At 41.0% G+C, this 60,948-nt stretch overlaps 2 protein-coding genes and 1 long non-coding RNA gene across 7 annotated transcripts; 2 read left to right on the forward strand and 1 right to left on the reverse strand.

Annotated features, from left to right (window-relative positions):
* Positions 1-15,192: 15,192 nt before the first annotated feature.
* Positions 15,193-25,403, forward strand: CDKN2B (cyclin dependent kinase inhibitor 2B). Of its 3 annotated transcripts, XR_012374957.1 has the most exons (4): positions 15,193-15,706; positions 18,384-18,650; positions 22,273-22,343; positions 24,947-25,403. XR_012374957.1 is itself a non-coding variant. In XM_025852904.2 (2 exons), the coding sequence occupies exons 1-2, from the start codon at positions 15,551-15,553 to the stop codon at positions 18,642-18,644; spliced, it is 417 nt and encodes a 138-aa protein (XP_025708689.1). In that variant the 5' UTR covers positions 15,194-15,550; the 3' UTR covers positions 18,645-19,895. The 3 variants fall into 3 exon arrangements, 2 of the variants coding, with proteins under 2 accessions (XP_025708689.1, XP_025708691.1); XM_025852904.2 differs by lacking the exons at positions 22,273-22,343; positions 24,947-25,403 and having other exon boundaries at positions 15,194-15,706; positions 18,384-19,895; XM_025852906.2 differs by lacking the exons at positions 22,273-22,343; positions 24,947-25,403 and having other exon boundaries at positions 15,610-15,824; positions 18,384-19,895.
* Positions 25,404-29,181: 3,778 nt separating this feature from the next.
* Positions 29,182-56,038, forward strand: LOC112809598 (cyclin-dependent kinase inhibitor 2A-like). 3 transcript variants are annotated; one of them, XM_073881322.1, is made up of 3 exons: positions 29,182-29,306; positions 53,349-53,656; positions 55,823-56,038. In XM_073881322.1, exons 2-3 carry the CDS (start codon positions 53,352-53,354, stop codon positions 55,842-55,844), a joined length of 327 nt encoding a protein of 108 aa, XP_073737423.1. In that variant the 5' UTR covers positions 29,182-29,306; positions 53,349-53,351; the 3' UTR covers positions 55,845-56,038. The 3 variants fall into 3 exon arrangements, with proteins under 3 accessions (XP_073737423.1, XP_025708718.1, XP_025708719.1); XM_025852933.2 differs by having other exon boundaries at positions 29,275-29,405; XM_025852934.2 differs by lacking the exon at positions 29,182-29,306 and adding an exon at positions 49,627-50,079.
* On the reverse strand, positions 34,298-60,634 carry LOC141370669 (uncharacterized). Its single transcript, XR_012374925.1, has 3 exons — positions 60,507-60,634; positions 35,773-35,876; positions 34,298-34,429 (listed from the first exon to the last, which is right to left on the reverse strand). It is a non-coding gene; the product is annotated as an uncharacterized lncRNA (long non-coding RNA).
* Between the last annotated feature and the right edge of the window lie 314 nt (positions 60,635-60,948).

Below are 60,948 nucleotides of genomic sequence, written 5' to 3' on the forward strand. Positions count from 1 at the left end.
GGAGGGGAAGAATGAAGGGGGGGAAATCGGAGGGGGAGATGAACCATGAGAGAAGATGGACTCTGAAAGACAAACTGAGGGTTCTAGAGGGATGGGGGGTGGGGGGATGGGTTAGCCTGGTGATGGGTATTAAAGGGGGCACGTTCTGCGTGGAGCACTGGGTGTTAGGCACAAACAATGAATCATGGAACACTGCATCAAAAACTAATGATGTAATGTATGGTGATTAACATAACAAAAAATTTAAAGGGAAAACAGAAAGAAAACAAGGATCTAAATTTAACGGACCAACTCATTCAAGCCCTCCCCAGTTCTACCTCCAGCTTCTTGCCTCGGCTTCTCCTAGGACAGCTCCAGCTTCTCCCTAAGAGAAAAGGAGAGAGATGAACACAGTGAAAAAGTGTTGCTATAGCTTCATGGAACTTCCATTCCATTTTCAGACCCTGCTCCCATGTCAGAGGTAAAATTTGAAGGAAACATGACAAATATCAGGGTTTACTTGGTTTAGGCTTGTCAGATTGATGAAAGCCTGAGTGGATAAATTGATAGACTAGAATAATATAATTTTAATATGGAAGGCACATCAGATAATAACCAATTGAGATGATTCAGTTTATAAAAAAAAAAAAAAAGAATCCAGCAAAGCTGGGTAACTGACTTCTCCCAGGTTAGCAACAGAGAAGAGGCTTCTTATCCATTCTACCACATATTCAGCAGGATCCGGTTTAAGGCCACAACTGTATCCTATTCACCAGCTTCCATATATACATTATTTTCATGTCCTTTCTCACGGCCACAGCTTTGGTTGAAAGAGCACCTTTGGGGAATCAAGCCAGTTGAGGTTCAAACCCTGTTTTGGTCCCTTATTACTTGTGCAAACTTAGGAAAGTCAGTAAACCAGTGGAAGCCTCAGTTTTATAGAAGTGAAACATAGTTAACTGTTCCCTGCATGGAAAGAAGAGAAAATAAAACATTCAGTGCCAAACAAAGTACCCCTAGCATGTTGTAGGCACTTTCTCAATACATGGCAGACTCTAGTATTACTCTTAAGGGACAAGTAAAACTGCATCACCTTAGTCTTTTATTGGGCCAAGATCAATGGGTATTAACAGTTGGACAAAGAAGCATCTCCCGGTTCAGGGATAGAGGATAACATGCTGGCCACATATTATAGAGGTATTTCCACTCTGAGGGAAATTTAGAATTTTCACCTGAGAAAGCTAAATGTTAATTTTCTAATCAAGTCTTGTACCAGTTGCATATAATTGTTATTATATGTTATGATTTATGGACAGCCTTGTTTTTAATTATGAGGTTTTTATTGGAGAGACAGGTTTCGGGGTGAGTCTGCCATCGGACTTGCCAGCACTTGTTAAAAGTTTTTATAGTGTGACTCATTTACGTGTGTGTGTGTGTTTAGGAGTGCTATTATTAAACATTCCTGGCATATAGTGATAAATTTGTGATTCAAATTTGTCCATATATTTACCTCCCCACCACCTACTCTTTCCCATACCTCATCCCTCCCCCATCCATCAAGGCTAGCTTCAGATTATTTTCAAGGTTTTCTACAGATAAACTCACTTGGAACGGTCCTTGCCTAATTCCCTTTAGCTCTCTCTCTGCATGTGAAATAGAAGAAAACACTGCTCAAAAGCAAAAATATTTCAGGTAATGTGGTAGATGGAAAAACTAGAGGAAATTTAAAAAGCATGAATGCCATTTCTTTATGCTCAATGTTTTTCATTTTTTTTAAGATTTTTTATTTACTTGTTTGAGAGAGAGAACGTGAGAGAGAGAGAGAGAGACAGCATGAGCAGGGGCGAAGGGCAGAGGGAGAAGCAGACTCTCCGCTGAGCATGGAGTCTGATCGGGACTCCATCCCAGGACCCGGGATCATGACCTGAGCCGAAAGTAGATGCTTAACCAACTGAGCCACCCAGGCACCCCTTAATGTTTTTAATTTCGTAGAAAGAGTACCTGCAGGAAAAATCGCCTTCACATTGATGAAGTCCACAAGAGATACTGATAGATCAGTGCTATAAATTGCCTACAAAGAAAAAGAGAGGGAACATGAGTACACAAAGCCCATAGAAGAATAAAGATATTTCCATAAGTAGAAAAATGAAAACAAAACAGAATGGATAGCATTGATTCAACTCCCATGGTGATTCAATAACACCAACAGCCAAACTTTTGTTAGATGTGTATACTACATGAGTACTATGAAGCCAACATACGAAGCCTGGCACAGGGCATTGGGGAAAGGTATAGATGATAACATTTTGCAGATGGAGGAATTTTCTTTTGTGCTGCTATTGACTTTAAGTTTCCAACTGTTCCATTAATTAGAAGTATGAAAGAGTAGGAGGAATAAAGGGAAGGAGTGAAAGAGAGAGGGTAGGGAGGAAAGAATCGGAAAATGAGAAAGAAAAAGTGTCCAATGTTAGAAATCACAGTTCAACAGAACTGCCAACACTTGGGGCCCAGGCCCAGTGGTGATAACTTGGCTCTACCTCCACCGAATCACTTCTGGAAATGAGTCCCATAGACTTGTGTTATATATTGCTGAATAACAGATTAATTCTCCCAACCCAATATCCAAAAATGAAGAGTTTAAAATGCCTGTGGTCAAGGCTCTGGAGATGGCTTTGCTGGGTCTTCTGCTTCACAGTCTCCCACAAGGCTGCAGGCAAGGTGTCCATCAAAGCTGGGTCTCATCTGAAGGCTCATCTAGGGAAGGATCTGGGTCCCAACTAACCACATGGAACTGCTGGCAGGATTCATTTCCTTGAGGAATGTTGAACTGAGGGATTCAGTTCCCTGCTGTGCTTGGGTCACCATTCCTATGGCGCCATTCCTTGCTTCATCAAAATCAGTGCAAGAGAGAGACAGAGAGAGAGAGACTTCTAGCAAGACAGAAATCACAATCTTTTACAAACTAAGCAGGGAAGTGACACCTCCTCTAAGTTGCCATATTCTATTGGGTTAGAAAACAGTTTCTCAAGTGGAGGGGATTACATAGGCATGAATACTAGATGGTGAGATAATCAGGGGCTATCTTAGAGGCTGCCTACCACAACTTGGCAATCTACTCTCTTTTTCTTTGCTAACTTTTTTCCGTCTCATCTCTATTCAGATTACCACAAAATTCCAAAATAGTCAGGTCTAAATAGACAAAAGTTTACTTTTAGGTCTAAGTTTGCACTCCTTAGAAGAGTTAGTAGTATAGCAGAAGCAATAAGATAAGTGGGTTAATAAGAAGGCATGAGTACCAGGCCCAGTTCTGGAAATTTACTGGCTATAAGATTTTATCCATGAGCCTGATTTCCTCATCTTTGAAATGGGGATAATTATGTTTTCTCTGTTTTACCTCACATAACAATTACAAGGACCAAGGACTATCATGCGTGGCAATGTTTTCCAAAATACAGTAATATAGCACTGGAGGTACTTCTGATGACTATAGGTGGTATATGGACTACAGGTGGAACTTTTTTGAAGTATTTGTTTTTAGAGTGCATTAGAAAAATATAACTTGCACAACAAATCCATGATTTTATAGCTAATGTTGCTCAAATGAGACTTAAATCAAGTTGGAAAAAAGGTCAGTCAATGTGACGAAAACTATTAAGAAAGTAATGATAAGTCTAAGAATGGGGCAAACATTATGATGGTGATATACAAATGATGGCATAAAATGTAAAATGCTCCACAAATACATCCAATCTTATTCATTAACTCATGCTCCATGACTCTGGTTTAAGAAGGAAACTAGATACATTCTTTGCTACCAACAGAGCAAATCTAACTACAATGGTAAAAGAGATGGCCACTTGAAAATCCAGTTCTAAATGTTTTGCCCACAAAGAATCCTTCCACTAGTATTTCTTTTCCTGTGTCTCATTTATCATTTTATTGTTTAAAGTGCCCCCACAGAGTGCCCTGAACATATTAATCAAGCTTTGAAAGTTTACTGACTTGATTGTATTTTTTTATTTCATTTATTTATTTTTATTTAAATTCTGGTTAGTTGACATACAGTTCAATATTGGTTTCAGGAGTAGAGTTCAGTGGTTAGTCATTTACATATAATACCAGTGCTCTTCCTAACAAGTGCCCTCCTTAATATCCATCACCCATCTACCCCATCCCCCACCCACGTCCCTCCATCAACCCTCAATTTGTTCTCCATAGTTAAGAGTCTCTCATGATTTGTTTCCCCCTCTCTTTTCCCCCTCCTGAATGTTCATCATTTTGTTTCTTAAATTCCACATAAGTGAAATCATATGGTATTTGTCTTTCTCTGATTGACTTCTTTCATTTAGCATAATACACTCTAGCTCCCATCCACATTATCATTGCAAATGGCATGATCTCTTTCTTTTTGATGGCTGAGTAGTATTCCTCTGTGTGTGTGTGTGTGTGTGTGTGCATGCATGCATGCATATATATATTCATACCACAGCTTCTTTATCTTCTTTATCCATTCACCAGTTAGTGGGCATTTAAGCTCTATTATTAAAAAAAATTTGTATCATTTGTTCCCTGATGCACTTTCTTTCCTAACAATATTTTAATAATAATTTGAATTTATTAGGGGTTTACCGTGTGCTAAAGTGTACATATACTATTTCAATGAATACATCTCCTAGGAGAAAGGTTGTGTTATCATAGCTTATGAATAAGGAAACTGAAGCCTAAAGAGGTTAAATCACTTGACCAAAATCACTCAGCTGGTAAGTAACACTTTTATATTTTCGCATTGCAATTTTTTTTTCCTCTGGAATGTAGGAAAATACACCAACACCAGAGCATTCAAAACAAGGTCAGAGAATGAGTCACCCCAGGATCCTGCAGGCATCTTTTACTGTTTTGTCACTGATGTATCTTAAGGGTCTAGAAGATGCCTGGTACATAACAGATGCTCAATAAATATTTGCTGACTAGCTAACAGATGAATGGAATAATCAACACAGCCTGTACATAGGAAAGAACAACCATGAAAAAATTCTTCACTCAGAAAGGGTGTTATTTTTAGATGATTTTCTAATAATATCATTTTGCTCATTTTTCTCTCATTTGGTAAGAATGAATATAGAGAGATAAATTTTAGAAGAAACTCTTATCAGGAACATTATGTAGTAAATGCTTTCTCCTGGCTTTTTTTTTCTTTCATTTAGTTTTCTGAATTTTTTTCAGTAGATTATTCTAAGTTTGAATTTGAATTATGTTTATGTCCTGGGAACTGGTCCTTATATACAAGTAATCAAAGAAAATGTTGAATGTGCAATTTTTTAAATAAAACAGGATTAACAATGTAAAGGATTATGAAAAATGTCTTCAGAATGAGCAAACTGAGAGACAGAAGAGGTGGGATCAACATATATTATCAAATTTTTTTGGTAGAATATGTTCAGAATTAATTGAAAAGTAAACTAATCTTCTATACTAAAATTTGTGCCAGAAATTTTCATTTCTTCATTTATTAGTATAAATTAGTCCATATTAGGAATATGCACTCCTCTCTGAGCTACAGACCCATCTTTCTAACAATAAACATTTCCATCTGGATATATCACCATGTCTCAAGTTCAAGCTCTCTGATCCTGAACCCATAATCTTCACCTCAAACTGCATTCTCATCCAGTGTTCCCTATTTTGGTGACCATAATTACCAACCTCTCCAGTTGTACAAACCTGCCTAACACCTTCTTCCTCATCTGTATCTCAAGTTTATTGCTAAACTCTGTTGAAATTATTTCTTAAATATATCTTAAAGGATTCCCCTTCTTTCCATCTTAGGTGCAAACAGTTTAGTCCAAACTACCATAATCTAGCCTCTGAACTACTGGTCCACCAGTATCCATTCTAGCTTCTCCTCCAAACCATTCTCCAAAGTGCATGGAAAGTGATTTTTTTAATTTAACTAAAAATCTGATCATATCACTTCTCTGCTCAAACCCATAAATGGCTTCTCTCTTTCTTTTTAAGATCTATTTATTTGAGTGAGAGAGAGAGAGAGAACACGTGCACATGGGCACATGTGCCAGTGGGGTAAGGGCAAAGGGAGAGGAAGAGAGAGAATCCTCAAGCAGACTCCCCACTGAGCGCAGAGCCAGATGAGGGACTCGATCCCAGGACCCTGAGATCATGACCTGAACTGAAATCAAGAGTTGGCTGCTTAACTGACTGAGTCACCCAGGTGCCCCGGGCTTCTTTTTGCAAGGTAAAGATAAAAATGCTTCAGATGGCCTATACAGCCCTACAGGATTTTGCAGTGCTTATGTCTCCAACTATAGCCAGCCATATTCTCCTCCTCCATCCCTGTGCTCCAACCACAGTTCCTTCAATATGCGCATGCTTTGTCCCACCCCAGAGGTTGCCACATGCAATTCCTTCAACCTGGAATGTTCCTCCTTGCAACTACTGACCCACACCTTTGATTAGTTAATACCAATATAATCCTGCAGATCTCAACACCCTCCATCTCTTTGACCACCAGACCCTCATTATGCATTTAAGTAGCATCCAGGGTTTTTATTTCATGGAAGTTAACCATGTTTTGTAACTAATAGTTTCTGACTTGCTCATTATTTGTACCTAGCAGACAATATCTGATACTTAGGAGAGGTTCAATATCCAATTTTTAATGGATAAGTAAATATTTTACTAGCTAATTATTCAAGATTTTATTTTAGCATTGTTACTAAAAACATGGATGAACTAAATGTAGATTAAGAATATATTTTTAGAAGGATGTAAACGTGTTAGTATTATTTACATCACATACATGACATATGTGATCAGTAATATATGAGAGAACAGCTTCATCAGAAGCAAGAAAGTTAAGAACAGCAAGAAAAAAAGGTTCATCAGGATCCAAAGCTGTACAGAAGAAACTGCAAGAGATGAAGGCTGGGATTACTGGATCTAGCAACAAGAAAGCCATTGGTTACCTTGGCAATTAGTTACTTGATTTTGTGTGAAATTGGTTACTAATTCTGTGTGAAAGCCAGATTACGGAAGGTTGAGGAGTGAATGGAAATAGAGATAACATTCTTCTTCCAAGGATCTTAACATCTGATTATGCAGTTTCTTGGGCCATGCAGAAGATAATTTTTTATTGGATCTGTGCTGTGTGATTGGATCTACACAAAAGCAACAATTTCAGATGAGAAAAAAATTTAGGTTCCAATTCACAATGACTCATAAAAATGAAAGCTTGAATGCAGGACTGGATCCATAGCATATCAGATTACCAAATCTTCAAGCCAATTGATTCTGCTGAGATATGTGTATAGGTGCGTGTGTGTGTGTGCGCGCGTGCCTTTTTTTTCTTAACAAAGAAGCCTCCTAAAATAAAAAAAAAAGTTTCAAAAAATCACTACATTTTTTAGGATGGGTTTTATGCAAGAGCCCTGGAAAGAAAATATACTTTATCAGAAATGTATCAATTATCTCTAATGAAAGAGTACTCAACATAGGAGTGCCTGGGTGGCTCAGTTGGTTGAGCAGCTGACTCTTGATTTCAGTTCAGGTCACGATCTTGGGGTCCTGGGATAGAGCCCTATGTCTGGCTCTGTTCTCAGCAGGGAGTCTTCTTGAGGTTTCTCTTCTTCCCTCTCCCTCTGCCCCTCCTGCTCCCACTCACGTGCACACGCACATGGGCTCTCTCTCTCTCTCTCTCAAATAAATAAATAAATCTTTTAAAAAAAAGATTACTCAACATAGTTCAGAAGTAACACATTTCTGAGGGGAAAAAAAGCAAATTAAATGTGTAACTTATGCTAAATAACAATCTTCACAAGAAAATTAAGATAAAGTAAAATTCTCAATTTGTTGATCTTTTCAGCATATTTTCTTTTTTTAAGATTTTATTTGAGAAAGAGCATGAGCAGAGGGGAAGGGCAAAGGGAGAGGGAGAAGCTGACTCCCTGCTGAGCAGAGAGCCACACACAGGGCTGGATCCCAGGACCCCAGATCATGACCTGAGCCAAAGGCAGACGCTTAACCGATTGAGCCACCCAGGTTCCCCTCAGCATATTTTCAAGATATTAAGCTAACAGAGTCTCTCTCTACTTTGAGAAAATGTTTTCCACTAACTCAATCTCTCACTCCCCCTCTCAATATTCAATTTACAATAGTAACAGTTGTGAGATGCCCTTGATCCTAATATTAATGCTAGACCTCCAAAATAAGAGAGAGAGAAGTCTGGATACACACAACTTAGTTTCACAAATAATTACTGACTCCTATATCACTGTGTTATTCAACATGTCAAACTTTAGCATAAAGTCACTTCAGTAGTAGGTAATGCTTGGATACTGATGCTCTCTCCCTTGGCATGTGATGGCCTACTGAGCTCTCTTCAACTTGAGAAGGCTCTTTCATCATCAAATTTCTGGCAAACAAGAACTGTACATTACTGGTATTATAAGGTACGCAAGTCAAGATTGGCCTAATGTTTTCAAGTGGGGTCTCTGCCATGATTAAACAATAAAGGAAAACTTTATTCAAGAACAAGCTTCAATGGGAAGTTAAAATTTGATAAAATGAAGAAATAAATTATTTTATGCCTGAACTGAGTGCAGTATACTTCCATAAATACACCTGAAGAAGTTCAAACTTTCCTAGCACACACAAAGTCTGGATTCAGTTGGGGGTGTGTGGAAGGGAGTTAGACAAATCATAAAGCAGAAGATTTTTTATTTTATAATGAAATCATCCCTTTGATCTCATCTCCCTCTATCCATGTGTCATTTAAATCAGTGATTTTTCTAAGGGAGCCACCCTATGGGGTATTTTGGATATTTTTTGGTGGCATTTCTTGTTGTAACAATGACTTGGGGGCCCTCTGGGCTCAAAGATAGGCCCAAAGACCCACACCATTGAATTTTCAACAATTCCCTTGACATTCATGTAAGTGAAAATATGTGTAAATATTCTGAGCTAAGAAGCTAAATTTATGTTTTATGTGTAAACATAAAGGCCTTGAAATATCATGGCCTGCTGGGTAGCAATAAGGTCCTCAGCACCGACGATGTACTTTTTAAATACCATTCTCCACTAAAAAGAATCAATGCTCCTTGGAGAAATAGGTGATTCTATATATAGTACATGAAAAATACAAGATAAAACTGGAATACATTGCCATACCAAAAATCAAGGATTCTGTCAAAGACTACTGGAGTCACATTAAAAGTCTCAGGAACCAACCTGCAGAGGCTCTCACTGGCCAAAGACAGGCCTTGAACATCAATAGGAATGATAATTATAGTGGATGAAAACACATCAATTATGTTCAAATCCACAAGTTTACAATAATTCAAAAATCATTAGTCACCTCTGAAAGATGCTGGAAGCTCAAATCATTAGTTTTAAAACCTATAAATAAATTTGGAAATAAAGTACTTACACTGTCTTTCTTACATATACCTGAGGGCAAACAAGTAGATAGCAAAGGAAGCTTTCTCTTTATAGAAGTATTTCAGCTATTAAATGAAGCAGGGATGGTAGAATTAGAATGCCACCATTTTGTGACCCCTAAGGAAATAATAGATTTAAGAAATAATTATCAATGGCTGCTATAATCATGGAGAAGCAACCAGATTATGTGCCTTTTGGTAGAAGTTTATACTACTTATAAAGTATTTTTGCCAAAATATCAAACTTGAATCACATCCAGACTCTAGATCTAAATAATAAATTACAAGAAATACAGATGACAGAGAAAAATGTTAAATGTCATCATGAAGAAGCATTCTGCAAAGTTCAGACTTCAGAAAACTCCAGAACTAACAATCCCATTCCTGCAACGAATAAATTGAAAAGAGAAAGAAAGAAAGAAAGAAAGAAAGAAAGAAAGAAAGAAAGAAAGAAAGAAAGAAAGAAAGAAAAAGGAAAGAAAGAAAGAAAGAAAGAAAGAAAGAAAGAAAGAAAGAAAGAAAGAAAGAAAGAAAGAAAGAAAGAAAAAGAAAGAAAGAAAGAGAATCTATAGATTAGAAGAGACACAAATTGGGGTGCCTGGCTGGCTCAGTCAGTCAGTAGAGCAAGTGAGTCTTGACCTCATGGTTGTGAGTTTGAGCCCCACACTGGGTATAGAGATTACTTAAAAATAAAATCTTTAAAAAATAAATAAATAAAATATAAAAGAGACACAAGAGACTGGTATCAATATCAACAAATTTCAATGTGTTGACATTATTTTCACCCTTATTCAAATAAATAAATTAATAAAAATGATATGTGTAGAAATGGGGAAAGACTCCATTATAGACTGAATTGTGTCCCCCCCAAATTCCTATGTTAAATCTTTGACCTTCAGTATCTCAGAATGTGACTGTATTTGAAGATAGGGCATGTAGAGAAGGGATTAAGTTAAAATGAGGCTGTTGGAGTGGGTCCTAATTCAATCTGACTAGTGTCCTTATGAGAAGAGGGAATTTGGACACACAAAAGAGATTACCAGGGACTTACATGCACACAGAATGAATATGAGAAGCAGCAGCAGGAATGTGACCACCTGCAAACCAAGGAGAGAGACCTCAGGAGAAACCAAGCTGAGAAAATAAATTTCTATTGTTTAAGCCAACTAGTCTATGGTATTGTTTTATGGAAGCCTTGGAAAACTAATACAGATGCTAAAATGTCCACTGTTCAATTAAACTTAAATAAATATGGGAGGGGCACCTGGGTGGCTCAGTTGGTTGAGCATCTGCCTTCAGCTCAGGTCGTGATCTTGGGATCCTGGGATCAAGCCCTCCCTGGGACTCCCCTGCTGAACAGGGAGTCTGCTTCTCCCTCTCCCTCTGCCCCTAACCCCTGCTGTGCACCCTCGCTCTCTCAAATAAATAAATAAAATCTTCTTTTAAAAAAAGGAAAGAAATAAATATGGGAATATAGAAAGAGATATACTATGAATCCTGAAGCATAAATCTCAACTGATGAAATGGAGAGAATCAAGTCTCCTGGTGGGAGGTGGGTCATACAAATACAAATTGATTTGTATTCACACTTTGATAGTGAGTTCATATATAGTTTCACCAACTAGAATATGAACATTATCACTGGAAATCTGCATTATTTATAATATTGAAACTGATTCTACTCATTCCCTTCTTTCTTTTTTAAGATTTATTTGTTTGTTTTTCAGAGAGAAAGAGAGGGAGGGAGGGAGAGCATGAACAGAGGGAATGGCAGGCAGAGGGAGAAGCAGGCTCCCTGCTGAGCAAGGAGCCCAACATAGGGCTCAGTCCCAGGACCCTGGAATAATGACCTGAGCCAAAGGCAGACACTTAACTGACTGAGCCACCCAGCCACCCCTCTACTCATTCCCTTCTATTTACCTCCAAAATTCTATGCCAATTTACTATTTATTTTCTCTCTTTTCTCACTTATAAATTATCCACCCTATTAAATGGCATAGCTGTGACAATTCTAAGTTTCAGCTGCCCGCTATGTTCCCATCCACTTCATCTCTTAAATGTGTTTAAAGCATTAACAATAGGTTGTGTTTCATCCTAGAGACAGCTGGGTTTCAGGGAGAGGTAAAATGTTTCATTATCTCACCCTATTGTCCAAGACAAATGTGCTATTGTATTACATGTGAAATGTCAACTTTGAAGTCTATTAAGGATGTGCTGTGAGGTGAACCATCTGGAAAACACAATGTAGGCTGGAAAATAATTATAAGCCAGTTCATTGCACTTTTTTTTCCAGTGAAGCCTACCATGACAGCCACTAAAAACACTATGTAGTGTTAGGGGTAGAGGCTCTGAAGACACACAGGTTAGACCCTACCTCCAACAATGCTTAACTAGTATGCAAGTTACTTAATTTCCTTGATCCTTTTGTCTTGTCTGTAAAATTGAGAAACTGATACATTTTGCATTGAAGTTTTATGAGAGTTAAATGAAATACTTGTAAATCACTTGGAACAGGGTAGACATTAAGTGTTTTTCTCCTCTCTTCTTTTAAATATAGAGACTATTTCATGTTCTTTACATAGAGAATATTAGATAATCCAGTAATATTTGGAAATCAGATTGAGCAGTCCATTGTAAAGATGTTTTGTAAATTAGTCCATCAAGTTTCCATGTGATTCTTTGAATTTCAGGGGAGAAAGGGGGTTTGGAAGATCAAGTGTGAAGCTTTCTCAGGAATTCTCAGTCTGGAGTGGGTTAGGACCACCTAGATGCGCTTCCTAGGAAGGCGCTGTCCGTGGTGCTAGTAATCGCACGTACCGCTAGCAACATTTCCCCCGCCCAAAATTCTTTTCCAGTCAACTTACTTAGTGAAGCTCACATATCTGCCTCGTGGAAGATTCTCAGACATTTGGCTAATTGGCTTTTTCTCTATCTTACCACTCTTTGTCTATGTCCCCTTCAACTAAAAACAATTTTCTTCCATCTCCTTATCAACTCCAAATAGTTTTCATTTTTTCAGACACTTTGGCCATGCTTACCACTTAAGAAGGTAGCTCAAAAATTGGTTCATGCTATCTTTTTCTGACCTTTTTGTTAAGTTTCAGAGAAATCCAAAGCTCAAATCTAGAATACAGGAAAAATTTTCTGATGCATTCTTTAGAGACTCTTCATCTGGTAACTCCTCTGCATCTCCATCTTGATTTAAGTTCCCCTCTTCTTACTCCCAAAATATCCTATAGATACATCCTCAGTAAAGTTATTGCATTAAATTGAAACTCTCTATTTATTAGTTTTGAGTGCCACCAGGGAAACTTTCTTAAAAGCTAGCACCCATATCTTATTCAATTGTGGACTCCTGGAATATAGGACATACTGAGCTAAATTTTGTTGAACTAATTTAATTACTGGATCCATTAGAAGAAAGATCCCAACAATACTCCTTTAAAAGGCAACCTGCCTTTTTACATTTGGCTGTGCACTAAATTTCAGGGTAGCTACGTTGTTCTGATGAAGATACTCTGGACTGAGTCCATTTGCCACCACATCCGCCACTATCAGTCTGATGACTCAGCCCCTCAGAGTGACCGCCAAAGAAACAATGCCATCCATTTCAAAACTCTGGCTTCCCACTGTCTATATTTCCTCTTCCTTCTCCCATTCTGCCTACACACCTATAATCTCCAGTATACCATGGGTGGGGACTAGCTCCAAAGACTGGTCAAAAACAGCTCATCTATGCTTTTCAACCAGAAGTAGACTTCTATTCCTCTGGCCAGACCAAGAAATGGAGCCACCATCAACAAATAAAAGGACTTTTCTTTTTCAGATAAGAGTGGAGGTTCAAATAAGAGGGAAAAATAGAGAAATTAAGAAGCTGAAAACTAGGGGCACCTGGGTGGCTCAGTCGGTTAAGCAACTGCCTTCGGCTCAGGTCATGATCCTGGGGTCCTGGGATCGAGCCCCGCGTCTGGCTCCCTGCTCAGCAGAGAGCCTGCTTCTCCCTCTCCCTCTGCCTGCCACTCTGCCTACTTGTGCTCTCTCTCTCTCTGTCAAATAAATACATAAAATCTTTAAAGAAAAAAGAAGCTGAAAACTAAGAAATGAGGTGGGGAAGAGAGACGAAAAAAAATGGTTATCAATGCTACCTCCTTCCCTTCCCTATCCAGGTGGATTTCAACTCTGTCTCAGTCAGTAGATCTTCATCCCTAACCACCACTTCTATGGGTTCCCCTGTCTTTGAAGAATTCTTCCTTATTCTTCAATGGATTGCGGAGGGGAGTCCAAGCTAAGGTATGCTAGAAGAAACACGTGAGGGGCGCCTGGGTGGCTGTCATTAAGTGTCTGCCTTTGGCTCAGGTCATGATCCCAGGGTCCTGGGATGGAGGCCGCATTCGGGCTCTCTGCTCAGCGGGAAGCCTGTTTCTCCCTCTCCCACTCCCCCTGCTTGTGTTCCCTCTCTCGCTGTGTCTCTCTCTGTCAAATAAATCAATAAAATCTTTAAAAATTTTTTTAAAAAAAGAAATATGTGAAACAAACTCTCATTTATGAGTAAGCAAGCAATTGCCCTTCCCTAGGCACTCTTCCTCTGCACTCTGAACCGAAATTAATTTGTAAATAACTGTTCCGTGTTAGAAGCAGCTCAATCTAATGTAGTTCCTCATCAAAGCTTTCAGACAACAGATACATAACTTGTGGTTCTCTTCCTATTTTAATCGAACATCAGCTGCAATTTTTTAAATCTTTAAAGCAATACATATGTTAGTTCAAACTCACCTAGGAAGATTGGGAAGAAAGGCAATTGGCCTTTAAATCTTCAGAAGAGGATTTAATGACAGGTTCAGCCTGTTTAATGACAGGCCCAGCACCACACCCCTGTTTTATTATGCTTCATTATTACTGCATAAATTTCCTTTATTACTCATGATAAATAAAAATCAAATACTTGTGAAGTGGGTTTAAACAGGTAAGAGTGCAAACAAAAATAATTCTATTCAAATATCATGAAACTGGAATCTCAGATTCTTAAAATATATATTTATATTTTTTAAAAGTCTCACATATACCAGGTTGCCACTGTCATTTCCAAACTAGGTTTGTTTTTTTGAGGTGTGTGTGTGTGTGTGTGTGTGTGTGTATCCATTATTCAAAGATGAAAAGAATAAAAAACACATTCAAAACAGGATTCTCAGGATTTTTCAGTGACTGATTTTTGACTAATTCAACTAAGAAGACACACCCAAAAGAAAATTGCTAAGGTTGATGCAAGATGTGAAGCTAGTGAAGTTCAAGTACTCCCTGGGGATGAATTTAACCCGCTTGACAGGTGCAAAACTGTCACTTTCAGAAATCTTAGGGGAGACGAAGTTATTTTGAATGCCTTTCTCTTAGTCGTTCAATTGCACAAGGAACGACTAACGTCTCCAGAGCGAAACCAGCTGGCATAGGACTGAAGGAATAGAAATCCTCTGCTCCGCCTGCTGGAGGGAGGGGATTAGGAGCTGAGTGCTTTAATTCAACTTTTCCAAAACCTTAGCTAAGGCCTTGCAGGACACTGGGCCAGCAGGACAGCAAGCTCCGCACGCCCAGTGTCTGGCGCATGCGTCCCAGCGCAGTCCGGGCTGGCTTCCCTCCCGCCCGCCCCTACCTCGTCGGCTGTAACGTCATCTGCGGGCCAGGCCTCCGGGCCAGCGGAGTGGGAAGTGCCAGCGCCGGCCGGCCGGACAGGGGGCGGAGCCTAAGGGGGTGGGGAATGCCCTGCCCGGCCGCCCAGCGTGAAACGGATTCATTCCCAGCCGGCTCTCCATCTAGCCGGAGCGAGGCTCGGCAGTGAACGCTGCGACGCGCCCGCGCTCGGCGGCCGGAGGCACCCTGCGCTCGGCTGCGGCCACGCGAGGCGCTTTTTCCCGGGAGCGAGCCGGGAAAAGCCCGGCTTAACCACGAGTGGCACGGCCATTGCAAGGACCTCCAAGGCGACAGAAGGACGGCGAAAGAGGGCTGAAGCTGACCTGAGCTTTCCCACGGAGGGGAGACGGCGCCAGGGCGAGGTGGGGAACAAGGGAGTGTGGCGACGCTCACGGCCAGCGGTGGATTATCCCGGTCAGTCTGCGTCTGCGGCCTGCAAAATGCGCGAGGAGGACAAGGGCATGCTCGGTGGTGGTGGCGACGACGCGGGTCTGGCCAACGCCTCGGCGCAGGGGCAAGTGGAGACCGTGCGGCAGCTCCTGGAAACCGGTGCGGATCCCAACGGAGTCAACCGCTTCGGGAGGCGGCCGATCCAGGTAGCTGGGGCCCTGGGCCCTCGCCGGCAGGGGGCGCATGAACAAAGGGGAGCGGCCTCCGTGGGACGCGGCTGGGACCGAGATCTTCACCAACGTACCTGTGTCTCTCTTCCTTGAGGTGTGGAGCCCAGGTGTAAAGCAGGTTCTCCCCCACCAAGGATCCTAAAGAGAGGGATTGAAAAAAACCACTACTTCAGTTTGGTTTTCTTTTTAGTAGTGGAAAAAATGTCAATACTCTCTCCCGTCTCGTGATCACAGATGGAAGGGATAAATTCAATTGGGGAGAAAAGGAGAGGTTATTTGGGGAGGAAAACTTTTGTCTGTCTTTCAATAAATATCGATCAACTTTCATTGATAGAGATAATTAAATGACAAATTACACAATCTGGATTAGATTTGAGGAATGATGCAGAATCATAGCGCATGAAAAAAATTACCATGCACTTCTAGGCTGCAATATAAAATTCTCTTGTTCCTTTCTCGTAGAGGCAAACTGAATACAAAGAGATAAGCCAGGATTCCTCGACCACAGAACTTAATTCCTTTTACATTAGCAGTGTCTCTTGAGTGTTACATAAGAAAAAATATGCTTCCATATATTTTTGTTTAATTATACAGTGATTACAAAAGCATGCTTGCAGCAATTTTTAGGTCCTTTTTAAATGGCAGAGGGTCTACATAAATAATTCGCCTCTTCATTGTTAAAATCCTTTATTCAATATGTTTATGAATCCCTTTAATTAGTACTGATTTTTTTAAATTCCTTTAAAATCCAAGGTAATGTTTTGTGCTTTATTGTTGACTATAATGGTTAGTATTCATCTCAGTGTCACGTTCTAGATCCAAGCTGTTATTAAGGAATCTTATTAATTGTGTAGATTTTTAAAGAAATATATGTTCATTCCTTTTGCATTCTTAGAAAAGTGTTATAAGAAGTGAGGGATAGCTTGCGGCTCAGTCGGTTAAGCATCTGCCCTCCCCTGGGGTCATGATCTTAGGGTCCTGAGATCAAGCCCTGCCTCCAGCTCCCTGCTCAGTGGGGAGTCTGCTTCTTCCTCTCCCTCTGCCTCTCCCTCTGCCTCTTCTGCCTCCCCTGCTTGTGTGTGTGCACGCACCATGTGTGCGTGCGCTCTCAAATAAGGGGATAAAATCTTTTTAAAAAAAAAGAAAAAGAAATGAGGAATAGTTTAAAGCTGCAAAAATATTGTAGTTATTAAAGACTTCAAATGATATTAATAATTTTTAAAAGAGATTTTAATTATAGTTTTAATTCATCATTTTCTGAGATACTAAGAACCACTTTTTTTCCCTCTATATATGAAATATCTGACATACATCACTAGTGGAAATGATAACATATCATGGTTTTTAAGGGAGGAAATGGACGTTTCTAATATTCATGAAACAAAAAGTACTGTCTTTCAATTACATGGCACATTTTAAAATACATAAACTCACAAGAATAAAGAAGTCCATTTTGGATATTTAGTTATCAAAAACTGCTTTATTGTTAAAATAAGAAAGTAAATGTTTGTATAATGTACATATACACAAGTGGATGCTACAGGCTTACAGCTCCAAAACATCTTTTTTCTAAATTATTCATTGCTCTGATGTGACTAACATCTGAGCTCTATTTTACATAGCAATTTACTATCTAACATTATAAAATCCTGTTACATTATAAAATCCTGTACAATGTAAATATAGTGTTTATGTTACATTAAATATATTACCCTTTAAACTTTATCCCTTACCTATAATGTAAACTTAAAATATTAAAAATGGTAAATCATCTGTTAAAAAAATAACTCATTTTCATCATCTTATAAGACTAGACGTGACATTACTTTTTCCCCTCTATCTCCAATTTTGGCTCAAACTGTCAGACTATATTCAGTTTATGAGCGCAAACATATACGACAATGAAACATAAAAGCCTCCCACAGCGGATTTAAGAGGAAAACTAAACAACTTAAAACATTATTTCAGGGGTGCCTGGGTGGCTCAGTCATTAAGTGTCTGCCTTCACCTCAGGTCTTGATCCCAGGGTCCTGGGATTGCTCCGCGGGAAGCCTGCTTCTCCCTCTCCCACTCCCCCTGCTTGTGTTCCCTCTCTGGCTGTCTCTCTCTGTCAAATAAATAAACTCTTAAAAAATAAATAAATAAAACATTATTTCTCCTCTAAAGCATTTCTCTCTGTAAAATATCAGCTGACTGCCTAATAAATATTTTTAGATCCGGATTATGGCTGAGGTGGGAGAGACATCAAGGGAAATAATCTAAGACTTTAAAAGCTTTTAGACGTAACTCTGCCCATAAATCATTTAACAAAATAGATTCCCATGTTCCAAAAGAAATCAAAATTTTCCTTTTCGCGCAACGACTATTAGAGCTTTATTATCAGCTCTTTCTTGTCTCCGCATGTTTGGAGAATAAGATGCAACTCAGTTAGGACTGAGTAAAGAGTTATAACAGGGGAGAGGGGGGAGGGTGTTGGGATTGCATCAGCAAACGAAGCATAACCAGACTCCTGAGACTTGTAAGTGCCCCTGCGTTAAGTGGATACTTCATGAATAGGTATTTCTTTGAAACGGTTCTACCTGTCCCGGTCCAGGCCTGAATCTTGCTGCCCTGACCACCGTCCTTGCCCTGACCACTCTGCTCTCTCCGGCAGGTCATGATGATGGGCAGCACCCGGGTGGCCGAGCTGCTGCTGTGCCACGGCGCGGAGCCCAACTGCGCCGACCCTACCACCCTCACCCGACCTGTGCACGACGCGGCGCGGGAGGGTTTCCTGGACACGCTCGTGGTGCTGCACCGAGCCGGCGCGCGGCTGGACGTGCGCGATGCCTGGGGCCGCCTGCCCGTGGACCTGGCTGAGGAGCGGGGCCACCGCGCTGTCGCCGGGTACCTGCGCGCAGCTGCAGGAGACTGATGGCAGGTACCCCCAGCCGCCCACAACGACATTTCTTTTCTCCTCTGTTCCCCACCCCCAACTTAGTTCAAGGGAGGCTACAAATGTGGAGCGGCGGAAAGCCTGAAAGCCTTCCAGGAGACTTGACTCACCGTGGGGGAGGAGAAGCAGACCGTGAACACATTTTTTTTTTCTTTCTTCTTTTCCCCTGGATCCCGCCCTCACACTCACGGTGCAGCCAAACGCAGAGGTGGTACAAATGGATTTCCAGAGAGATTTAGGAGCTGAACGTGAAGCTCCCGAGTGTCGTTCACTTTTCAGGGTTTTCTGGCAAAAAGCGGCCTATAAAGTCCCTAACGACCCCAGGTGTCTGCCAAACTTCACTGGAAGCAAGCTGGCGGCAGAGTGGGAGGCGGCGATGATTGGCATTTGAGCAGGAGGCAGATGGCACATTTGCCCTCTGACCTCGAAGGAGTGCATCGGAAGCCCCTACATTGGGTTTGAGGCGCTGGAGGCTAGAAGGAAACCTCTGAAGACTGAGGAGACGACAACCACGATGCCGAAGACTAGTTCGACAGTAGACGGCATCAGCAGGTGCCCAAGGCTTTATAGGCTGTGTGTTGCCACCCAAGTCCCCTGCGAAGCCCTGGGGACTTGCGCCCATTTCCACCGGATAGTGACGGGAAAGGAGGATGTGAGAGCCACCTTGAATCTTCCCACAGGTCCTACCATCCCTGGGTCAAGACGACACAGAACCGCTCCCGGAGAGGGGCAGGTGCTTGCTGTTTGTTATTCAGTCGAGAGGAGATTCTTGGGGAGTTCCAGAAGTCAGCGCACAGGATGACGTGCTGGATTGTAGGGAGAGCAACTGTCGCGATTAACTGTAACGACTTGCTTCATCTATATACGATAGGATAAAGAACCCCCCCCGTGAAAAGATTTTGTGATATTTTGTACTTTTCAGTTGTTTTTCGGTAACACTCTTACTGGCTTTAAATAACAAAGTAACTCGTGCTCCTCGGTGAGGAAGAAGTACAGCTTTTAAACGAAGCTCTGTCACAGTGCTAAAGCTTACACCCATTCATCCCTAACCTATTTATTTCTTTGTTAAATTTTCTGACCGTTTCCTTCACCAGAGTGTCTCAGGGGGTCAAACTATGAAATATTCCAAATATCTTTTAGAAAACCGATGCACTTGCCCAGTAAATTATTTCGGGGTATTTCCCAAAGGGTTGCTGAAAGAGTAAATTGAGTATAAAACTGTTGAAAATATATGATGATGGCTCATGGAATGTCTTCATACCTGCTGAACAAACTAAAGGTGTACTGCTTTAGGATTTAATGTCCAGCATTGCTTGATTCCTTACAGCATTGGAACAACTGACACTTCAATGCTTTAATAAAGAAAAAACAATAGATTGGACTCAAAGATGTGGATATTTTGGTTTAAAAATGTATGATCGTGGATTTACCACTAACTCCTGAGAAATGTTAAAGACTCAAAGAGGTTCACTTCTCTCACTCTTTATAATAATTATTGATAAATGATATCAACAACAATTTATAAAAAAAAACTGCTACACATACTAGGAAAAGATTTATGGGGTGTGTGTGAGAGAGTGAGAGAAACATAAAAAAAACTAATTTGAGAGACCAAAAGAAGGGGTTTCTTTAAATTGAATAAAAAAAATCTTTACTTCCCCATCAATTCTTTATACCCAAATGAATACATTACTGGGGAAAGTTTGTTGAGAATCAGAGCATTTCTTATTGGGAAAAATAGGTAAGCACTTATTGACACATAACTTGTGCTGGACATACATTAAAATATATTTGTTCATTTAATACTTAAACCTGAGAGACAGGTATCATTTCCCAGATGAGAACAAGATAGAGAAATATTAGTTGATTATTTTTTATAATAGGGTATAATTCTTCCAATGTTCAAGACATGGTTCAAGATTCTACCAGAAGAGCAAGTAGAATCAGTGATCTGGAAAAATGATAGAAGTCATCTGAGAAGCACTTCTGTGGACTACCTTATGTAGAAAATGCAAAAGTCAGTGTCACTTAAAATACAAGAGGTCTGGGGCGCCTGACTGGCTCAGTTGGTAGATAGAGCATGTGACTCTTGATCTTGGGTCATGAGTTCAAGCCCCACATTGGGTGCAGAGATTAAAGAAATAAATAAAATTTAAAAAGTAAAATAAAAAAGATCTGCTTTCACGTATATGTTAGCAGCTAATTATAACCTAATTCTGACATCCTAAGTTTTTTATTATGAACAACCTATTTAGTCATTCTGTGAAAACTTGAATAATTTGGGGGTTGGTATAATTTCACAGTGTTCAGTTAACTAAACTACAAATAGGTATGAACATAGAGATGATAGATGGTAGAAAATATGTAAGAAAATACAATTTTAAGTTTAAAAATTAGTTGAAGGAGCAACAATAGTTGTGTCACAATACTTTCCATGATCTTCTCCTGTCCTATTTATAATGCCAGGGAAGGAAAGGAAGGAAGGAAAGAGGGAAGGAAGAAAAGAGAAGTTAGGACCTGACTGGAAAAATGGAAGACCTGGGTCCCAGGACTGGTTCTCTAACTACATGACCTGAGTCCTGTGACTTTGATTAGCCTCGATTTCCCTCATCTATAAAAGGTGGGAATTAGACTAGATAACTCCAAAGTTCCCTACCATCACTAAAGCTTTATCCCTTTATGAATTTGTGGCATATATGAATGTAGTGGGGTCTTATATTTTATTAGTAATAATTGTGCCATGCTAAGAGTCAAGGAAAGATACATAGAAGAATAGAGAGGAAAGATATATTTTAAAATTCTGGAGCCCTGGAAGGGAAAAAAAAATCTTTATTAAGCACCACCTCCACCAGTTAGTTGAAAAATTACAGACAAATTTGCAAGACAAATTTGCGAAAACTGGAGCAGAAAGGATGCTTTGCAAATTAATAGTTTAAATGTTCAGGTCTTTCTCATTTTGTTTTACCTCTCATTTTCCCTGTTGCTTTTTGCATTTCTCTTAATGCCACTCAAAGCCACTAGAGGAATTAGTTTCTTAAAGTGAGATAAGCAAGTAGACCAAATAGATTTATAAAGTAATGCTGAAGTAGGCATTGCAAACTAATATAAATGTTCTGAAAGAAAAAGTGGTTTTAAAATGAGCATATAACAAGGGATTCTGACCTAGAATGGGTTGGTTTAGGAGTTAGAACCAAGAGAAAAGCTTGGGCTGGGGCACCTAGCTGGCTCAGTTGGTAGAGCATGTGATTCTTGATTTCTGAGTCTTGATTTGGGGTGGTGAGTTCAAGCCCCACGCTGGGTTGTAGAGCTTACTTAAAAAGAGGGAGGGAGGGAGAGAGACAGAGAGAGAGAGAGAAGGTTGGCATATCAGAAGAACAAAGTGTGAAGGTGAGAAAATGCTAAAATACATAGTCATTCAAAGGTAAGTAACTCGGTAAACAGCAGTCATGGATCTTACAGACCCATTTCTAGGGGTCTGTACTTTCTCGTTTGTTTCTATTGGATTCCTTGAAACTTTAGGTCCTTAAATTTTGCCTGGGGGATAGTAGAAACCAGCTGGTTAGGGAAGACTTCTGTATCACCTAAATGTGTACCTGTCGCTATTCAGGAGGGCAGAGAAGGAGATGAAAGCAACAAAAGGAATACAAGGAGGAACAGCTTGGTGGTGTTTTGTGCAAGGTCAGTAATTCAACAGAATTAATCAAATCAAACCAAAACAAACTTATATGGTCTACATACTGACGGGATTTGCGAAATGTTCCCAGACCTAAAATAATCAGAATCTGCTCATTCCCTACTGCCTTGGTTTTCTATAAAACTTTTCTCAAGTTCAGCTACAACAAATAGGATGGCTCCTTTCTTGCCTCTTGACTCCCCCCTCAGAAGATTTTAATATCATTCCTTGCATAAGAAGAATTACTTTACTTTTAGAAATGGTAACTTTTGTAGGTCATTTATATTTATCATTTATATTTAATTAGATAACTATGTATAATATGTATAATGTATAACATAATTATAAATGTATACAAATTAAGTATATTTATTTATTAAATTTTTGTTTTAATTTAATTTAATTTAAATGTTTAAATTTTATATATTTATAATTTCTTTATTAATTTTGCCACAAATTTGCTTTGAAACAAGTGCTGCTAATGAAATAATATGTAACTAGCATGGATTACATACCAAGCACACTAATATAAATCAGCATGTACATCAAAACTGAGCATCCAACTCTGATTCACTAATTTGAAGTTTGAAAGGTTTTGCCAGGGGAAAAAACCCTGAGAGATGTGTGAAGGTGACATGCTGACTCACAGCCATCTACATTATAGTGGAAGTTCACAAAGGACCCCCCAAACACCTGTTAATCCCTTTCCCACTCAGAAGCCCCAGGCATTAGAGTACCAGTACCTGTGGGTCTGAGTTGCTGGGTTCTACCACCTCTCCTAGGGCATAGAAGAAACCTCTGTAGTCCCCTGTATCTCCTCCCAACATGCCACCTAGAGTTTTAAACACTAACCTTGCCTAAAATTTTCGGGCATCTTCTACTACTCTCCAATCTCTGGACTGCCTTCGATAGAGTTATCACATACAGATCTATCCAGAATTGCAGGAGCCTTTTGATCTGCTTAAATATCACCATAAACAAACAAAAAAAAATGTAATGTCATCCTCTCTCTAGAGAAAAATTAAATGACATTTCATTTTACATTCACCTCAGGTATTTATTATATCTTTACAAAGATAGTGCTGTCCCCACCAGTTATTGGAGACCAACAGATAGGGACATGGTTCTCAATCTTGGCTCCATATTAGAATCACCTACATACAGAGATGTTCTAAAATTTAGATTTACTGACCATCAGGTCTACAGAATTAGTATCTCTAGATTTGAGATGTCTGTGGTGGTTACTTTAGAATTTTTGTTCACGGTAAACTTTCAAGCAGTACAAAAAATAAACAAAATTAAGTAAAAATCTCCTAAAACCTCACTACCCCTCCCCATTCTCACTACCCAGGGGTAACCACTCTTTTAAAATTTTTTTAACTAACCTTCCAGAAATATAGGTACATATAATTGTAAACACCTCTCCCACAGTACACACATTTGGAAAACATAAATGGGATCATACTATTCCACAACTATTTGTTTTCTTTGATTAGTAATAGATCTTAGACAACTTCCATTAGCAGGACAGATAGATGCACTTCATTTTTTTATGGCTATATAATTTTGTATTTTATGGATGAAACCCAGTTTAAAAAAGAAATCTATTGGCAAACACATAAATTATCTCCTTTTTCCTTTCTTGCTTTTTTTTGCTACTATATATGATGCTATAAAGAATCTTTTTTGCATTCTTATATGAACTGTCTGCAGAAATTTATAGGAGAGAAACTTCAAGGGTTAAGAATATCTCTCTCTCTCAAAAAAAAAGAATACATCTCTCTGTCACACACCCATGCACACAAAGTGTGTGTGCATATGTGTGTCTCTGTGTAAAATCTTTCCAAACTTATTTGTGCATGTGTATATATGTGTGTGTCTGTATATCTTCAATATTACATGAGTGTGTGTATATATGCACATAAATATATATATATATACACTTTTCATACTGGTATGAGTTATTGAGTGGAAATGCTGAGTTAAAGGGATATATATCTTTACATATGTGTATAAACATATATCTGTATATATAAAAATACAAATATCATAAACACAAATACATGCATAGCATATATCTCTTTCCATACATATATATATATATATACACACAGTACATGTATGGTATATATATTTCCACGCATATATTTATGTATGTGTATCTTTGCATACTTATATGAGCTATAGGAGAGGAATTGCTAAGTGAAAGGGACACATATGCATGTTCAATTTTTATAAATACTCTAAAGTTGCCTTCCAAAACAATCACACCAAATTACAATAGTGTGTGTGATTGTTTCCTGACGACTTTACCAACATTATCGCTCCTTTTTTAATTTTTGCCACACCCATAGATATGTCATTGTTTCTGTTACCTTTCTTTACTAATGAGTAAAACTGAGTATCTTTTCATATATTTTTCTGACCATTTGTATATGCTCTACTATAAGCTACCCGTTGTATTCTTTGCTCATATTTCTACTGGTTTACCTTTTTGTTCATATATGTATTTATATATTTTAAAAGTTAATCTTTTGTTGTATGTTCAAACGATAGTTTTAAAATCTTGCTTATGGTGACTTTTGTCTTATACTTTTGGGGTTTTCAGCTTGAACATGTGCAGTATTATGGAAGTTTCTCATGGAATTCTGATCATCAAGAGTTACCTGAGAGAAGAAACTAATATCCTGGACATTATGGGAGTGGGGGGACAGTGGCACAAAGCAAGTAAAATATCCTCTTCTATCTCTGCCTGTGGGATGAATTTGCTGATCCAAAATAGAAAATAATTTTCCTCCATTAAAAAGCCAAGAGCTCACTTTGGCTGTGAACATAACTGCTCTTTAAAAAAAAAAAAGTATATTTTGGGGGGCGCCTGGGTGGCTCAGTCATTAAGCGTCTGCCTTCAGCTCAGGTCATGATCCCAGGGTCCTGGAATCGAGCCCCACATCGGGCTCCCTGCTCAGCCAGGAGCCTGCTTCTCCCTCTCCCACTCCCCCTGCTTATGTTCCCTTTCTTGCTGTGTCTTTCTCTGTCAAATAAATAAATAACATCTTTAAAAAAAAATCTAAGAGAGATCTATGCCTTAAAACTTATGAGTAAAAAAAAAAACTAAGATCTAAGAGATCAATTTTTTAGGCCAAAGGAAAAGAGCAAAGAAAAGAAATCACATTCAGTGATTCTCTAATTGCACAAATGACCCACTGATGGCTCATTCCCTATTGACTCCATCCTTTAGTACGACAAAAAGAGCACAAGGCTTATAGTCCAAAAACCTTCTTGATGATTCCAGCCCTAGCACTTGCTGGTCATAGACTGTCCAAGACTTGAGCCCCTGTGGCTTCAGGTTTCTCACCCGTAAAATAGAAGCAGTTATCCCAAATTCAAAGGGCCACTGTACAATACAATGAGTAATACAAGTAAAAGGGTGTACACATACTAATGCTCAGTCCTTGATCCTACATTTTTTGAAGAGCACACAGCCAAAAGTCATTTGGAATTCCAAAAGTCTTTGTAATGCCACAAATTGGTTGTTTTGCTAAAGATTCATCTACATAATTGTATTTTGCTTAGTCTACTATTAAAATTGCATAGAATTCCCCTGCATGCCACAACTTACAAAACACAGGTATTGGGCAGCAGGGGAAAACCAAGATGGAATTTAAGTTTAAATTTTGAAACTTATATTCATTGAACACAGAGCTTATTGTATAATGACCTTAATGCTCTTACTCAAATGGCATTCCTCTGAAGTGGGCAACTTCCCTTATCCCCCCGAACAAGTCTGGGTGAAGATGAAAGGGCTACAGGTTAGGTTGTATGGGCCCAATCAATACAGACAGATTCCTGAATTTAAACTTGTCTGGAAAACTGAGAAAACTCAGCAGACCCCAGACATAATGGGATAATATGATATTTAATATTAGGTGTCACCTTGCCTAGGGTACAGTACCAGCTGTTTTGTCAAATACCAGTCAAGATGTTGCTGGGAAGGTACTTTTCAGTATAATTAACATTTAAATCCATAGACTTTGAATAAAACAGATTACCCTCCATAATGTGTGCAGAACTCACCAAGGCCTTAAGTGAAAAGACAGTTTTTCCAAAGAAGCAATTCTTTCTCCAGGCTGCTTGACTCAAAACTGCAGCATCAGCTCCTCCCTGGGTCTCCAGCCTCAACTATCTGTCTTGCAGATTTCAGACTTGCCAGCCCCTATAATCAGATAAGCTAGTTCCTTAGAATAAATCATACACACAGGCACACGCACACCCATCCTATTGGCTCTGTTTCTTTGGAAACAGAATTTCTCTGGAAATTTTATATAAAAATTTTCCAATTTTTCTCTGGAAACTAATAATTTCAGGAGATGTGCAACACACGTATTCTTCCATGGTTTACTGCCACAGCTAATCGCCTGCCTGGAAACCCTCACTCTTCCACTTCTCCAGGTTCCTTCAATAATACCATGCTGGAATCGGGCAGCTCCCTTTTTCCTCCAGGATGCTTTCTCTGAACTACCCACCCCCTAAAGTGCCCCTCCTCTGGGCCATAAAATGAAATCCCCTCATTATAATTGTGTGTATTTTTACTAATCCATCCCCTCTATGAAGTTTTTTTGGGAGGTGCGGGGGGAAGAGGGTCATGGTGTAATGCAAGAGAGCAGGATCTGCCTCCCATGGAGTTTACAGACTACTGTAAGAGACAAACCACAAACAAGTAAACAATTACATAGGAAAAATTTGTTCGCTAAATTCTATACTGAAAGGGGAAAAAAAAAAAAAAAAAAAAACAACCCACCATGGTGATAAGATGCGGCCTGAAAGAGGGAGAGTCTCTGAGCAGGGAAACTTGAGAAGCATCTGAAGGAGAAAGAGCTGGCCTATGAAGACCGAGAAAGGGGATTCACTCTGGACGGAGGGGTGGCAAGTAGCCCCAGGAGGGAACACGGTGTTCGGGAAATTCTGAGTGAATCCCACAGGAGAAGCGCGTTTGTGAAGATCTAGATATTTAGAGTAGCTATTTAAGACTGGTACATAAGTCTCACTTCATGCCACCGGCCTGGTCCGCGGCTAAGTCGTGCGATGAGGGTAGGGATGGAGAACCGGCAGAAGCCTGCCGCCAGACCTGGCCTCTCGGTAGTGTACGGTGGCTTGGGCAACGCAAACCTCACTGTCTCCACGTACCGCGGAGCTTGGCACCTGATGTATAAGGCCCCGTCGGCTCTCATGCTGAGGGTCCTCTTCCGCAGCTAAACCACCAGGCCCGGGCACAAGTAGAAGCCACAGCGCGGCGGGCCACCTTTAAGGTTCCGCGAAGGCTGGGCCTAGCTAGTTCCACATCCTCTGCCCTACGGCCGGCCCAGGCCGCGCGTGCACCCGGCGAGGCTCTAGATCGATCGCGACTGACTGCAGGCGGGGGAGGTTGGGGCACCGGGTCAGCGCCGCCGGCCGGAAAGCGGCGTCCTGGGCTCGACTCCCCGCCTCCGTGGAGCCAGCGAGCCCGCGTCCGAGCTCCATCCAGCCCCGCAGCCGGGGACCTGCCAGGCTGCGCTCTGGGAACTGAGCTCCTTGTCCTCAGGCCGCCCCTGTATCCTCGACTCACCCCTCCTTTATGCCGCTGCTTCCTTTCCTTCCCCCGCTTTTCCTGTGCTGAGTGGATCGCAGCGGGGAAGGGGGAGGAGGAGGGAGGATGGCCGAGCAATAAAGAATCAGTGGTGTGGAAGAGAAGAGGGGCAGGAGGAGGAAGGGAGGACCGGGGAGAGCGACCACGCGGAGGAGTCCGGCGGCGAAAGCGAAGGGTGTCGGAGCGCCGGGAGGGTGAAGGAGGAGGAGGGCTACCGGCCGGGAATCAGGCTGCCGCGGGGAAACCGGGAAAAGCGGGGAGCAGCCCATGGGGGAGGGGAGTGCCGCGGGCGGAGGAAAGAGGAAGAAGCGTTCAGATGTTGCGCTGCTTCTCCGAGGTTAAAACCGAAAATAAAAACTGCCCGGCTTCTCCGCCCAGCCCCGCGCCCTCGGCGACGCGGGGTGCAGAGAGTGGAAGAGGTGCCCCCGACCCAGCAGGGACCCCGGGATTGGGGTTCGGCTCCACCTACCTGGTGGGGCTCCCGGCCCGCCGCTGCGGCGGCGCCAGCGCCACTCAGTGTCCAGATGTCGCGTCGGCTGCAGGCAGCGGTTTCCTTTAATTTCGCTCGTTTCCCAAATCTAGCAGTGGAGCTTAGCGCCATTTCTTTCAAAACCGACATCCAGCCTCCTGAATGGCTGATGCAGCGCTGTGATGGCCTTGCTTTTCCTTTCTTTTTCTCTTTTAAATAATCCGGTTTGGAGCGATGGAAGACCCTTAGCGAGTGGCGCGAGGAATAAAAGAAGGGGGGTTGGGGAACCCGGGCGCGAGCAGGACTGGAAGCCGCCGCAACGCGGTGGTTCCTGCTTACGGCCGTGTCAGGTGACAAATGTTGCGAGGGGGCGGGGGCCTGGAGATGCGTTCTGGCGACAGGCCCTTGAGCTGTCACCGCGTGGGGCGCCGGCGCGGAGGGTGGGAAGGTGGGGGAGAGCGCGGATCGGGCGGGAAAGAGGAGGCGGGGGGAGGGAGGGGAACCTTGGGTGCTTGCCGCCCGCGCGCGCGCAGCCCTCGGGCTTCACCGCCGGCCTTTCCCGCGCGCGCGGGGCGCAGAACGGTTCTGAGATCGGGGGGAGGTCGGGGGGCGCGCGAGCGCGCGCAGAGAACGCGGGGGCGCGCCTGCGGGGCGGGGATGGGCGGGGGGCGGTGCGTGGGTCCCAGTCGGCGATCGGGGGGCGGGCGCGGCGCTGCCTACCTCTGATGCCAAAAGGCGGCGCAGCGGTCGCGGAGCACAGAGGAGGTGGCGGCGGCGAGAGTATGGTGCGCGCGTTTTTGATCACAGTGCGGATTCGGCGCGCTGGTGGCCCGCCGCGAGTGAGGGCTTTTGTGGTGCGGATCACGCGGCCCGCGGGTGAGTGGGCAGAGCCGGGTGTGCGGGCCGCTGCGGCCCTGGTGTTAAAGCTAGTGAGGAGCCGTCGCAGACCGCAGCAGCCGCATCCTAGAGGAGCAGGTAAGAAAGGCCTCGAAAAGTCCCGGGCGCAGTCCGGCCCTTGGAAGATTTTGTTTGGTATGATTTAATACAGATAAACAATCTTCCGGACCAGGATAGGAGGAGGAGGTTTCTAGGGGTGGAAGCTCTCTTCCCTCTCCCCATTCGGGTTACAGTTACTTAGAGGTGCGGTGCTCCCAATATCTTGAGCCCAGAGCCCCCTTCACACACCTCCTCAGTCCCGTGAAACTCCGGGGAGAAGCGGGAGATTCTAACCCACCTTAGAAGTCAGTCACTCCTGAGTTTCCTGGGTAGGAGTCAGTAAATACACACACACACACACACACACACACACACACCCCACATACCACATAACACACACACCCCACATAGCACACAACACACACACACACACACACACAGTGTAGGTGTATTTCTAGGGCACTTTATTTCGCCCTGGAGGAAAGTATTACTAACGGTCTTGGTTTTATGGGGGCCACCTGTTTTCTCCCCTGCCAGGTCAACCCTCTCTGTAGGTGGAGGGTGTTCCAGGGTGGGTGCTCACACATGGTTTGGCTTCCCGAAATAGTAACACTGGTCGAAGGAGCAAACACTTGCTTCTGCGGGTCAGAAGAGTTGGGTTTTGGTAATAAGATGGAGATCTCATATTTGGAGCCCTAACAGATTCAAACTGCTCGGGATGATGCTTGGCAAAATGTTTAGCAAAAAACAGACTACAGTGGTGAGTCTGAGAAATCACAACGGATCATATTTTAATCATCTCAGGCCACAATTAACACTTTCTAAAAAATGAGGCCTACTTGAAAAACAAAATCCTAGGTAGTTTTGTCCTCACATCAGACAAATCTTTACTCGGTGTAATTTCCTATGACCAGAATAATTGAAAATATATATTGCTACAATATGCAGAATCCTAGTTAGAATTTGGATATAAATCTAAAAGCAATTTCATGAAGCTTCATTTTTGTGACCTTACTTCGGGCATCCATTTTCCCCAGGTATAGATGTTTTGAAAAAGCAAAGGCCAGGGGAAGGGGAATTATTTTTTTATTGTAACGTTAATAGGCCTTTGTCATGTAAATGTAAACTGTTAAAACTACGGGTGTTTAGTTAGGTGCCTCAATTTACAAAAATTTACAAGCAGGGGCGCCTGGCTTGCTCAGTCCGTAGAGCCGACAACTCTTGATCTCGTGGTTGTAAGTTCGAGCCCGTTTGTGTAGAGATTACTTAAAAATAAAATCTTTTTAAAAATTTACAAACAACTTATAGGGTAAATACACATTTTCTTTTTCATATTATTATGAAAGTTCCGTTTTTTAAAAGAATTAGTAAGAGCTTGTAAAGGATTTCATGCTATGTTGCTGGACTTAACTTCAGTTCATTTTAAACATTAACAAGACCCTGTGTGTTTGTTTGTTTCTTTTATGGTGCTTTATTCTGACCAGCAAATGTTTAGCCACCACATGTTTTTGAATATCAGAGTTGTTACTATTACTCTCTACTTAAAGCTATTTTACTTAAAGTATTAGGTTGCTTCTGGAAATCTCTAATAACAAAGTAGAAAATTTTAATCTATGTAAATATAATTATGTGTTTTCTATTTTAGGACTACACAATGTAATTACTTTAAGTTAGATACAGTGTTTTTATATTTTTATGAAATGTTAAAAATATAAAAATAATAGGCTCATGGAAAGAGGCATTTATTTTTTGTTACTTAAGTATAAATCAATTTTCAGGACTAATATGTAAAGTTATTTAAAAATGTATTGACTAGGGGCGCCTGGGTGGCTCAGTCGGTTAAGCAGCTGCCTTGGGCTCAGGTCATGATCCTGGGGTCCTGGGATCGAGCCCCACGTCCGGCTCCCTGCTCAGCGGAGAGCCTGCTTCTCCCCTCGCCCTCTGCCTGCCACTCTGCCTACTTGTGCTCTCTCTATCTCTCTGTCAAATAAATAAATAAATAAAATCTTTTAAAAAAATGTATTGACTATTTGAAAAGCCCAATTTTTAGTAAATATCTGGCCCAATTTTTAGTAAATATCTGGAGACAGGACACACAACTTAGGTAGAATAGACTATGTCTTAAAAAGTTGTGCAATTATCCTTTATTTGTGAAATTATACATATGTCCATATGTGACATATGGAAGTATTAATTATAAGTGATGTTTGATTATATATTTCACATAAATATATATTATGCCTATGGTTATACTGACTTAAGAATATATAGAATGGTAATTATATTGGGACTCATTCAATTTCTTAACCACAATGCTAAAAAATTATTTGTATGAATTACTTAATATTAATACAAATATATAAGATGTAATTATTTTTTATTTTTAAGGTTTCTGCAACTATGTGCATTATGACTTTTTATTTTTATATGACTGGAAAATGTATATAATAAAATTCCATGTTACTAGTTTCTTTTTCACACATGCCTGATGAATTACATTAATTGATTTGTTACTTCTACCTTGGTGTGTTTACAAAACAGTTGTATTTTTATGACATGAAGTATTTATTTGTTTCCTCCTATTTGGGAACCCTTAGGGTTTTTTTATCACCTTTAACAGCATAGCGTTCTCTCAAGGTAAGCACTGTACGTTAGCATAAACCATTATTCCCAACGTGTACATGATCCCCAGGTTGTATTATGTTCTACAGAAACAGTGACACTTTCACTAACCAAAACATAATATTCATTTACTTCTTTGGGGACTCTTGAATTTTAAAAAGTCCATTGTCATCCTAAGGTAGGAAGGACATAACCTTGTCTATGTTCGTAATATTTTATAAGTCTCTTTGATTACGTGGTAGTTCATCACTAGTAACTACCATGGTAGAGTTAAGCTAAACCATTTTTCCAACACGTGAATGACTCCTATTAGTAAAGTGATCCAAATCATCTCAAAAATACTTCCTTAAAGGAAGGCTAAACATTTGACCCAGGATTTTTATTCTTTTTAATTTTTAATCCTTTTTGAGAAACATAACAATCCCACTTGCCCCCTCCATACCTAAATACCTTAGGCCAGAGAATCCTTCTGTCTGCTGCAAAATCTAACTTGAGAAAAAATTTTTGTGGTGCTTTATTTCTACAGTTTAAGTTATGTAAACAATGGATATTCTTTCACTTTCTAAATACAAAATTATTGTATTGAATAGCTTTTTTAAAAAGCTACAGATATCAAAATTCTTGTTCTCACATAATGATCACTAATATTGTGTCTGTTTATTGACCAATGAGATTAATGCACTTTTTAAACACGCCACTGGCAAGGACATTTTTATTGTAGGTATGAAGAACTTTTAAAATATCCATACATTTTTGGAGGCACCTGGCTGACTCAATCCCTAAAGCACATGACTCTTGATCTTGGGGTCCTGAGTTCAAGCCCCATGTAGGGTATAGTGTTTACTTTAAATTTTTTTTAATCAGAAAAAAATATTCATACACTTTATTCAACTATTCTCTGTGTAGGCATCATTCAACGAAAGAAAGATTATGACAAAGATCAATAGACAGATAAATAGTAGCAAGAAATTGAAAATTGCCTTGAATTCTAGCAATAAGATGTTAAATTATGACATGAAACTATACTCTGGAATAATGGTCTGGAATATTCTGGACTCTGGAATATTATAGACAATCATTTTTGAAGAATATTTAATAGAATGTGAAATGATTACATTATAAAGTTAGGTGATTTTTCAAGATTGAAAACAGTAAACAATTCTTATTTTTGCTTTTCCTCTTTTCCTCTCTCTGGACACACACACACATACACACCCTGTTTATGTACCAAAATATCGATAGTGCTTTCCTTAGGATGGGGGGACTGGGATTGGTAATCTTTAATTTCTTCGTTATACTTTCGAGTTTTCCAAAAGTGTGATGACCATCAGCAGTAAAAAACACAGGTCATTTTCGAAGCCTGAAATGATCCTACGTTACGGATGAACTAGAACCTGCTTAGCGTTAGACTGGGAGAGGCAGTGAGGACACTGAGTTGTGCAAGTATCATATATAAGAAGGTTCTTGTACAGTCTGGAGAAAGCACAAGAGAGTTGTGACTTAAGACTAACGCACGCCGTGCCTATTCACAACCTACTTCGTTTTTACGGTAAATGCATAGCTGTGCTAATTCCCCCAAGTGCCTGGGCGTTAGGCCTCCTGTCACAAAATCTGCCCCGTTCTAGGAATCCCTCTCACGAGTCCTTTCCGGACCACTTCAAGCTAGGGCTCACCGCCTCCCAGAGCCGGGCGAGGGTTGCAACGGGCCTCCCCAGAACCCCAGAAAGAGCCCGCCCCGCCGGAAGCGAGACTCGAAGCTTTTCGGACCTCGCCTCCCCCACCTCCAGGCTGCAACTAGCCTCCAGGACCCTACCTCCTCCCCACCCTCTCAATTCCTAGAGACTCTGCGGATCCCGGAAATTTAATTGGCAGCTGGGGTAGGACTCTCTAGCAAGAGTTGAGAGGCATGGCCCACCGATCACCCCACTCCGCGAATGCACCCCTTCAGCTTTTAGCGGGCCCCTGGGCCTCGCCCCACACCCCAACTATTTCTTCAAGTAAGAGTTGATCAGAGTAACAGACCAGGGGTTACACGTAGAGCGGGAATGGGGCTTCACTAGATGGAGGAGGAAGTGGGGGCAGGCAGAGGCTGAGGTGGCCTCGTGGATTCAAGAGAGGTGCAAGGTAGGACCAAGGACGTCTCTTGGTCACCTCCCCAGCTTGGAACTAGCTAGCCCTTTTTTCTAGAGGGGAGGATCAGTGAATGGATCGGGTTGACTCGAGACACCGTGGGGAAAGTGTCCAAAACTTGGCAGCTTATCCCTTCCAAGCAAGGTGGTGACCAAAGACTATTGAAAAGGCCTCCTCCTCTTGGTTCCTCTGTCTGCGGTACAAGACCGTAAGGAGAATGACCCGTAGTATTTCCAGTGATGAAGAATTTGCCTGAAATTCTTCTCTCAACTGTTTTCTTCTCATACTGCAGCTTTCCTCAGGTTTGAGAACTTCCCCAGTTAAAAAAAAAAATGTCAGTAAGTATTAAAACAAGATCAACTTCTATGACAGTAAGCCAACCAATGGAGAAAACCTTGGGAATAAATAAAGGCTTTGTTCAGTAGGGGAAAGAAGGCCTCTCTATAAGGCTCTCCTCCATCCTAGAAAATGCCCGCCAACTTGGGACCTGCACAGATTCACCATATCCTAATTCATGCTATTTCAATGTGTACGTACATTGACAGTTGTTGAACTTACTAAGGGTCAGTAGCATTTGTTTTTTAGAGAAAGGAAAATTGAAGAAAATCTCTGCTTCTCAGTGCAGTTATTTATTTCATGAGCCCTAGAATGATTGCTGCAATAAGGCAGACCTACATAATCAGAAAGAAGTAATAAAAGGGAAAAAAATTAAAACCATCCACCACAAGACTTAAAATTCCAGTGCCTCAGAGGTCCTTCAAAAAATAAGTTGATCCTTATTTTTTATATTGTAAGTCATATAATGGCTCTGTTCATGAAAATACAAAAATGTTATCACAAATGCCTTTTTAATTCTTGTTTGACAAGATCTCAGTTTTTCCCTTCACCTCAAAAAAGGGGGGGCTCAGAATAATTTAAATTGTTTCAAAGCCAGTAGGAAGAAAGGTTTTGTAGAGGTTCAGAACTATATGAACAAAGATATGTAATCTCTTAAACCGAAACTAATAAAATTGTGCAATCAGAGTGGTGTAAATAAATATGCCTTTACTTTCTCAATCTAAGCATGAGGTTAGTGAGAAGTCGAAGAACTAAGGCAAGGCTTATCAGCAGCATCATTACCTGAACTGCTGTTTAGAATATACATTTCTGGGGCCCATTCACAGAAAATCTAATTCAGCATATTTGCTGTGAGTCCCAAGAATCTGCATTTTAAAAAGCGCTTGAGGGGGATTCTGTTACAGGTGGCCTTTCTGCAACACCATTTGGCAAATATGGACAGTGTTGCTTTTTAAAACCTTATTTTTGCTTATTTATTTTTAAATCAAGGCCCTGGCCTTTTAGATAAGATTTAAATTTTAGAATCAGTCAGTCACACTTTGGGTCCCAGAAAGGATACTGAGAGTCTGAGTAATCAATGAAGGAGCTATTTTACTAAATAAGGGAGACTCTATTATTATGTGATCCTTCATCTGAATTGGAAGATTATCTCTTAGATGCCAGATTTTTACTATCAGAACATACTTTGGGGAGGGGGAAGGATGTAACTGGATATACTTACATTGTTAAAACTTGTAGCACCAGACAGAAAATTTCCACATAAAACATTTATGATATTTTAGAAATTTTATCTTTTCAAAACACTATACGTACTTACCCCTGCTTACATACGATGAATAGTTCCAGATAGATAGATAATAAGGGGTTTCTTTCAGTTCATTTTATTATCCAAACAGAAACCAGGCTGGTAAACATGACAATCTAAAATGATGTAAGAGAGGAAAAACAAAACAGAGAAATGTTTCACAGGTTTAAATGGTATTTATTAATCAAGGCAAAATTGCCGTAAAATGTCGCCATAAGAGCATAAAGCACTTGTGGAAAAAATTATGAGGTCTCTGTGTCTCTGCAAAAGCCCAACGACCAGAGAGGAAATATATGTAACTAGTGTAAGCTAAAAAATAATTAGCCATTCTAAGAAAAACTAAAATATTATGCCTTCCAAATTATCATTTTTCTGCCTTTAAAGTGCAATTTGTCTCATGTTATACCTACTTTGCTGGTGTATTAGGGAAGCTTATGTTTTGCTTTCTTTCTTTCTTTCTTTTTTTTTTTTTTGAGTGCCACCATTTTCTTGCTCTGAATCTCTGAGGCTGCCAGATCCTCTGACTCAGCAACTGTACAACTCTTTCACCCAATTTAAAGAAACAACAGCCATCCAAAGAACGATGACTCCCCCCTAGCAAATCTTTCTCACCTGTAGAACAAATAGTGTATTTTAACTTCAGAATGATTGCTAAATGTCCATATAACATGGGACACTTGGAATTTTACTCGGTTCAGTTTACATGCTGAATAATTGAAGCTGATTCTATTTCAAGGAACATACGATTTTTAAAAGAAGCTTTATTGAAACTTTCTTCCAAAAGCCTACAATCGAGTTTGCTTTCTCTGTTCTTTCAAAATAATTATGAGAGGCCTAACAGTAATAGAACACATCAACTCACATCATCTCATGCAATTGTCACATTACCCTTCTGTTTTAGAGATTTTATTTTCTCATTTTATAGACTGGAGACTGGGGTTCAGATAAGTCGTTGTATGGTCTGCCAAAAGTCATTCACCAGTAATTCATGTACAGTTGAACTGGTGTGTTTCTTGCCCCAAGTGCCCACACTTACCACCTTATAATTTTATCATATAAATATTTTTTATATTTATTTATATATATATTTTATTATATAAATATAAGTATTATATATATAGTATAAATTACTTATTCCCCACTTTAAGAGCAATCAATGGGAAATCTATGTACAAGCATAAGAATCACTTAAGCATGAAGTGAAAAGTCACTTTCTTGAAATACATGACCTGGGATTAGATTGTTTCCTTTACTTACTAGTTGTGTACTATTAGGACTAAGTACTTAAAGCACACAGTGTTTCCATTTTCTCATCTGTAAACCTGAGACAGTAGCCTATAGTATTCATCTAATAAAAACTAGATATAATAGTATATGTAAAGATACATTAGGAACTTATAGTTAGCATACATTTGTCAGTTGTTGTTAAAATGCCAAATGAAACTATGCCCTTAAAAGCACATTAGTTTACTTTTACAGTAAGTGCCTACTTAATTCGACTTTAATTATTCAGATTAGCAGGAAATTCCTGAACTCCACTTTTAAAAATGTACATATCATAATAAAAATATATTTATCAATTCAAATCCCTGCCACATTCCAAGGTGTCATGTGAAATCAATGTAAATTTGCCTACTTTTTTTAACCCATACCTGTACAGAAACCCTATATGATGGTCTTTACAGTATGACTCTGAACTGTAGTATTCCTAATCATTAAGTAGATATTAAACAATATTCATGAACCTCTGCTTTCTAAGATGAAGAAATCAAATTATTTTTAGAAAGCTGAAAAAAGTTATTGACCTGCCTTCAATTATCAAAAAACTCAATATAATAATAATTTCTGGAGGGAGCACTGAGGTAGTAGACTCTTAATTCCTCCAGAAGGTTGCCACCAGTCTAAACATCTGAATCAATAGTGTTGGCACAGAATTTTGTAAAAAAAAAAAAAAAAAATAGTATAAAAAATTCTGTGTGAGAGAGAGAATGCAAGGAAAGAGGAGTAGAAAGATTAAAGTCATCCCCAGAACCTTCAGAATCTCTGCCTTGGAAGGTAGCATGCTATTATTTACATTTAGGAGGATATCAAAAAGATGAGATATATTATGTAAACTTCCTTAAGGCAAAATTGACTTAGGTGCATAAAATTAGTGCAGAGTAAACATAAATTGTATTCTGTTATCATTGCCTTTTTAAAAATGAAGTATGGAAGTTATCATCTTAACCAGAAGAAAGAAAAATATAAAGCTGTACTTTCTCTTTTTTTAAGATTTTATTTATTTATTTAACACACACACACAGGGAGAGAAAGGGCACAAGCAGAGGGAAGGGCAGGCGGGGGAGAAGCAGACTCCCTGCTCAGCAGGGAGCTCGATGTGGGGCTCCATCCCAGGACCCTGGGATCATGACCTGAGCCAAAGGCAGACACTCAACCGACTGAGCCACCCAGGTGCCCCAAAGCTGTACTTTCAACCCAGAGACTCAAACGAAAACATGAGTGGAGATGTTACATCTGTAAGTAAAATGTGCTAAACATGAATAGGAAGCATTTCCTGATTTATTCAGAGTTGATACATATCATCATGAAATTGATTCCTTCCAGAGGAGTTTAATCACAAATTAGGTGATGAATGTCACTTGAGGAAGAGCGATCCAAAACAAGAATTATTTCTTATAATATTTTATAATATCAGGTGACATTTTGGCTTCAGAAGTCCAGGAAAAAAAAATGTTTTGAACATAACAGTAGGACTATAGAGCCCCGAGAAGGCAGGCTACTCTTAAAGAGGGCAACCAGTTCTCCATTTGAAGAGGAAATCTTCAACTTAAATGATTCCCCCTGAAATTAGAATATCCTAAGTCACTGTTAAATCCAATCAACCATGAACAGTCAACTCCCACCCCCAAGAGTGAAGACTTAAAAGAATATTTTCTCTGTGAGTTTCAGTAGTTTCTTTGCCTTCTAGTAGCACATACATACATCAGCAGCATAAGCAAAAATAGAATAGTATATGTGTTCATGCTTAGCAATTAAGAGGGCAACATGTGTTTGAAAGGAGAAAATCTATTCCATGAGTGGGAAAAAGAGGGAGGTTGGGAATAGAGGTTTAAAGAAGGTAAACTTTATAATCCCTCAATTTTGCCTATAGTTTCCCCATTGTACCTGATATATGACCTGTACACCAAGTAATGGTGGTGGGTGGCAAAGAATGCCCGGAAAACACTGAACACTCACTTGCTTCATTGTTACTTCCCATGATTTAATGAAGCTTTTTGTGCAAGTTCTTTTGTTTTAACACAGCCAACTTTATTACAAAGAAGCTCTGTTTTCAGGGGGTTAAAATTCAAAGAAGATAATCACACCTTTTGGAAGGGAGTTGGCTTGTTCAAACCCCAGGTACCCACCAGAATGTATAGTAACAACAACAACAAAAATACCCCAGAGGAAATTGACTTTGATGGCCTAAATGAGCAACATGATAGTAAATGTCATATCTATTCTCCAAAAAAAGGAAGTTCTATTTATTAAGAGCCTACTGTGTGCTTAGATTTTATATATCTGACATTCTTTATTCTTTATAATAACCTATGAGGTAAGCTTTATTTTCCCCACTTTTGAGAGGTGGGAAGATGGAGGCTCTTGATATAATGAGCAGTGGGTGTTATATACAACTGATGAATCACTGAACTCTACCTCTGAAAATACTAATACACTGTGTGTTTATTAATTGAATTGAAATTTTAAAAAAGTTCCCATAACTATTCAAGCCCACAGAGCTAGTAAAGGAGGGATCAGGTCTATGAGGGTATAGAGACTGGGATTGTCTCATTACCATGCTTTATTTGTGTCTCCTCCAAGACTGTTAAGGATATGGTTGACATTCTCACCAACCACATCTCTCCAAGTCAGAGTAAGTAGCTGTAGCCACAGAAAGATTATGGAGAGAGGATTGATTACAAGACCTGCAACAAATATTTATTAACTGTGCAACCATGGCAATGTACCACCCCTCCATTTTCTTATCTATAAATCAAGGGGGTAGCTTTTTGAAAAGTAAATTGCAATATGTGGCAGAGCCTTATACTTTTCGAAAAACTGCAGTACTATTTATTGTAGCAATTAGAAACCCCTAAAATATCTGACAACAGGGGTATCACTAAGTAAACTATAACACTGTCTCAGTGGAATGTGTTGCAACTGTTAAAAGTGGTGTTTATAGGGCCGCCTGGGTGGCTCAGTGGGTTAAGCATCTGCCTTCGGCTCAGGTCATGATCCCAGGGTCCTGGGATTGAGCCCTGCATTGGGCTCCCTGCTCAGCGGGGAGCCTGCTTCTCCCTCTCCCATTCCCCCTGTTTGTGTTCCCTCTCTCGCTATCTCTCTCTCTCTGTCAAATAAATAAATAAATAAATAAAAGTGGTGTTTATAAAGTGATATTTTAGAGAATTTAGGGAAATGTTTTAATGATAAGTGAGAGGAAAAGCTTACTTCAGAATTGTACTATATCTACAAAAACTAAGCAAGGAAAAAAAATATTTCAAAATGTTAACAGTCACTGCTTCTGTGCATTGTAATTTTTCATTTTCTTTATGTATCTCATTTCTTAAAAAATGTTTACACCTGTGAACTATAATCAGGAAAACATTATTCAAAAATGATAGAGTTAAGTGACTTTGAAAGGACATGAAGATTCAAATTTCTGTCATTATGTGTATTATTAACCACCAGTACATCACTCAGAAACACAGTAGTTTCTGAAAGTGGAGATCCTGTCATCTTAGTCCAGGATTTGCCACCTGCTCACGGGCACAGTTCTCAAAGAAAAGAAAGCATTGCTGAGTGTTGTCCACCATGTACTGTACAAATCAATCAACAGGGAGACACACCAGGGAGAGTGTTGACCTCTCAGATAGAACTGTTAACCTTGAGTTCGAATTCCATCTCCTTGTGCATTGTTCCTTAAGCACTCTGGGCTGCTTCTTTTCTGATCTATGAAGAAAGGATAATTCTATCCCACAGGACAGCTGAGCTGTGGGGTTAGAAATGATATAGGTAAAGCTGTTTAATGCTTGTCACATAGTTGGAGTTCAATAAACGGTAGCCATTATGATTTTCTTGGCAATTTTTTTTAAAGATTTTATTTATTTGGCAGAGACACAGCGAGAGAAGGAACACAAGCAGAGGGAGTGGGAGAGGGAGAAGCCGACTTCCTGCCAAGCAGGAAGCCCAATGTGGGGCTGGATCCCAGGACCCTGGGATCATGACCTGAGCCGAAGGCAGACACTTAACAACTGAGCCATCCAGGCGCCCTAATTTTCTTGGCAATTTTGAATGAATTTCCTATTGTCTCTATTTCTGTCTGTCTCTCCTTTAATTATATGCCTTATTACTTATTTTGTTCCTCAGGATGAGGCTAATTCTCAATATCCGTGCAGGTAAACAAATTATACACATACACACAAATACATACTACAGATAGATATTTAGATAGATGTACGTAGACACACAAACTATGCTAATATTTTAGTTTTCTCAACTGGCCAAATAGCAACAGATAGACATAAGTAATTCACCTCAGAAACTTCTCAATATGCAAAAGCAGACATTTACAAAACAGGGGAATTCTGAAATGATTGTTTTCATGACCTGCAAAGATTCCTCATTTCATAAGAACCCACTCTATAGATACTTTTAATAGTAAACTCCTTCATAGATTTAAAATCACATTTGTTTTGCACACAATTTAGAAAAGACATCTGCTATATAACATGTAATACATTTCTAAATTGTCCTCAGAATGATTTTGGGAAGATGACAGGTACTGCAGATTCTATGCTCAGTTAATACTTTGGAAACTAAAGTTGAAAAGTTGTGACCTACCTATAATTATGCATCATGTTTATAATAAGTGAAGTCATTTTGAGTTTTGTGTTCCTTGCCAAAGTCCTGTCTGAGCAGGAAGAGAAAAATTATAGTAATTCTGAGTGAACGAAGATGTCATGGAGTCCCTAAAGAGTGCCTTACTTATAGCAAATATTCAATAATTGTGCTATATTGAATTTAATTAGAGAATATTACAAGAGAGAAGGAAACATCCTCCATCTTGAATTTTCCATAGAGCTAATCCGGGATCCTCTTTTCTCAGCAAACTTGTTGGAGGTCTGCTCTGTTTTCTCAGGGGTCTCCCTTTCATGTTAAAGGTATCTTTTCTTCTTGTGGAAAAATAAATAAAGGAAAACCTACTCTTTCTTTGCCATTTTTCGTGTAAGGAAGTCCTTGTTTCCCATTTAAAATACCCAGATTGGACACTGAACCTTCAGAATTCTTACCCAAGGGCACTTCAAGGGGGGAACATGTTTCTTGGCTGAACAATATTTTGAGGCACAGTCATCAATATACTTGTTTTGTAAATGGGGATATTGAAGCCAGAATAATGTATGACCTGCTCAAGGTTATAAGCAGTAGAGCTAGGCCTGGGGCTCTCTTTTCCTTACATTATTAACTTCTTCTATATTAAAGGGGTGCATGAAATTATTCTCCCATTGCCTTAGTCTTCAAATAATCCTGTTGCACCCAGCATTCAATCCTAGACTTAACTATTCAGACTTAATTCTATTCAGACTTAACCCAGCTGTGTCCAGAAGCTCTTTCATGGAGAATACCTTGCTCTGATAAGCTATATCCTAAGAAGCTCTTCTTAATTATGGGATCCTCTCGAGAACCTGAAATACATCTTTTCCCTGCTAACACAGGTCTGAAGTGTCAGTTATCAGAATGCATTTTCCTTCTCCTATACTGTTAATGTAGACTCCCCTCAAGGGCTCATCCCATTTCAAAACCACCTTCCCCCTCCAGAGAAGCAAACATGTTGATGGTTGTTACCAATATACCCTCTTGACTAAGGACCCTTCTTTTTCTGTACCCATAGCTTAAAGCCAAGCACCTGACATACAGTATATGTCTTCAGTTACTCTTTGTCAAAGTTATGAATGATGGTTTTCAGAAAGGCAACTCTTACTTTTCTAATAAATGTATCATGTTCATTTAATTAATTAGAATGGCTAATGTATACACAAAGTACAAAATTCAAACATGAAAAAGAAAGTCTCATGTCTGTCCCAGTTCCTCATTTCCTTCCCCCACAGTTAACAGACTTTTCTGTATCTTTCCAGAGATATTCTATGTATATTTTATTTTTAACCTCAAACTATATTTTGAACAACTGTTTAGTAACAATGCTAATATTGGATATGGCAAAGAGATATATGCTTTTAAACACAGCTTTTGTGTGTGTTTCACTTGATATAATAACCTCATGAAGTAGAAAGAATAGAACAAGATAGATCTCACTTTAAAGATATGGACATTGAAGCTAAAAATAGTCTCAAAGGAGTTCATATTCAGAAAAGCAGTTCACTAGATACATCAGGACTGTCACTTGGTCCCAATTCAGAGCTACTTCTCCAACACCTTTTATTTTCCCAATAAAGTAATATTATCATATGATATGTGTGCACACAATGCATATCATACCTTGCCAAACCTGCAATGCCTTGTCAGAACCAGAACCTAATTTCAAGATACTACCTTCTCAAATATCTTTTTATCTCTTTCTGGTGATGTGTTAAATTAATAGTCACATCTAGAATGACAATCTGAGCAGCCCTTCCCAGGCTCCTCTGAAGGCTCTTTTTCCATTTCATTTTCCAACTTCTCGCCATACATCCCAGTGAATTATTTTCAGTGTTCCCAAACTTCCCCACCCTTTCCACCAAATTCTTTGATTTGTAGTGTTACTAGGGTAGCACCATTGCAAGGCTTTCTTTAAGTAAAATAGATTCTCCTGTAGTGTCATGATCTCTACCCTCAGCTGGGTTCTCCAGGCTGATGAAATATTTCTCTAAGTCCTACTCAGCCCATCCCTCTCTCCTCATAACATATTCTAAATCTTCACCACTCTCACTTCTTTTTATTTTTATTTTTTAAAATTTTTTATTGTTATGTTAATCACCTTACATTACATCATTAGTTTTTGATGTAGTGTTCCATGATTCATTGTTTGTGCATAACACCCAGTGCTCCACACAGAACGTGCCCTCTTTAATACCCATCACCAGGCTAACCCATCCCCCCATCTCACTTCCCTTTTTAAACATAATTTTTATTAAATTCCAATTGGTTTACATACAGTGTAATATTAGTTGCAGGTGTACAATTTAGTGGTTCGCTAATATTAGTTTTGGGTGTACATTTAGTAATTGTATGATTGCTTACATACAATACCTGGTGCTCATCACAACAAGTGCTCTCCTTAATCCCCATCACCCATTTCACCCCTCTCCCCAACCACCTCCCCCTGGTAACCGTCAGTTTGTTCTCTATAGTTGAGTCTGTTTCTTGGTTTGACTCTCCTTCATTTCCCCTATGATCATTTGTTTTGTTTCTTAAATTCTACATATGAGTGAAATTATATGGTATTTGTCTTTCTCTGACCAACTTATTTCCCTTAGCATTATCCTCTCAAATCCCATCCACCTCATTACAAATGGCAAGATTTCATTCTTTTTGATGGCTGAGTAATATTCCTGTGTGTGTATGTGTGTGTATAGCACATCTTTTTTATCCATTCATCAGTTGCTGGACACTTCGGCTCTTTCCATAATTGGCTATTGTAGATAATACTGCTATAAACATGAGGGTGCCTGTATCCCTTCGAATTAGTATTTTTGTGTTCTTTGGGTAAGTACCTAGTAGTATGATTGCTGGATCATAAGGTAATTTTTTTTTCTTCTTCTTTTTTTTTTGAGAGAGGTGGGGAGGGGCAGAGGCAGAGGGAGAGAGAGAATCTTAAAGCAGACTCTGGAGCCCCATGTAGGGCTCAATCTCACAACCCTGAGATCATGACCTGAGCTGAAATCAAGAGTCCAACACTGAACCAGCTGAGTTACCCAGGCACCCCAGGGTAGTTCTATTTTTAACTTTTTGAGGAACCTCCATACTGTTTTCCAGAGTAGCTACACCAGTTTGCATTCCCACCAAGTGTGAGAGGGTTCCCCTTTCTCCACATCCTCACCAACACATGTTGTTTCTTGTGTTAATTTTAGCCATTCTGGCTAAAGTCAGTTAAGCGTCTGCTTTCTGCTCAGGTCATGATCCTGGGGTCCTGGGATTGAGCCCTGCATCGGGCTCCCTGCTCAGCAGGGAGTCTGCTTCTCTCTCTTCCTCTGCTGCTCCCTTTCTGTCAAATAAATAAATAAAATCTTTAAAAAAATTTTTAGCCATTCTGACAGGTGTGAAATGATATCTCGTTGTTTTGATCTGCATTTCCCTGATGATGAGTGATGTTGAGCATCTTTTCATGTGTCTGTTGGCCATCTGGATGTCTTCTTTGGAGAAATGTCTATTATTCGTGTCTTCTGCCCATTTTTAAAGTGGATTATTTTGGGGGGGTATTGAGTTTGATAAATTCTTTATATATTTTGGATCCTAGCCCTTTATCAGACGTGCCATTCACTCTCACTTCCTAACCCACCATCTTATCCTCACTGCAAACAAGCCAGCCTCTTCCTTCATGAGAGGAAGTGCTTTAACTTCCTCCCTGCCCTGACCTTTTCGCCTTTCTCAAATCTAGCTATATCTCCTGTGTCCAAATTTATAACCACTCTCTGTGCCTTGTATTCCATTTTTTCCTGACTTTTTAGGGACCTCAGGTCCTAGAAACACCTTACCTTGCCTGGGTCCTCAACTTCCCTTTTTTCTCTTCTAGCTGTCCTTCTCTTGGCCTGGGACCTTTCCTTGTGTGTGCTCAGGCCTCCTCACCCTTCCCTCTACCTCCCTTCGCCGACATTGCTGTGAACCGTCACAGCTAAGGTGGGAAAAAATAGTCCACATAGTGTCCCCACTTTCTTGCCATCCCATACATGCCTGCTTTTCCTTCTGACCATCTGAGCAGCCCTTCCCAGGCTCCTCTGAAGGCTCTTTTTCCAGGAGTTTATTTCTCCAGCTTATTACCATACATCCCAGGGAATGATTTTCAGTGGTCCCAAACTTCTTTGCCTTTTCACCTGCTCTCACCTCTGCTTGGAACATCTTTCTCCTCCTTTTATGTCTTTATACTCCTACATCTCTCTCCAAGGCTTGGGTCAGTCTTCAGCATCCGTGCAGCCTCTGCCGGAGCCACCAGAAGTTTGGTTCCCTTTTCATTTTCTTGTGTCATCCTCTACTTCTGTTTGCTCTTCAACACACGTTACATGTAATGCCAGTTTAACATCTACAACAACTCTTTGAGGCAAGTACTATTATTATCTCACATATACAGATGGGAAAACAAACCTAGATGCAGTAAGTAACTTTGTTCAAAGTTATAGAGCATTAAGTGAAAAGTACAGCTTTGAACTCAGGCAGTCTTACTCTAGAACCCACATGTTTAACACTCCACCACCACCATGCTCCACCCTTAGCCTCTGAGTTTGTCGAATGAATGAAGGAGTGTTAGTCTTTTTCTTAAAAAATGGATCAAAATTGAGACAAGTTTAAATTTCATAGCAGAGATTTTCAAAACTGCCACGGCAGCACGAACCTAAATAAGGCCATGACATTCTCAAGGAAGAAGAAAATTAAGTTGGAGAATGATAATAACAATATGTAACAAAGTTTAGGATTCAGAGAGCTCTTTGGCTTCATCATCTTATTTAATCAACCTGTGAAATATATTATGATTCCATTTTACACATGGGCAAACTGAGGCTGGAGTAACCAGGATCCTGGGCTTTATATTCTATTTCTTCTTGGTACTGGCCCTCAGGTCTGATCTGATATGGAAGAGTAAATCGGGAGTATGGTAGCTTCTTTAAAAGAAAAACTAGGAAAGTTTTACACTATCATTAACTACTTATTTATACAAGATTTCTAATAGAGTATGGGATCAATTTCTAGACCTGAGGAGCCACACCCAAGGATGCCATAATCTCTTGGGAGCTCTACTGCAAAAGTGCCAGAGCTAGGATATACCTGTCTAAAACCTCTTCTTGGAAAAAGTCAACCTCCGTGTCTGTATGTAATTCATCCAGAGGTTGTTTTTATATGGTTCCCTCATGCATTTCCTTCAACAGTAGTCCAATATATTGCCTAAGAGTTTAATGAGCTCTTGAGTAGGAATCCGTAGTTGGTTTTAGAAGAATTTCTGAATTCCCTAAAAGTTATATTCAGAAATACATGTGCAAATAGGGGTGCCTGGGTGGCTCAGTCAGTTAAGCATCTGACTCTTGATTTCAGCTCAAATCATGATCTCAGGGTCATGAGATCAACCCCCTCCCCGCCGCAGCTCAGCAAGGAGTCTGCTTGAGATTCTCCCTCTCTCCCTCTCCCTGTGCTTCTCCCCACCCCTCGCTTGCCTGTGTGGGAGAGGGAGCGAGCTCTTTCTCTCTAAAATAAATATATAAATCTTTTTTAAAAAATACACATGCAAATGAACACACTAGTTTAAAAAATTATCACATACTTTATTTTGGGGGGAGAGGGTCTATAGCTTTCAACAGATTATCAAAGCCCTACTCCCCCTGCTCCAAGATTAAGAGCCATTATTTTAGTGATGGAAGCTAATTTTGATACTGCTCTAAAACCAAGACACATTATAAAGAAACTCTATTACCTCCTTCCCAATACTACAACCACTATTTTCCCCTTCCCTATCATACCTACATTAAAGAATTTTATGTTCTCAACCACAGTTTGAATTTTCCACACCATTGTTGCCCAGATAATAGAGAGGTGCCTGGAAGAAAATATAGAAAGCACAGCAATTCATTTTTTAGAACAGATTTTACATCCCATAAGAGTTTTAACTGGCATCATTTTAGTTTTTTTTTTTTTAATTTTTAAGTAATCTCTAAGCCCAATGTGGGGCTCAAACTCATGACCCAGAGATCAACACTCACATGCTCTACATGCCCTTAACTGGCATCATTTTATTTTTTTAAGATTTTATTTATTTGTTTGAAAGAGAGAGAGAGCATGAGCGAGCAGGGTGAGGGGCAGAGGGAGAGGCAGACTCCCCACTGAACAGGCAGACCCCTTGCTGAGCAGGGAGCCCAACTGGACTGGACTTGGGACTCAATCCCAGGAGCCTGGGATCATGATCTGAGCTGAAGGCAGACACTTAACTGACTGAGCCACCCAGGTGCCCCAACTGGCATCATTTTAAAACTACACGTTTTGCCTGAACTAACAGCAACTGAAAGTATTTGGGGGGCTTGAAGAGAAGTCAACTAGGGATTGAAATGTAACTTTTGAGTAGAGCTGTATTATCTAGTAGGCAGATTAAGCATGTCCTTTAAGGCATGAGCAAAGCCTGAGCGATCCATTTTTTGAAAATAATACATATTTTAAAATATATTAGCCACAGGAAAAAAGTAATAATCACAGGTAAAATTAGAACCATGCTGGATTTTCTTTTCCTTGTTATACTCTTAGTTCTGTTTAACTTTTCATTAAATATGAGGGCGGTGGAGGGTGTCCTTTATCTTTTCAGTGATTAGGGTCTTCTTGGCCTTCCCTTTCATATAATATTCATAATTCTATCCAAAGCCTTTTATTCTCTGTGACTCACAGCAAGATTTTAAGAGAATCCTCAAAATAGAAAATTTAAGAGCTAAGGTATTAGCTTAAGATGAGCCACACTGTTCTAAATGAACTTATGTTCATCAATTCATTTAAAACTCACAACAGTCCTATTAAGTAGGGACCACTCTTAGCCTCCCATTTTGTAACTAAGATAATTGTGAGGCTTTTCCAGTAGGAAGAAGAGATGTGGAGGACAGGAGAGGAGCGGGAGTCTTTCCATCCAGGAGAGCGCTGTTCTGCTGTCTTCCCAAGGAGGCGCCCTTCGCTCTGAACTCGCTGTGAATGTGATAGACTCTGAATCACTAAGCAACTCTTTCTAGAGCTCTAAGCACTTTTTTTCTAGTCTAGGAGTAATTATTATTTTTTTTAAGATTTTATTTGTTTGACAGAGAGACACAGCAAGAGAGGGAACACAAGCAGGGGGAGTGGGAGGGGGAAGCAGGCCTCCTGAGGAGCAGGGAGTCGGATGAGGCGCTCGATCCCAGGACGCTGGAATCATGACCTGAACCTAAGGCAGACGCTTAACGACTGAGCCACCCAGGCGCCCCTAGGAGTAATTATTTATTAAGAGCAAAGTCTATCAGCCCAATGATTCTCTTGCCAGTTTCCTATCTGCTTGTTGGCAGAAATCTCCATCATCCCTGTTAAATAGACCTCATCTTCTCGGAGCCAGCCCTTATCAGGGCACTAGTATCAGGCATTGCACAAGTTTGGGAAAGCTTCGCCCTCGTCATCCATTTTACAGATTGTGTGTGTGTGTGTGTGTGTGTGTGTGTGTGTGTGTGTGTGTGTGTACAGGCTGCTGGCGGGTGGGCAGACTCTCCAAAACTAATGTTTGAGCAAGGATTTCTGGCATGGTGGACCCAGCACGCGAACCCAGGTGTTGAATGGTGGAAGAGGGAGAGTTATCTAAAAGTAGGTAAGCCTCGTAGTGGCACAGGTGACACCGATCCTCGTCAGGGCTCTGACTGCGAGGAAGAGTTAGCTGTTGCTTCTGATTAAAAGAGGAAGCAATACTTCGCCTACGACATCAAACACCCTGGTTCGAAATTGGCGGTTAGGAATCCTGTGCGGCTTTCAAATGCGAGGGTTTGTACCGGAGAGGCAGGAAACAGGAGAGCAAAGTCGTTCCAACCGAGTGAACTCGCTCTGAGACCGCGAGCGTCTCCGTTGGGGGCGGGGGGAGCGCAGCGCCGGGAGGAAGGCGGAGGGAGGGGGGAGCGGCGGCTGCGGAGGGGCTCAGGGCTCCCTCCCTGCCACGGCTTCGTTAGGCTCCCCGAGCCGCGGAACCGTGACAGCAGAGGCCCCGCGTGGGGCGACTTCAGAGGGTGTCACGTTCACAGCGAGTTCAGAGCAAAGGGCGCCTCCTCGGGAAGAGAGCAGAACGGCGCTCTCCTGGATGGAAAGACTCCCGCAGGAGGAGTCGAGGGGCAGAGTCGGGGGGTGGCTTCCGCCGGCCCCGGAGGAGGAGAGAGGAGGGGCGGGCTGGTCACGAGAGGCTGGGGCGGGCCACTGGCGCCCGACCTCGGCGGAGGGAGGGAGGGAGCCAGGGGGCAAGCGCTGGGGAGCAGCATGGAGCCCTCCGCAGACAGGCTGGCCACCGCAGCCGCCCAGGGCTTGGCGGACGAGGTGCGGGCGCTGCTCTCGGCTGGGGTGCCGCCCAACGCGCGGAACCGCCAAGGTCGGAGCCCGATTCAGGTGGGTGAGCCGGCCTGCCGCGGGAGGAGGGGGTGGCGGGCGACTTTGGAGCACAAGCTTTGTAAGGGAGTCGGAACCAGGCCAGCGTTTCGATTCTCGGTAAAGGGGAGACTTCTTGGCGAGTTCTCAGGTGGAGTTTGGAGCCGAGACCTCCCCGTGTCCACGTCCTGGGGGCTTAGGAAGCCACGAGGAATGAGGAGGCACGTGGGGTGCAGAGCCCTAGAGTGGTGTTGGAGATCGGGCGGGGGGGGTGAACCTATTCGTGTTCATACAGTTCGAGGTATGTTCTTTATCTGATACACGGTTGCGAAAGTTTGCGGTAAAAAGCAAGATTTTAAAGAAATGGAAGGTTTGTTGGGTCCACTAGCCCGGAACTCAGATCCCCGAAGGGAGCTGATCATCTTCCTTTCTGGGGCGGGGGGGGGGGAATTGCAGTGGAAACCGTCTGTGTAAATTGAATAAATATCACTTGAAATTATTCAGAATCAACTATATATTGTGTTTATTTTTACTTTAACCGAGTAAAGAAAATATATGCTTGTTCTAAGAATTTAGGTAATACAGACATATGAAGAAAAACATTTTGTGTGATCTTCCCTGAAATAATGTCGTCAGTTTAGTTACCATTTTGAAGGTATCTCTTATAATTTTTGTTATTTTTAACTTGCTTGCTATAGATTTATTTGGGGCAGAGTTTTCAATTCCTCACTGTTCAAAAATGTCGTTTCTCCCCTCCTCACTCCAGTTGTGTGTAGGGGTGGGGGTGGGGGGGGTGTTCGGCATTTGTGGTTGTTGTTTGCCTTCACTAACTTCCTAAATCCAGGCTAAAAAAAACGATTTCTTCCTGGCAGTCACCACCCTAGTTTTATTCCCAATGTCCACAGTGATTTCTGATTCTGAAAAATAAAATCTATGTGAAACAAAAGCTTACTGCACAAAATCCAGCATAACAAGACAAAGGAAAGTAACTGTACCTGCCATTTCACAGATTTCACAAGTCAGTCTTCCTTTCTTGAAACTATGCTACATAGGATAAATTTTATACACTTTAAAATACAGATATAAAAGTAAAACCAAAAATGCCTTAAAACGAGATTATTTGGGATTTGAAGTGCGAAGAGATTTTGAGAGGAGAGAGGCTGTGTGATGGTAGAAGAAAAGCATGAGTCCTTTAAAAAGAATGCATGCATGATTCCTAATTTCTCTAAAATTTTGCTCGGAGACTGTGAGTTTGACCTTGAAATTCTGGAATATGTTAGAAGAGGCTTTATTTATTTAAATACAAAAAGAAAAAAGAAAGTTGGATAATTAGTTTTAACAATTTTTTTTTAATAGGGAAGTAAGACCATAGAGAAAGGGGGGCATGATTTTGGTTTAGAATCCTAACCAAACTTGTGTTTAATATAAAACTAGTTTATAGAAAATTTTAATTAAAGATAATGTGTTATCGAATGGATTTAAGCACTCTACAAATATTCATTTAATGGATTTTTTCTTTTTGCTTTGGACTGCTATTTAATTTAAATATTTATTAAATATTTAAATGTTAGGTTTCCTTCCATACTTTAATACTGCAAAATGTAATGAAAACCTTTAAAACCAGTTAAATGATGAAGTACTTCATTGGATAAACACAATGTTTCATCTATTATATTTTCACCTGTATTATATATATATGTGGAAGGTGACTTCTTCTAAGAACGGGTTTTAGACATGTGTTTTCTAGCTCTGGCACTTTTGCAGTAGAGCTCCCAAAAGATTATGGTATCCTTGGGTGTGGCCCCTTTGTTCTAGAAATTGACACCATATTCTGTTAGAAGTCTTGCATAATTAAGTAAAGGTGGGAGAGCTTTCCCAGTTTTTCTTTTAAAACAGTGAATTGTTCTAATCCACTGCAATAGTTTTTATTTTTGTAGCTGTAATTTGGTTCACTGATACTCTCTCTCTCTTTGAAAATTAAATCAGTTTCACTTTCTCCAGACAAGAACCAGCCACTATAGTATAACTTACTGTTTCCTTGGTTTCGAGAAATTAAAAAATTCATCTTCAATACAGAATGAAATGAAAAATAAGGAATTTCTCTTATACAGTCACTGTTGTCTAGCTAATATAATGAAATAATGGTTACCCTAAAAAAGAATTGTCTGCCTTCACTATCCACCATGCAACACTCCAATTTTAAGGTTGTTGTAATTGTGGATACTATTTAAAGATTCCTCTTTGGTAATGACTTTGTTTCAAAGATATTTATGAAACAAATGAGGGGAGCATCTCCTGTTTAATGAACTCTCAGAGTGTAAACTTGGGAAGTTTCTTAGTTTCCTATTTCTGCTGTAACAAATTACCATAACTTTCGCGTCTCAAACCAACCTAAATTCATTATCTTGTAGTTCTGGAGGTCAGCAGTCTAAAATGAATCCACAGGGCTGCATTTCTTTTGGAAGTTCTAGAGGAAAATCTGTTTCCCTGTCTTTTCCAACTTCTAATGACCATCAACATTCCTTGGCTCATGGCCCCTGCATCTTCTCTCTGACCTCCATTCTTAGATCTTTCCTCTGTAACCTTCTTATAAGGAAACTTGTGATTACATTGGACTCCTCCTGACAATTCCCGTTAATCTCCCTCAAAATAATTTAATCACATCTGCCAAACCTCTTCTCCCATGTAAGGTAATATATTCACAGCTTTCAAGTGTGAGGTAGTAGACATCTTTGGGAGCATTATTTAGTTTACCACAAGAAGGAATTTAGGGGCTGGTTAGACAAAGCTCATTTTATACTTAAAGCGAATTTTAACATTCTGGGAGGCTAAGTGTAGATTAAAAGTTTTACAAAAATTAAAGGTTTGCTGTTTTCATTTTCACTTTTTAACAATTACCTCCTCCTGGGCTTGGATATACAGAAGAAAACCATACAAAATCTCTGGGCCTTACATAATTTTGCATCAAAATGAGGGGGGAAATACAGGAGGTCAGGCTGTAGTTCAAGCCATTTTGTCCCTCACCCTTTTGCTATTGTCTGTGCCTCTGGCAGTGTTCTGTGTGTGGCTGGAACTCCGCAAAAGTTTGGAGAATATAATGGAATTCAGTGTGTACAGAAAAATGAAATGAATAGGAGAACTGGCTAAGGGAGTTGGTAACTGAAAACAGAGAGTAACTAGACACCTGTGGCTTGCACCAGCATCTGCACGGGGTGGGGGCTTCAAAAAGAGTTTCTTTAGTCTTGCCCCTGCCACCGTCCCTGCCCTGACCACTCTGCTCTCTCCGGCAGGTCATGATGATGGGCAGCACCCGGGTGGCCGAGCTGCTGCTGTGCCACGGCGCGGAGCCCAACTGCGCCGACCCTACCACCCTCACCCGACCTGTGCACGACGCGGCGCGGGAGGGTTTCCTGGACACGCTCGTGGTGCTGCACCGAGCCGGCGCGCGGCTGGACGTGCGCGATGCCTGGGGCCGCCTGCCCGTGGACCTGGCTGAGGAGCGGGGCCACCGCGCTGTCGCCGGGTACCTGCGCGCAGCCGCGGGGGGCACCGAAGGTGGTAGCCACACCCTTACGGAAGTTGCGGAAGGTCCCGGCAGGTGAGGTGGCAGATTTAAGAGCTGAAACTCAAGAGAGCTTCTGCAGCCCAGTGCACTCCTTTTTTTCAGAAGAGAACGCTGGCTCCAGGAGAGCAGGGTCTTGGGTCTTGCCTCAGCTCTCGCACTGCCACCCTGTAGGACAACCCCATTGTCCCAATCGCACCGCCTCGCTCGGGCTGCGGACAGGAAATAGCCTAGATGGATTTCCACACATTAAAGCCCATCCCACAAACCATACCCCTATTCCCGCAAACACTCACCCTCCCCAGAGCTCAAGCCCTAGACTGTGGAACAGCGAAGACTCCCGGAGGCTAGAGGTCTAGTGGCCCCTCTTCCTCCAAACTAGCTGGCAGCAGCATCCATTCAGCTACCCTCAGTTTCCGCATTAGCATACATAGGTAGCTGGACCAACCCGGCTATTTCCAAAAGCATTTGAGCATGGCATCGTCTGGAAGAAATCTGTCACCCCCAACTCTACTGCAAATTTTGACTAAATCCGACCCTCTGCTCTATGAGGTGTTGTTTTCCAGAGCTGCCCAAGGGAGAGCGATCTCTCCAACGCTGGCAGTCCGCACCCAGAGATTTGCTACACTCTCTGAGAAACGGAGACCCTCTCTTACGCTTTTTCTTCTCTGCGGGAGAGATCGCTGAGAGAGGGAGATGGCCACGTGATCCTCCTTGCCTTCTCCTTCTACAACCACAAAGCCTTCTTCTCTTGCGGTCCCCTTTCTCCACTTCCACTCCTGCCTGCCAACTTTACTGATTTTTTCTGAAGGGAGAACTAAATTAGCACGAATATTTCAGGTAAACCATGACTTCGAAGATACTAAGATCTATCCCATTTTGGCTCAGAATTGGGGCACTAGACCCTCTGGGATTTAATGGGGGATGAGAGGACAGAGGGGAGAGGCTTGCTCTGAGCCCTAGACCAGAGATGCAGCGACTTTTGAGCCTTCGGCGTGGGAAGTTCGAAGATCTCCTTTAGCCTGCCCACCCTCTCTCTCTCCACGAACTGACGTTCGCATCCGGACACAGCGCAGGGCGAGGGACCAATCATAGGGCGGGTTGCGCGGAGCAAAAAACGGGGAGGAGCTGAAGAGAAGGATTAGATGACTGAATCCGGCCACCCGCAAATAAATAGAGTAACCCTTTATAAGCAAAACTACGAGATTTGACCCAAGCACACAAGTCCGTCCACTCCTTTCTTCCTCCCCTCCATCCCTCCCTCCTTCTTTCCCTTTATCCTCCTACATAATCAGCTCCATTGTAGATGGGACTTAAAGTGAATGAGAGAAAACAGGAGTCCTGCCCTCATAGAGCTTACATTCTGGGAAACAGACTTTAAGCAATAAACAGCGTATTTTCAGACAGTTCGTGAAACCGATGTGAAGGATAAGAGTGAAGTCTGAATGGGAAGAGGGGCTTAGAGTGATCAGAGAGCCTGACCGATGAAAAGAGATTAGCTACTGGAGGCAGAAACACTCTGTACACTTTGTACAAGTGCAAAGACTGTGGCGGTTTAGGACAGAAAGGCCGGCTGGAGCATGCACACAGCGAGATCAGAGAGGAAGGTCAAAGAAAGGATGCTAGGTCGAAACGTGGGTTTTGTTCGAGAAACTTTCGAAAGCCATTAGCGGGTTTGGGAGGGAGAGCCTAGGGAGAAACAGCACAGCCTAGAACCGAACGTTCCTATACGCCCAGCCGCTCCAGCGCCTCAGGTGCCCTCAGCTTACGCGCGTCACCCAGTCGCTCTGCGTCAGGTGCAAGAGACGCCTGCAGATACGCGAAGAGCCTGGCGTTGTGTGTGGCATGCCCTCAGCACGCATTATATACCCGGGTTTTCCTGTCGCAAGCCCGCCGGCGGCATGCCTGCGCCCTCCCTGCCCTCGCCTGGCGGGCCTGGAGCTCGGCGAGCCCGAGCAGCCAGCCGCGTGGTGCAGGCGGTATCTGCGGGATTGGGGAGTCGGGCTGCTGACAGGGTCCAGCCTTGACGGAGAGACCCTGTGCTGAGGGGTGGGGGTATTGATAAGAGGCCAGCGAAGCCGTCTGAGAACCTTGCTCGTAAGTGTCTGAATACCGAGTGGGAGACTATGAGGGGAAGGAGGGATGGGTCGCACACCCTTCGTTGCTAGTTGCTAATGTGTTTTTTCTTTCTGCCCTCTGCAGACAGCCCGGACTTAAAGAATGACTGAGATCTAAAGACACCTCAAACTAGTTTGATCTTCAGTCAACAAGTGAATTACCCCACCCCACCCAACTCCTGCCTGCCTTCTAAGTTGCCATTTATCAAATAACGCTTTTTAACACTGTAGACTGCTTTATATACATCTGCCGTCGCCTTCCCCTAAATTTCCATTTGTATGTCCATTTATACATTATTATAAAAGGTAAAAAAAAAAAACACTGTTTCTGCCTTTTTATTATTGGGTTGGAGTTTTCTGGAACTTTAGGCCTATGTGGGCACTTCCTCTTTCCAGCCTCACACCCCCCCAGGGTGCTGTTGTTGTGACAGACATTTAATGAACTAAGGATACGAAACTTAAATGGGTTACATGGCCTTTCCTGTGTCATACGGCCATCAAGTGGTAGTGCCAAGGTTCAGTTAAAAAAAAATGTTCTTTTGTTTACTCATTTGTTCAGTCAACATTTATTGAGCACCTATTATGGCACCTTGCCAGGGGGAGGGAGGAGAAAGACATCAACTCATGAACACACAAACACATGACTAGAAATTTTAACACCGATTTCATTGACTAGAAGAAGGTAGTATTTTTTTCCAAAAGATAAATGCATGCCATAGTAAGAGTACACAGCATGGATTTCAGATGATAAAATGTCAAGACCTGGGTCTTCAGATGGATGAAATGGGGTAAAAAGTGGTGAAGAGAAACTCCATGGAGACCTCAGATTGACAGACTCACGCTTGGCCTTCCATTACTCATCTGGCGGCAGGAGCTGAGCCTCTCAAGGTTTCAGATATTTTGCCCTAAGCTCCGCAGCAAGCATGTGACAGGGCCAGCAGAGCGTGGTCCACAACCACAGAGCCAGCCTGGGGGGGTCCTGACTGAGCTACCCCCCAACTACACCCCACCCAGCTTTCTGAAACTCCCCCACAGTGGCTCCAGAGGGCTGTGAAGTAGCTACTGACCACCACCCAAACCAAAAGCAGTTCCAGCTTCTCTACCACAGCAGGGGGAGGAACATGGTTCCAACTTCAGCGGACACACAGAGGCCATGCTGCCTCCTCTGCAGTATGGGTACCATACCTTCATGACTTTTTTTTTGAGGTGCAATTCATACAACATAAAATTAACAATTTTGAACTGTACAATTTGGTGGCATTTAATAAACTCACAATGTTGTGCAGCCATCACCATTTATTTAGTTCCAAAACATTTCGATCACCTCCAAAGGAGACCCTACACCTAGTAAGCATACCCATTAAATCCTCCCTGTCCCCAGGCCCTGGCCACCACTAATCTTCTTTTGTCTCTATGGATTTACCTACTCTGGACATTCCATATAAGGGGATGCACACAATATGTTGCCTTTTGTGTCTGGCTTCTTTCATTTAGCATAATGTGTTTGCTGTTCATCCATGTTGTAGCATGTACCAGGACTTCATTCCTTTTTATAGCTGAGTAGTATTCCATTACTTACTCCATCTCATAATGAATATTTGGGTTGTTTCCACCTTTTAGGTATTGTGACCAGGGCTATATTCGCATACAAGCATTTGTTTGAATACTTGTTTTCAATTCTTTGGGGTATATACCTAGGAGTGGAATGGCTGGGTCATGTAATAGTACTCTGTTTAACTTTTTGAGAAACTGTCAAACTGTTTTATACAAGACTACAAATGTTGAGCATCTTTTTGTGTGTTTATTGGTCATTCATATATTTTCTTAGGAGAAATGTCATTCAAATCCTTTGCCCATTTTTAAATTGAGTTGTTTTTCTTTTTGTTGTTAAGTTGTAAGAGTTCTTTGTATATTATGGATATTAGACCTTTATCAAACATCTGATTTATAAATATCTTCTCTCATTCTATGTGCCATCATTTCACTTTCTTGATGGTGTCCTTTGATGCACAAGACTTTAATTTTGGTTGAGTTTGTTTTTCCCTATCGTATAAGGTAGGACTCTAACTTCATTCTTTTCCATGTGGATATCCAATTGTCCTTGTAATATGCAAGAGTGGAATAGCTGGGTCATATTATAGTACTCTGTTTAACTTTTTGAGGAACTGTCAAACTATTTTCCACAGTAGCTGCACCATTCAATATTCCCACAACAATATACAAGGGTTCCAATATCTCCACATCCTCAGTAACACTTGTTATTTTGTTTTTGTTTTTTTTTTTAGAAGCTATCCTAGTGGGTATAAAGTAGTATCTAATTGTGGGTTTGATTTGCATTTTCTTAATGACTACAGATGTTGAGCATCTTTTCATGTGTTTATTGGTCATTTACATATTTTCTTAGGAGAAATGTCTATTCAAGTCCTTTGCCCATTTTTAAATTGAGTTGTTTTTCTTTTTGTTGTTAAGTTGTAAGAGTTCTTTGTATATTATGGATATTAGACCTTTATCAAACATCTGATTTATAAATATTTTCTCTCATTCTATGTGCTGTCATTTCACTTTCTTGATGGTGTCCTTTGATGCACAAGACTTTAATTTTGGTTGAGTTTGTTTTACCCTATTGTATAAGGTAGGACTCTAACTTCATTCTTTTTCATGTGGATATCCAGTTGTCCTAGCACCATTTGTTAAAGAGGCTATTCTTTGCCAATTGAATGGTCTAGGATCCTTGTCAAAAATCAATTGACTATAGAGGTACTGGTTTATTTCTAGACTCTCAGTTCTATTCCATGAAATATATGTCTGTCTTTACATCAGTTCTACACTATTTGATTACTGTAGCTTTGTAGTATGTTTTGTGAAAATGAGAACTGTGAGTACTCCAACTTTGTTCTTTTTCAAAATTATTTTAATCTGCTTTAAGCTTTTATCTGGGGTCGCTTGCAATTCCATATGCATTTATGGATTAGCTTTCCCATTTCTACCAAAAAAAAAAAAAAAAGGGCCACTGGGATTTTCATGGGGACTGCATTGTATATGTAGATCATTTTGGGCCCTACTGCCACCTTGACAATATTAAGTCTTCCAATTCATGAACACAGGATGTCTTTCCATTCATTTAGTCTTTAATTCCAGCAATGTTTCATATTTTCAGCACACAAGTATTGCACATATTTGGTTAAATTTATTCCTACTTTATTCTTTTTGATGCTACTGAAAACTGAATTGTTTTATTTTTTTTTGGACTGTTCATTGTTAATGTATAAAAATACAACTGATTTTGGAGTGTTGTTCTTTTATCCTGCAGCTTCACTAAAATTGTTTATTAACCCTAATTGTTTTTTAGTGGATTCTTTAGGATTGTCTACATATAAGATCATGATATCTGCAGAGAAGGATAGTTTTACTTATTTCTTTACAATTTGAATGTCTCATTTCTTTTTTTCTTGCCTAATTTCTCAGGTTAAAATTTTCAAGACAATGTTGCTTGTAAAACTTTGAATAGAAGAAACAAAAGCAGGCATTCTTTTCTTGTGCCTGATATTAGCAGGAAATCTCTTTCACCATTGATTATGATGTTAGCCTATAGTTTTTTCAAAAGTGCCCTTAATCAGATTGAAGAAATTCTGTTCATTCCTACTTTGTTGATTTTTCTTTTTATCATGAAAGAGTGTTGGATTTCCTCAAATTCTTTTTCTGCATTGACATGATGGTATGTTTTTTCCTTCATTCTATTAATATATTACATTGATTGACTTTTATATGTCAAACCCCTTGCATTCCTGGGATAAATTTCACTTGATCATGGCGTGTAATTATTTTAACGTTCTGTTGGGTTTGGTTTGCAAAGACTTTGTTGAGGATTTTTTTTTATCTATATTCACAAGGGTATTGGTCCGTAGTTTTCTTTTCTGGTAATGTCTTTGCCCGGTTTTGGTATCAGGGTAATGTTGGCCCCATCAAATGAGTTAGGAAGTGTTCAATATTCTATTTCTTAGGAGAGCTAGAGAAGGACTGGTGTTAATTTTTTTTAAACATTTGATACAAGTCACTAGTGAAGCCATTTGGTCCTGGACTTTGTCAGGAGGTTTTTGACGACTGATTGAATCTCTTTACTTGTTATAAGTATGTTCACATTTCCTTTTTTTTTTCCTTGAGTCAGTTTTGGTAGTTTGTATGTTTCTAAGGAATTTGTCTATTTTATTTAGGTTTGTTAGCATACATTGTTCATAGTTTTCTCTTACGATCCCTTTTATTCCTTTAAGGTTGCTAGTGATGTCCCCATTATGCTGTGTTTAAGTCATCTTTTTCTTGATCAAGAGTTCACTCGGTTGCTGTAAACCTGTGACTACTTTCTAGAGTTCCCACAAAGTCAATTCTGACGCTAATCTTTTTGGTGTTTCTGTTTGGGGATGGGCTCTTGGAGCTTCCAACCCTGCTATTTGCACTGATGTCACTTCTGTTTTTTTGTTTTCTATTAGAGTATAATGGCCAACCGCCTCTGATGCGCCAAGTTCCTTCCCCCATACATCCCGCCTGACTGGGATTCAGTGCCCCACTACTGGCCTTCCCACCATCTGGGTATCTGTCCCCCACCATTTCTCTGAATTTATCTAGCTCTGATACTAAGCTATGTCCCTTCAAATGTTTTCCACCTTCCCTCCTCCTCCTCCCGCTCCTCCGGTTTGTAGGAGCTCACTCTTCTTTGCTCAACTTTCCTGAGCGCGCGCGCACCCCCCTCCTCCCCCCCAGAGTCACTCTCTTACCCTTGGCCAGCAGGCTCCGCTGTAGCGTGGGCGCCTCCGGAACAGCACTGGCGCCTGCTCGGAAGCCCCGGGGCCTCAGGCCAGGCGGCGCTTCCCTCCGAGGCCCGACGCTGCCGGGAGCTCGCGATGGCTCCACGTGCGCGTCTCCCCGCACGCCGAGCGCGCGCACGCCCGCGCGCCCACGCCCGCGCCTTCGCGGAGGGACCTGGGAGTGAAACGTGGGGCTGGGCCTGGGTCGCGCAGGTGGGCCTAGGTCGCACAGGTGCGCCTGAGAGACGCGAGGTCGACTTCCATGGTTAAGAAAGGAAGAGAGGGAGAAAGAGAGGAGGGTGCGAGAAAGGGAGAAGAAGAAGAGAGAGAGAGGCGCGGCTGCAGGACCGCAGCTCAGCTCTGAGACAGGGGCTTTCCCGTGGTAACCGACCAAATGTCCGAACCAACAAGC

Source organism: Callorhinus ursinus, unplaced genomic scaffold (genome assembly GCF_003265705.2).
Source record: "Callorhinus ursinus isolate GAN/ISIS: 27379988/994484 unplaced genomic scaffold, GSC_fseal_2.0 scaffold42, whole genome shotgun sequence".
NCBI classification, from domain to species: domain Eukaryota; kingdom Metazoa; phylum Chordata; class Mammalia; order Carnivora; family Otariidae; genus Callorhinus; species Callorhinus ursinus.

What these genes read in the sequence shown, in the direction of transcription:
- CDKN2B (XM_025852904.2), top strand. Translation starts at nt 15,551, where the DNA reads ATGCGCGAGGAGGACAAGGGCATGCTCGGTGGTGGTGGCGACGACGCG. An exon ending in TCGGGAGGCGGCCGATCCAG is followed by an intron (nt 15,707 to 18,383) that starts GTAGCTGGGGCC and finishes TCTCTCCGGCAG; the next exon opens with GTCATGATGATGGGCAGCAC.
- LOC112809598 (XM_025852934.2), top strand. Translation starts at nt 49,954, where the DNA reads ATGGAGCCCTCCGCAGACAGGCTGGCCACCGCAGCCGCCCAGGGCTTG. An exon ending in AAGGTCGGAGCCCGATTCAG is followed by an intron (nt 50,080 to 53,348) that starts GTGGGTGAGCCG and finishes TCTCTCCGGCAG; the next exon opens with GTCATGATGATGGGCAGCAC. An exon ending in GTTGCGGAAGGTCCCGGCAG is followed by an intron (nt 53,657 to 55,822) that starts GTGAGGTGGCAG and finishes TGCCCTCTGCAG; the next exon opens with ACAGCCCGGACTTAAAGAAT.